At 37.5% G+C, this 56,849-nt stretch overlaps 4 protein-coding genes across 6 annotated transcripts; all 4 read left to right on the top strand.

Annotated features, from left to right (window-relative positions):
• Positions 1-400: 400 nt before the first annotated feature.
• On the top strand, positions 401-5,332 carry LOC113107681 (zinc finger protein 131-like). Of its 3 annotated transcripts, none has more exons than XM_026270351.1 (7): positions 401-665; positions 1,410-1,563; positions 1,671-1,772; positions 2,118-2,262; positions 2,346-3,037; positions 3,125-3,255; positions 4,772-5,332. In XM_026270351.1, the coding sequence occupies exons 2-7, from the start codon at positions 1,440-1,442 to the stop codon at positions 5,294-5,296; spliced, it is 1,719 nt and encodes a 572-aa protein (XP_026126136.1). In that variant the 5' UTR covers positions 401-665; positions 1,410-1,439; the 3' UTR covers positions 5,297-5,332. The 3 variants fall into 3 exon arrangements, with proteins under 3 accessions (XP_026126136.1, XP_026126137.1, XP_026126138.1); XM_026270352.1 differs by lacking the exon at positions 401-665 and adding an exon at positions 717-1,060; XM_026270353.1 differs by lacking the exon at positions 401-665 and adding an exon at positions 1,073-1,308.
• A 6,385-nt stretch (positions 5,333-11,717) lies between these two features.
• LOC113107683 (serine/threonine-protein kinase NIM1) lies at positions 11,718-16,054 on the top strand. The gene is made up of 4 exons (XM_026270356.1): positions 11,718-11,853; positions 12,547-12,904; positions 13,977-14,245; positions 15,051-16,054. Exons 2-4 carry the CDS (start codon positions 12,607-12,609, stop codon positions 15,804-15,806), a joined length of 1,323 nt encoding a protein of 440 aa, XP_026126141.1. The 5' UTR covers positions 11,718-11,853; positions 12,547-12,606; the 3' UTR covers positions 15,807-16,054.
• Positions 16,055-16,258: 204 nt separating this feature from the next.
• On the top strand, positions 16,259-21,984 carry LOC113107682 (cyclic AMP-responsive element-binding protein 3-like protein 3). The gene is made up of 10 exons (XM_026270354.1): positions 16,259-16,387; positions 17,028-17,165; positions 18,032-18,356; positions 18,481-18,578; positions 18,658-18,750; positions 18,833-18,939; positions 19,512-19,580; positions 19,670-19,754; positions 19,968-20,058; positions 20,734-21,984. Exons 2-10 carry the CDS (start codon positions 17,034-17,036, stop codon positions 21,120-21,122), a joined length of 1,389 nt encoding a protein of 462 aa, XP_026126139.1. The 5' UTR covers positions 16,259-16,387; positions 17,028-17,033; the 3' UTR covers positions 21,123-21,984.
• A 2,126-nt stretch (positions 21,985-24,110) lies between these two features.
• On the top strand, positions 24,111-25,673 carry LOC113107679 (growth arrest and DNA damage-inducible protein GADD45 gamma-like). Its single transcript, XM_026270350.1, has 4 exons — positions 24,111-24,252; positions 24,343-24,444; positions 24,639-24,849; positions 24,960-25,673. The coding sequence occupies exons 1-4, from the start codon at positions 24,200-24,202 to the stop codon at positions 25,071-25,073; spliced, it is 480 nt and encodes a 159-aa protein (XP_026126135.1). The 5' UTR covers positions 24,111-24,199; the 3' UTR covers positions 25,074-25,673.
• Positions 25,674-56,849: the final 31,176 nt, after the last annotated feature.

Genomic DNA, 56,849 nt, shown 5'->3' with positions numbered 1-56,849 from the left:
TTAAGAAAAACAAATACAAATGACAAGACAATAAGATAAAGAAAACATTTAAAATTACATTTAAATATTAACATTTAAAATGTATTCAAAATGTGAACAAAAACTATAGGCTAATAATATATCAATGAATTGTATTTACAAGGCTTCCATAAAATGCTATACTAATGGCTAATTTTTAAATACATTTTTTAAATAAATTTTTATCTAAATATTTAGATAAAAATAAATAATATATTTTGCCAACCAAAATTGTACTTCTTAGACTTATTTACCTTTTACATACTTACAAAAATGGCTATTTATTTATTTAACACTTAAAGGGGATACATAGGCCTCCGAAACAAATATTAGGCTTTTTAAAAGAATAGACCTAAATGACGTGACGCAAAGCAGTAAAGAATATACAAAACCTGAATACATGATTAAGCCAAAACGTACATTTGTCCGTACTTGAAGATAACGGGATCTTTTGGCATCGTAGTCCTGGTAACCACCACCCGTCAGCCTCGCGCGATAAAACTCTTCCGCGGGGGCTTATGGGAACTCGAGGCCAGAGCAGGAGCGACCGCCCTTTTCCGACGAGCGGAGGAAAAACAGCACATTGATCGCTTCAGGCCTCCAACGCGCATAAATAACCGCACTAAAACATCGGAGCGTCACCCAGGGTAAGTTCTCGGGAGCGTTAGACACCCGGCGTCACTCATTATTTAGCGAAAAGGGAATGTGTCTTATTAAAAGAGCATTTTAATGCGCGATTTGATGACGTAACGACAATGGTCTAGAAAACAAATGGCGAATGCGTTAGTGGCCACAGGCCCAGCGCGTGAATAACATGAAGCTGACTGGCACACAGTCCTCCTTTTGCCGTTTAGATATTTCTTTAGGACCTCCATACGATTGGACTGTTGAAGTACGCGGCTTTTGCAGCAGTTTGACCCACTGGGTGTAAAGCAGCCATTCTTGCGTAGAGAAGCTCCTCGTAGAAATGCGCGCTTATTCGGCTTGCTGCTTAGAAATGCCCGCTACTCTGTGGATCTGTTGGCATAGGGGCCATTACAAAGTATGTGCATAATTTATCTTAAAAATATGTCATGTGAAACATGACATGTGAAAGATTGTAGACGAGTTGATTGGCTTTCAAAAAGCGTTTAACATTTTAATATTTTAGCTATCTGCCCACTTTTAAACTCTGGGTTCGTTTCCCAAAAGCTTCGTTAGCTAATTATGGTGGTTAATTTCATTGAGTTCTATTGGTAACGACTGGACTTGCGACCAAGTTGTTTTTGGGAAACGCACCCCTGAAAAATTGTAACTCCTTTTTGTTACTTAGCTTATTTTATTATTATTATAATTTACATATCATGTATACAAATGTATTATGCTGTCATGTTTTTATTGTCTTGTCATAGTACTTGCATGCGCAGGGAAAGGGCTGAACCATGTCTGTTGATGGAGATGTTGACTATGGGCATGAGTTTCCAGCCCATTACAAAGTGATGCTTGACAAACTGAACGAGCAGCGCCAGTTGGATCAGTTCACAGACATCACTCTTATTGTAGATGGTGAGGTTTCAAGTGTTTGTACCTGCTGACCTAATACCTTTCGGAATTTATGCAAAATATTTTACAGTTGAATAAACCGGTGTCAATGATTGTGGTTTCTTTAACAGGACATCAGTTTCGGGCCCACAAAGCTGTTCTGGCTGCCTGCAGTCAGTTTTTCCACAAATTCTTTCAAGACTTCACTCAAGAGCCTCTAGTGGAAATTGAAGGTACTTAACAATAGATGCAACTCCGTGGAACAAAACACTGTTAGATATTACTATGTAGCATGTTTTTCCTGGACAATGACCAATCTTAATCAGCAACACTGTCTTAACTGGAAGCACTTGTTTGCAAAACAGTTAGAAGATGTTGGTTTTGGTTATTTACACACATACACTACACACTGTACATATTAAATATACATGTAGTTAATATTAGTACTCACAATATGACCCATTTCTGATATTGCATTTTATGGTCTCCCAGCCCAAATAGTAGTAAACAAAAAATTACTCCAAATAATGTATGCTCAATAATAATCTTTACTGCAATATTTTTGTTGCAATGAACAGGTGTTGGCAACACTGCCTTCCGTCACCTGATGGAGTTCACTTATACAGCTACGTTAGCTGTGAATGGTGAGGAAGAAGTCAGTGATGTCTGGAGAGCTGCAGAGTACCTTCAAATGCAGGAGGCGATCAAAGCCTTGAACAACAGGTTGCTTACTATTGTACATTTTCGTTTGCATGATGTTATACTGAAGTTGATTTTTTAGCAAAAATGTTTCTTCTCCTATGTAGAATGAATGGTACCACCTCAGTAAACTCCTCCCAGGCCTTGGCAGGAAAGAGCACGGCTAAGAAGAGGAAAATCGCAGAGACCTCCAATGTGATCACTGAGACTCTTCCTTCAGTGGAGACCGAATCTGTTGAAATCAACGTGGAGGTTGGCGAGGAACATATTGAGGTGGAGGAAAGTGGCCTGGTGGAAGTAGTGGATGCTGCTAGGAGTTCAACCGAACCCTCATCTGATGACTCTGCATTGGCCTTATTGGCTGATATCACCAGTAAGTACCAGCAGGGAGAGCAGACACTTCATGGGATGAAAAAGGAAGTAGATGATTCCGTAGTCGTGCCGGAAGAGGCTGTGATTGCCTCCAAGACCCTGGAGAATATTGAAGTGGTGGAGGTTCAGATCTCACAGCTGGACAACCTTTTCCGTTGTGACAAGTGCGACCGCTGCTTCAAACTCTACTACCATCTCAAACAGCACATGAAGACTCACACCGCTACCCCCGATAAAGGCTTTGTCTGCAGGCACTGCGGTAAAACATATGCCCGGGAAGCAGCCCTTAAACAGCACTTGAATAATTACCATTTTGATGCGGAGGAACAATCCCAAAGACAGAAAAAGAAAGTGCATGTTTGCGATTACTGTGAAAAGCAGTTTGATCATTTTGGACACTTCAAAGAGCATTTAAGGAAGCACACAGGTGAGATGATATAAGGTTAAATGTATTTTAAGAAATATATTTAAATGCAGTCTCTAATCAGCTTCCCATTTATGCATGCATGTGTAGGTGAGAAACCCTTTGAGTGCCCGGAGTGCCATGAACGTTTTGCCAGGAACAGTACGCTGAAGTGTCATATGTCAGCATGTCAAAATGGCGCTGGAGCCAAAAAAGGGAGAAAGAAGTTGTATGAATGCCAGGTTGGTTTTAGCCAGTAAAATACTATCCAGACATGCATTTTTACTATGCAAAACCTCCTAAAAAACTCCCTTTTTGATATACAATATATTGCATGCAATTTCTCCAATAATTATGTAGACCTCAGGTTTCTTTTCATTATTTGACAACATCACATATATAATTGCTTCTCATAAGTTTGGAAAGATGCTTGTTGCATATTATTTCAAAATTGTGCCTTTAAATAAACGCTGTATGTAAGTTTTTGCCACTAGAGGGCGCATATTCAAAAGAAACATAGATATAAGCTGTGTCCAAATTCAGGGTCTACATCCTTCGGAGGACTCATTTGAAGAGTGTTACGGCACAGCGCCGCGACGAAGGCTGTCCAAATTCGTACGATCCTTCAAATGCGGCCCACAAATGCGTCCTCCTTTTCCCCGAATTGGAAGGATGGGTGTGGTGGATCCTTTTGCGTCCCTACCTATCCCATAATTCTTTTCGCAGGACGAAGCGAGCGGTAGCGGAGTGGGGGAGGAGTATTATTTTCGGTGTTTTTTGAAAACTGGCTTTTCAAAAATATATATTTTCAGTGGTTTTCTAGTTAGGCATTTTGTTTTATCGTTAAGCTTTTTTTTTTTTTTTTTTTACATTTGTACGTGTATATGTAAAAAATTAAAATAAAAAAAAAGTTTACGTTCGTAAACTAGCTTCTTCCTTACTGCCTGTGTGAATATCCCCTTACACACAGCTTATTTGTTAGTGATTGAAGCTGTTTTTAACGCTTCTAAGGACGAAAGAGCAGACAGAAGTGTTTATAAAGCTCCGGGGAGAGAACGATGAGCTCTTCACCCGCGTCTTGCTTAGCGCTGTCACGGTTGCTAGGCGACAGGATATGAGCAACGGGTAAGGGAGGGAACGAAGGGTAGGCTGTCCAAATTCACAAACACCGACTTCCGGTTTTTGCGGTCGTCGGAGGACCCATCCTCCTTCAACCGGGTAGGAAGGATCCTAAGGAGGATGCAGACCCTGAATTTGGACACAGCTAAAGTCTTATGATACCGTGACTGAGTGTTGAATCATGGGAGTTTGTGGTCTTCATCTCCACAACTGATGCAATCCGACGGGACTCAGGCAGAAATCATGTTCATGGATGAGCTAATTTATTAAGGATTAATTAACATCATAGTATGAAGGAGGGTAAGGCTGAAAGCCGTACTCTGTGTAGTCATCACCTGTCTAATAAAAAACACAAAACATATTAAAGTGTATTTGATGCTCCCATGTTTCCTACAAAACAGACCAGAGATGAGCCATTTTTTTTACATTCTTTAAAACATTTGTGATAATGCAAGTACACAAGTCAGCAAAATATATAACACTGTTCTAATTATATTTTTTTATTTATATTTTTATAAAAAAGTACATATTGTGCATTTAATTAAAAGCTATTTGTTAATCAGACTTAGCAACATGTCAGTTTTGGTTGTATTTTGCTCATTCATGCAGTCCTACTCACTTATATTTCTCACTCCTCAGGTCTGTAGCAGTGTTTTCAATAGTTGGGAGCAGTTCAAGGACCACTTAGTGACCCACACGGGTGAGAAACCCAACCACTGCACTATTTGCGATCAGTGGTTCACGCAACCCAAAGACCTCAAAACTCATCTGCAAGAACTCCACGGCTTGCAGGAGAAGGTTATCGTCACAGAGGAAGTCATGATTTCAGACCCAGGCACGATCTTGGCTATGGCGGAGGTTGAGGAGGGAGAGGAGAGGGTGATCCTGGAGGATGGCCTACAGGTGGAGCATGTCACTGTGGAGCCGGTGGACGTTGTTGCTGTTGAGGAGTCTCTCATGGTGGAGGCAGAGACGCCGATACAGTCTTCTCAGACTGTGGGTGGGGTAGAAGAGACAGTGGTTTTACAAGTAGATGGCGAGGGATTGAAAGAACGAGCAATGGAAATCCAGATAGCACAGGTGACTGTTGCAGAACCAGCAGAATGTCAAGTTGAACAAGAGGCAGTGGACAGTTCGAAAGAAGTAAAAACTGCCAATGTATGAAAGGCCTTTCCTGTGCATGGACGCTTTGATAATGAATAAGAGTAATGAACAGGATAATGAACAGTAATGCTCAAAGTGGTTTCATCCAACAAAGATGGGTCATCCACTTTATTTCTTTAAGCTTTGCTCTATCTATTCACTTCTCAGAAAGCAGTGTAAGAATAGTAAGATGTAATTCATTTCATAAATAGTGCACATGGCCAAGACTGCTTTGGGTGCGGAAAGAATGTTGTTTTTTTTCTTTTTCTTTTTTTTTCTTAAGTTATCTTTGGATGTATGTTTATAGCGTGTGCAAGAAGCTTAATTTCATAAAAGAATTAAAGGCAAAATGTTTCCCTAGATAATCGAGACAACATGTATGCAGTTCTGGCTTGTTTCTTTGTTCAGTCTGCACCATTTATTCGTTTTAAATGAATTTGCTGTTCAGCTGTACAGAGCAATAAAATTATGTATAAAATATTTGTCAGAGGTTTTAACCCTGATGTGGCACTCTGCGGCTGTTTTCAGTTGCAGTGATTTTTGTGTACAGGAACTTAAATGAAATTGGGGAAATGCAGCATCTCTTTACTGTGAAGCAGGTATGGGTTAAACCAGGCTTTCTCAAACGGAGGAGCTTTGACCACCCATGAAGGCAGTGGCTTTCATCTAATGGACCAGAACCCACTATAGGACCTCTGAAAACTTCTAAGAGGGCCACAGGATGACTTAAAATAAGTTCTTAATGTATTTAATTTAAATATTATAATGAATATATTACAACAATTTAAAATGTTTAAACATCCCATTATAATTATACTCTTTTTATTCTTTTCTAAACAAAACGTATAGGTGTCTATATCTAGCAAGGAGAATATGTTTACTGGTAAGTGGAATTAGAAAGTTTGAAAAGCACTAGTTTACAGAATCACAATCACCGTTGATAAATTTAAACTTTATTGATAGTCTCAAAAGTGATTTTGCTTTTGAGTAAAACTATACTTTTTTGTTTGTTTGTTTTTTTTTACTCGAAGGACTTCTAACACATTTTTCTGTTTTAGATAATGTTCTAATAGCCTACTGGTTAAATAAAGCCGTTAGTCCCACCTTCAAGCTGTGATTGGTTAACAGAAATGTCCGTCACCTGACCTCCCTGTTGCTGTGATGGAGCCAGTGGAGTCCTCGCGCATCACATTCAGGCTTATGACAAGCACCGAGTTAAAACAAACTGAATGATCCCGCAACGAATATTCACCGCCTCAACTCTTGAGGAAGGTAAGGATGTTCACTCTTATCAATCTTCTCATCATCCTGAGAGGTTACCACTGAATACATAAAAGCATGAAGAATGAATGTATGCCTTCAAATTGTTTACAAGGCTCATTTGTTCAGATATCTTACCAGATGTATCTGGCGTTACTGGCCAGCAGCGGTTGTTATGGAAGCGTGTAAAATATATATAAATATATATTTGATGATGCAGATTCGAGCATCACCTTATTAAAAATTAGGAAGGGGTTACTGTTAGGATACTTGTATTTGATAATTATTCTGCACAGAGCTAAACTACACACTAAAATCTGACACAAACATGCGTGGTGTCACCTTTAGTGACTTGAGATGCGTTTATTTATTTAGTTGATTATTGCCAGTAATAAATCTAATCAATATAATTTTTTATATTTAGTATTGCTACTATTTGTGTAAATTTTTATTTATTATATTTTCCATTTTTATGACTGAGCATTTGTAAAACTAATGTAAAATCCTCTGATCAAATGGCATCTGTGATTAACATGATTTAAGTCTTGCATTTGGGAATGTGTGGGATCTACAGAGGGCCTCTGGTTTTTTAATAAAGCCGTATTAGTGTTTGAACGGTACAGGTGTGTGAATCCCGAATGGCTCCTGAATAGAAGTATTAATTTACTGAGAATATTGTAATTTATGATATTGAATGATCCTTTCTAGTTTCTCACGGATTGATGTCAACTTTTGTTCAGGCCCCTTTGATGACTCCTTAGTTGGATGACATGAAACATGGTTTTAGGTCTGAGATTAAAGCTGCTTTGATGGGTTGGGAATACATTAACATGGTACAATGCAACGGAAACAGCCTTTTTTGTGGTTTCATCGAATAATCTGCATGTTTTTTTCCCCTCAAAGGTCCAAACATCAATTGAACTCCTTAATTATGTTCCTTATTTAAGGACTCATTAATAATGGACACATTCAGACATGTATCAAAATCTGAATACATGTTCTGAAGCATGTGTGATGCTTGGGGTTTTGTGCATTTTTAATGCAGTTATGTAGAATTAATAGCATTAATTAGAAAGAGACAGTAATCAGTTCATCATTTCATCAGGTGTAGTAGAGCCTCCTCAAAATATGTTTATGAATGACATCCACACATATCTAAAACATACTCTGTCATGAAAGGAATAGTTCACCCAAAAAAGAAAAAACTGTCGTCATTTACTCAACCTCATGTTGTTCTAAACCAGTAAGAGTTTTTTTCTTCTGCTAAAGGTATTTTGAAGAATGCTGGTGACCAAACACTTCACAGTAGTCATAAAATATTTTCTTTTGTGTTCAACAGAAGAAAGAAATGCATACAGTTTAGGAACAGCATGCATCATTTTTCAAAATAGTTATCATATTTAATTATTGTGTGGCTGATCTGATAGTAAGAAAATGACTTGAAAATTGGTAGTTGTAGCTACGTGATGGAAATTCCAGATTGGCACCTCTGGCCCCCTATTGTCCCTGATCTTTTCACTACTGAGCTCTTTTTTTCCCCTCTCTGTCCATGTGTCTCAATCAAAACACACACAGGAGGGCTTTGTGTAGCTGTGGCTGAGAGTGTGAACACAGAAGCAGCTTCTGAAATCGCATACTGAGTAGGTCCTACATTTGATTTGGAATTTACTTCACGGATGTTCTAAAAATTATAAATATAATCTGGCTGTGCTTAATTTATCATATTGTCAATGTCATGTGACTTATGGTGTCAGATGCGTCAACACCTCTTCTGTGGCATTATGCAATGGTGAAGTGTCCTTGAAATGCACATTTTGGGATCTCGCCAGATGTAGAAGTTCATCCTGGGACTTTTTGTCTAATGTTTTGTGAATAATACCATTAATATGGACCTACAGCTCCTTTCACATACTGCTTTTTCCTTACTACTGTATATAGAAGGGAAGTAGGCATATTGGATGTTGTGAGGAAAGCCATAGTGAATGAGCAATAAAGTAAGAATCACTTAATTCTACTTTCTAAAAATGTGTAACTACCTGCATTTAGAGCCAAATGTTTTACTTGCTGAACCCTGTACATGCAACAAGGATTTTTCTTACCCAGGGGCCACTGATATCCCATGTGTTTAGTGTTTATCTTGCGTGTAGATCAGGGCCGCATCAGTAGAAATGGCCCCTGTGGAAGACGCTTAATGCTTAGTAAGTGCTTCTGTCCCATGGGGCGTGAAAGAAGTCACACAGTTGATGTACACTGAACAGATTTATAAACTCCCCATTTTTTTTTTGCTCCTATTTTTCATGAACTCAATGTGCAGTTTTACTGTATTGGGGGGTCCGGGGGCAGGGGGTCTGACATCTGCCCTGTACAGTGAAAACCAAGATTCATCCGTGAAGAGAACACCTCTCCAAGTGGTAGATGCCATCGATTGTGAGCATCTGCCCACTCAAGTCGGTGACGATGACGAGCTGGAGTTAGGTTGAGACTGATGAGGATGACGAGCATGCAGTTGAGCTTCCCTGAGACGGTTTCTGACAGTTTGTGCAGAAATTCTTTGATTATGCAAACCGATTGTTACAGCAGCTGTCCGGGAGGCTGATCTCAGGTGAAGATGCTGGATGTGGAGGTCCTGGGCTGGAACACAGATTTAGACAGATTTGTGAACAATATTTGAGAGAAATAGGCTTTTTATGTACAGATAAAGAGTCTTAGATCTTTGAGTTCAGCTCATAAAAAATGGGGGCAAAAACAAAAGTGTTGCATTTATAATTTTGTTCAGTGTAAGTACCACATTCTAAATCCTGCCCATGAGGCTCATGCTAATGGTCCTGTGTGCCAGAATGGAGCTAAATGATGAACCATTTGCTTTTTTTTTGGTAATTGATATTGAAGTTGGGGATATAAAAATTCAAATAAAAATTAATTATTGAATAAATAAGATCAGAAAGATGGTGGAAAAGGGTGAGAGAGGAATATCATTATGCAGACACATGCACATCCATGCACTTGAAAGGATCGTTTCAGGATTTCTGCTTGTTTTACACTTTAAAAGAGAATTCTGTCAGCCGGCGAATCTTTTCAGCCCCTTCAGCAATCAGCAGCACACACAAACAAATGCAAGATGGTGTTTGAAGCTTGAGGATCTGAGTATTCATGAGAAGAATCACTTTGATTTTGTGTGCTGTGCCTTGGTAAATAGAGCGTGTGAATTAGGACAGATATCAAATATAAGGAAAAGGAAGGTCAGATGTGTCTTTTCAGTCATCTCTTTATTTGTTCTTGCTACAATTCAACTATTCATATAAGAATCAGTTTAGCTCTCAGTATTCAGGCCATTTTTTTGCCTACTTTTGTATTTATAAAAAATAATATATATATAGTTTCCAAAAACATTATTTTCTATCCATTTAAAATAAATGCTTTTTTTTTTTTTTTTTTTTTTTTTTTTTTTTTACATTTTCCATTTTCTGTTCAAAAACGACTGACTAAAAACTTTTGAAGGGTAGTGTATTCTGTAATCAGGGTAGTTGAATGCTCAATGCTGACGCCAGTAGAAGTAAGCTCTTGTTTTGATTGAGTGAATGAAGGGGGATTAAATCCGCTTCTCAGAAAGATCTGCTGATTGCGTATAAGAGTGTTTGGGTTCTCATTCTATTGTCAAATGGCTGATCATTTATGACAGTTACACAAGCAAGTACTTAAAGAACTGTACAACACACAAACACATGTAAAGATACAGAGCTATAGGATTGTTTTGTCACTTTTTAATGTCAAAACTTGCCTTTCTAACACTCGGTCAGTTCCAAAGCACTTTCAACCGATCTGATTGGTTTAGTTCTAATTCTATAATGCTGATGCTCGAAAGTTCAAACAAAAGAATATTGCTTCAAAGAACCCTGTTGAAAACCAAGCTCAGCAGCTTATATCAGCATCAGCGCTCACCTGCACCTGCAAAAACACATCGTCACACCTGAAGGTGTCTGTGCAGATGCAGTGCTCAGCGGTCCTGTGTGGAGAAACTGCCTCAGTTTAACACACCTGGTGTTCTTTGATCAAGAAACCCCTGCAAAAAACATACAGTCTGAAAGCATAATGTTATGAACTACATTTTTACAGAAATGTATTTGATCAAAAATACAGAAAAAAACAGTAATATTGTGAAATAATATTACCATCTAAAACAACACTTTTCTATTTTATTATATTTTAAAATTAAATTTATTCCTGTGATGCAAAGCTTAATTTTCAGCAGTCTGCACTGTCACATGATCCTTTAGAAATCATTTGAATATGTGAATTGATATTCTGACATTGCTTTATATATGGTTTTATTTGTGGTCCACTGTGGCGTGATGAATGTGTAGTGCTTGTTTTATGTGTGCTGTTAGCTCTCAGTGGCTAGAGAACGAGGTGACGGCGCTCTGTGTTCATATATTCTGCTCTTTAGGGACATTGTTACAGGAACTACATCAGCAAACTCACCTTAATTGCATCCTGAAACACACAAAAACGCACACATTGAGTCACATTTGTAGGAAGATAAATAATTTAGTTCAAATGTAACTATAAATACATATTTTTTAAAAACTTAACTTAAATAGCTCAAATTATTTTACAAATGCTGCAAATGCATACATTTTCTACAAACATGCTGGTTTACACAAGCTAAATAAGCTAAATCCTTAAGGAAAGGTGAGTTAAGGACAATGTAATGGTCTTGATATATTCTTTGTCTCCCTCCCTCTCTCACCAGGTAAACGGGAATCCTTTAGTTTAGTCCCTGCTGTTTAAATTGGAGACTTAAGGGCCACTAAAAAAGCCATGGATTAGGATCTCTGTACACGCTAATCCCAGAGAGACGACTGTAGAGTGAGTCAGAAGCACCAAAGACACACACCGACGTGAACAAATGAGAGGGAGTGGCTGTTTTCCATGTGGGACCCCATTTCTGAATGAGCCACCAGGCGAAGATATTAAATGAGAGGAAGCACCGTACAAGAAGCCAGGGCCACTGAGAGTAATGTGGAGCCTTGTTATAGCAGCCAGGCAACAATCACAGCACTCATCGTTCTCCATGCTGATCCGCGGTCTATTTTTATCACTGAGACAACGCACCCATTAATTTGGGCATATGTGATGATGTTCAGGGAGATGCAGGACTGAGGGGAAGGATACACTGTGCACTGGGCCGCTTGGGTGAAGCAGACGAGCCTAAACATCTACTCCTTTATTCTTTGATATGTGTATAAGCCTGGGTTGAGATGTGGCAATAATGAGCTAATGTTGGAAATTGACGCAGAAGTACAGGACAACATGTGAAGGTGAGAAAAGACTATCCATTATTTGTTTTTGTTTTTTTTATGAAAAACGGTCCCCATGTTTTGCACTTATTTTATTAAAGTGTGTTTATAAAATAACTATTTATTACTAACAATATTTATAATATAAATTATAGTGTAAAATATTTGTATTAATAAATATTTGTTTGTTTATTATTTATTTGTTTAATTTATTTAAATATGAGTTTGTGTGTGTGTCTTACAAATATCAAAAATAATATTTTGTTTGTTTATTATTATCATTGTATATAATAATTGTATTTATATTTGTATACACTTAATTATGAATATGTGTGTATGTATGTATGCATGTATGTATAATATATACATTACAATTATAAGAAAAATCCTGAATAAATTATTGTAAAAACATAATATAGAAAATTTTATATAAAATAATTAACATTTTAAGAAATTAAAATATTGTTATGTTCGTGAAGTTATTTATTTATTTGCTCCTTGATAAATAATGGATTTGTTTATAGGCAGAGGTTTAAAAAAAAACATTTTATATAAAATAATTAAAATTTTAAGAAATTAAAATATTATGTTCATGAAGTTATTTATTTATTTGCTCCTTAATAAATAATGGATTTGTTTATAGGCAGAGGTTTAAAAAAAGAAGTGTATACAAAATGCAGGTTCTCTTAATTGTGTATAATTTTATATCTTCAGGTGGTGTCTTAGTTCCAGGTCTCCTGCCATGAGCTAAGCCCCCCAGTGGCCTGTGGCAGGATGACTGCTGTGTACCCGGCTGGGGGGGGTTCTGTCGGGGTCTCAGAAGTGGCCACGGGTCCCCAGCGTTATGCCCGATGGAGCCGACAAGACAGCTCCGACATCTGCACGGACGACGAGGGGACCCAGCCACGCCGCCTCACCCCACTGGAGAAGCTCAATCTGGACATGTGCCAGGATGAGAAGATGGTGAAAGAGCTCACCGTGGGTCGCCGCATCGGCTTCTACAAGATACGTGGTGAGATCGGCTGTGGAAACTTTTCCCATGTCAAGCTGGGCATCCACGCTCTGACGAAAGGTACATGTCAGTTAAAAGACTTTAAACTGAATTCTGAGTAATTGGTACATATTCTTTGACTTTCTTAAGAGCTTCTCCTCACAAGAAGGCTACAATATTAATAGATTTATTTTAGAGCAGCTCACTGACACCTGGTAATGTGTCTGGAAATGCACATTTAGAGGCTTGTTTTTTAGTTCTCTGTTTAAATATATTTTATATTTTAAATTAATATATTTTAAAATGTCATTTATGCCTGTAAGGGCAAAGCCATTATATTTATATAAAAAAAAAATAACAAAAAAAAAAAAAATAACAAGATTAACCCCAAACCTTTGAACAATGTTGTAAACATAGTTTTAGTAAGCTATGTTGAATCAGATATAAGTCTATTTAAATATATAAAATGATAAAGTAAATACTTAAATTCTAAAGTAGTTATATTTTTTTAATTTACTTTCAGTTTAGTTTTAACCCATATTTTATAAAATAAAAAAGACATTATGTTTTATTTAATACATACTTCTCACTAAATAAGGGTTAAAACTACATATAACCGCTCTATGCTTTTACATGCATATGCTTTTTGCTGAGTGTTATTGTCTTGATGAACATGTGTCCTGAGAGTCCAGTTTACATTGATAATGTGGGAAGCATACCCTCGGTCAAAGTCAAGCTGAGACAACTTGTCTGGTCCAGACACAGATGGATGGATTTGAGGTGTCACATTTCTATCGAGACCTTTAGAATTGCAGTAGCCCTCATCAAAGATTGCTGTGTGTAAGGGATAGGAGGTTTTGGTGTGCTGTTACAAAGCCATTTGTGAATTCATGCGCAGAGCATTTTGAGGATTTGTATTGCTGCAGCAGATCTTGAAGAGAGGGTGTAGAATGACCCTCCATATCACACTGCACCATATCTGATGCCATAAGTGCTTAAATGTCTTTGATTTATGATAGCTGACTATTACTGCTGTTCGACTAAACAATATATACTGAAATTAGTAGGAATGCATATGTCCCACAGACAGAAGAATATGATTGTTTTCTGAATGAGAAACTCCTGTAACTGAAATGCATTTTGTCATCCCCAGACAAAGTGGCCATCAAGATCTTGGACAAAACCAAGCTCGATCAGAAGACGCAAAGGCTGCTGTCCCGGGAGATATCAAGCATGGAAAAGCTGCACCATCCAAATATCATCCGTCTGTATGAGGTGGTGGAGACGCTGACCCGTCTGCACCTGGTCATGGAGTACGCAAGCGGAGGAGAGCTCTACACGAAGATCAGCACAGAGGGGAAGCTCTCCGACATCGACAGCAAGATCGTCTTCTCTCAGGTTCTGTCAGCTGTGAAGCATATGGTGAGATGTGCATAGTGCAAAGGAATATAATTCAGTGATGGAAATCTGTTATAATAGTGGGCTGAATGTTTACAGGGTGCAAACATATTCTCATTATGATTCCTCTGTTTCCCTGACCTTTCAAATTTGGCAGGATTGAGCCATTTCATGCCAGTTACCTTTTTCAGTTTTTCTATAAGATACATAGTTTGAAGGTCAGTGACACAATGCCCATTCAGAATATATAAGATATACACAGACACATTTTTATCTTATTTGATATATGCATCTTTTATTTTAATCCTATATATATTAATGGGATTAAAATTATATTTGTTAATTATTAAGTTTACTTTTCAAAATTTTTCATCAATAAATTATTAATAATATTTAATAAATCTGTTGAGAGTTACTTGCAGAATTAGCAGAAATGCAAAAGTATTATAGTATTAAATATTTTATATATCATTAATATTATAATTAATAATTATTATTTATTTGCTATTTTGAGTGTTGTAACTATAATGTGAATAATGATAATGGTATTAGTATACAAGTATACTGTATTTAAAAATTGCTGATACAACTGTCATGATATTATAAAGAAGCCTCTAAAATGCAATTCTTATCCAAAATATTATTAAACATATTTTAACACACACACACACACACACACACACACGCATATATATATATATATATATATATATATATATATATATATATATATAATCCAGTTAAATCAGTTTATCGACTTATCAGTTTTGTTATTCAAAATATCTTTATATGTCGTAGTTAATTGTAGTTTATCTTTCTTATTTTGCAGCACGACAATAACATCATTCATAGAGATCTGAAAGCAGAGAATGTTTTTTACACCTGTAGCACCTGTGTTAAAGTGGGGGACTTCGGCTTCAGCACCGTCAGCCGCCGCGATGAGACCCTCAACACCTTCTGTGGTTCTCCCCCTTACGCAGCTCCTGAGCTCTTCAGGGATGAGCACTACATAGGTGTTTGCGTAGACGTCTGGGCCCTGGGGGTCATGCTCTTCTTTATGGTGACCGGCACCATGCCCTTCCGTGCCGAAACAGTGGCCAAGCTGAAGCGCTGCATCCTGGATGGGACGTACACAGTGCCTACTTGGGTGCCGGATCCTTGCCAGAAACTAATCCGCGGCATCCTGCAACCCCAGCCGTCTGACCGCTACACAGTAGAGCAGATGATGGGCTGTGAGTGGCTGCTGCCGGTGGAGTTTCCCAAGGCCATGGAGCCCTTCAAACTGGACCCGCTCCATCTGGCTGAGTGTAAGCCAGGGGAGCTTGAAGAGCATGAGATAGATGTGAGGAACGCCCTGGAGGCTTTTGGCATTACTGCAGACCACATTCGTAACAACCAGGGCAAAGACTGCAGGAGCTCTATCACTGGAGTCTATCGAATCCTCTTACACCGCGCACATAAACGACAAGCAGTAGAGAGCATGCCAGTAGTTACTCACGTAGTGAATGGAACTGATGCTAAAAAGGACCGTCTGAAGACATACAGGAGCCTTAGGCATACGTCTAAACTCTGCATCATTCTGTGATGCTCAGAAAACGTATACATAATAATGGACAGCTCATGGGAGCTATAGTTCAGCTAGATATATTTGATATACCTCTTTTGTTATTTTTTTTTCTTTCAGTCGAAAATGAGATCAGTGAATGCCTCTAATAAAGTAGTCTATATGAATGAATGAAAAGTATGAACGTTTTCAAGCGAGTGAGTGCAAGACATTTGTAACGTCATGGATGTCATGTCATAAATATAAGTAATAAAGTGCTTTGGACTCGATTGTTTCAAACCTTCCCTTTGCAGTATGCCTCTAATATATATATTTATCATAATTAAGTATAGTAAGTTTTCTAGGATTTTTCGATTTAAACTTGCAATAACATTTTCACAGACTCTCCCTTATAAATGGCGTATTCGAGGCATGCCATTTTACACTACAACTCCCGGGAAGCCTTGCGTAGAAGACGTGCACGTACTCGTTCGCCCGTACGTGATGACGCAAATTTTGCCTCGTTGGAGGGTGATTTCATCGGGAACAGGACAAAGAGAGAAGGCACTTCCTATTTTGTTGTATATGTCTACGTATCTTATTACGGTTCAAGATCATCAGAGGTAAGGGGTTATCTAAAGCATTTTATATGCATATGTTAGGTCGACTTTGCTTTCCTCAGAGAAATTCAAAATTCTTCACAATACAGTCATTGTAGAGCTGTCAAACGTCAGACCTGTCACATGCTTTACCAAATACTTTATTTACCGCTACTTCCATTTATTATAATTCAGTTGTTCCGTTCTGTTAGATTTTGTTCTATATATATATTTTTTACTAGTATTAATAACGTTATTAAAAATGTAAATTCTCCAATACGTATTGTCACTATGTTGAATAGGTAGCAAATCAGACAGCATAACCAAATGCGATTAAAATGTGACCTGTATCCTCTTTGCATTAGTACGTAAACATTATTATCTCCGCTGTCATCGTGTTACAGTAGTATTTCCTGTAGGGTTTAATGAGTTTTTTTTTTTAACTATTTGTCACATACAGTATAACCATTTTATGATTGCGATTTTGACTCGTACTCTGGACTGTTAATGCCGTGAAGTTAGCTGTCGTTTGTGTTGTTTAAAACGGAAATGCAGTCACATGGTGAGTGGGCGGGGTCTGAACTTGATCGAGCTGTCAGTGCGCGTGTCGCTGCGTACCTGCCCTGTTTCATATCGTCTTTTGATTTCTTCTTTTTTATATCAGTGTCAGATGTCAGTGAGCGACGATATGGAGAATACAGACCTGCTTGGTCTAATCTTCCCAGATGAAGACCCAGGATCCAGCGATCTGTTCCTCGCAGAGGGGAGTAATTTGCTGGATGATTTGCTTTCAGAGCAAGATGTATGTAACCTTCACGTCCAAAAATCTAATTTCATGTTGTTGTTGTTTTTTTGTTGTTTTATTTATTTATTTGGTCACGTAGTTGTCACGTCTGATATGATTATGATAAGAAAATCTATAAAAAAAAAAAAATACAACTGCACCTTTTATAGTTTTACGCAATATAGTGATTAGATACAAATGCTTTTATCTTGTCAAATGCTGCATGGAGTGTATTTATGGAATATTAATGTATTCTATATTTTATATAACATGTAATATTAAAAACAAAGATGACAGATAGAATAATGATTTGATTGTTGCAGATTATATAGATTAAACCATTTAAAAAAAAGTATTTAATATAATAAAAAATTAATTAATAATAGTTAAATGTATAAATGTAAATGTACATTTATATGATATTATTGTGCATGATAGATAGATATATATTCTACTGATTATGTACTGATTTGATTGTTGCAGTTATTAACCATTTTAAACATTTATTTTATATAATAATGTAATATTGTAAGCATTTATAATATTTTTTGTGCATAATTTATGACAGACAGATAGATAGATAGAATATCTAATGATTTGATAGTTTCAAATTATGTATATTTGTTAAATTTTTATATAATATTATTATTATTATTATTATTATTATTATTATTGAAGTAGAAGTAATGTAAATGTGTATAATATAATAACAATTATATGCATTTGTTTTATCTAATAATAAAACTATTAGATAAAAATAACATTTATTGTAAAAAAAATTCTAGAAATGTATTTTGTACATTTAATAACTAAATAGAAATCATTATTGTACATCATGTAGATTAAATAGACAGACAGACTAAGAAATGCTTTCATTGTTGCAGATGCTGAGTGGAATGGATACAGAGGACTTCCTCAGCAGTCTTCTGGGTGAAGACGAGGACGGCCTGACTATCAACTGCTTGTCTCAGTCTCCTCACGGCAGTGACAGCGGCATCTCTGAGGACACCACCCCTCCACACGACAGCAGTGAGACCGACACCATCCCCAGTCCAGGCATCGAGCCTCTGCTTTACTCCGAGTGTATGACGGAGAGCTACGAGGCCCAGGTGGTGCAGTCAGACCACTGCTACACCCTCCCACAGGACACAGACGCCCTGCTGAGCGTCCGATCAGAGAACCCGGAGTCTGATGTCTTCATAGATGTCGGTAAGGTCTTGTTGTGGTGTGTAGAGAAATATGAATTATTCTTATGTTTTTTTTTTTTTGGCTTGTTTTTATTCAAATGACTTATTTAAGTGTCCCATCTTAAGATTGATTTTCTTCCTGTCAGATGATTTGGATATGGATATGGATGATGACTTCTCCCCAGAGCTGCCTTGCTCACTCACGATTGAACACTCCACACAAAGCAGCAAACCAGACAACCAGGTACATTTCAAAGGATTTTAAGAAAACAGCAGACTGTTACCATGACAACTTCGATATGATATGCATATTTTGTCTCCAGTTCCAGTTCAAAGAGATTGTTTTGACTGATGAGGAGAGGAGACTTCTGGCGAAAGAAGGTGCAACCATTCCAACTCAAATGCCTCTTACAAAGGTAAGAGAAGTGGTTTCATATTGAAGCTATGCTGCAGATTTTTGAAATGTAACCTGATGGCTAAAATGGTGTGTGTCTTTAGGCAGAGGAACGGACCCTGAAAAGGGTGAGGAGAAAGATCCGGAATAAGCAGTCTGCTCAGGAGAGTCGCAAGAAGAAGAAAGTTTATGTTGATGGCCTAGAGAACAGGTTCGTGAAGTGAGAAAAACTCCATGACAATCATAATGTCTCTCAAAATACAGGAAGCACTTAACACTTAACTGTAAAGGTATTGAACAATATACTGTAAATTCAACAACAATTGCAGTTGTTATAGGTCAATTGATAATTAATCTATTATTAATTCATTGAATAAGGTGTCAGGAATTAATGATTATATATTGTGCAAACAAATATGTTATACTGTATTGTTTTTGTGATTTACTCTAACAAAAAGAAAGAAAAGGGGTCTCATTTATATGATTAAAAATACAGTAATATTGTATAATATAATTACAATTCAAAATAACTTGAATATATTTTAAAATGTAATTTATTCCTGTGATGCAAAGCAATTGTTTGATTGAATTATTTTTTTTTTTATTATTATAAATGTCTTCACTCTTCACACGTTTTTTTTTTCAATTTAATGCTGAATAAAAGTATTAATTTCCTTAAAAGAACCTGACTGACCCTAAACTTTTGAACAGTAGTGCAAATTGGAATATATTTGTAAATTACTTGGTCTTAAGTCATTGAAATAATATTGTGTATGACCATAGGGTTGCGATCTGCACTGCTCACAATCAGGAGTTACAGAAGAAAGTTGAGTTGCTGCAGAAACAAAACATGTAAGCCTTCATCGTGTGCTTTAATAAGATAATTTTAGTGAAGATTATAATTATAATTTATTGCTACTAACAATTGTTGTTTTTCTAAGGTCCCTTACTGAACAGTTGAGAAAACTGCAGGCCATGGTGAAAATGTCCACGATGAAAACCACCACGACTAGCACTTGTATTATGGTATGTATTTTTATTATGTAGAATTTTTATCTATCAGAGGGATTGTACCTCTGTTGAGTTGGTTTTATTTTAACACATATTTATCTGTCATAAATGAAATCTGATCTATGAGTGTAATCTTTCAGCAGCTCGTAATGTGAGCTTACTGCTTTGAATAAATACAATGGCAGCCTGACGTGTTTCCTGACCTTTTCTTTTTTTGTTTTTTTTTAGGTGTTCCTGCTTTCTTTCTGTCTGATCATTTTCCCCTCAGTCAATCCTTTTGGCAGCAGCAATCAGAAAGATCTGTATACGTCATCTACAGGTGAGCACAGTGTTTGTCATTGTTTCCATAGGGTGCTGAGGAATGTTGTCCTGCTTGTTTTCTGCCAAGTTTTGTTGTATTATATAGTTCAACCTGTACAATAATGCAGTTTGAGTAATCAAAGCCAGTGAAACTTCACAATTCTTGATCCTAATTTAATATAGATTACCAGTATATACTAATAATATGTTAATATCAATATGAACAACAGTAGCATTTTAGTGTTATTGATATACTATTATGTATCTTGTTAATATTTTAAAATAGTTTTTTAATTTTTATATTTTGCTGGTATATTTAGTGAGCGTTTTAGCAATTTGGTTGTGTGTTTCTGTCTTTTTTATTAGTATGTTTTTGAATGTCTTCATTTATTTTGTTTTAGTAATTTGATTACTTAAAGTTAAACTAAACCAAAATTAGAAATGTTGGCTTGAATTAAATAACCGTTAACTGAAAATATAAAATATAAAGCTTATTTTATTTCAGCTAGTTTTCAAGTAACAATTTTTTTATGTTTTAGTTTTGGTTAACTACAGTATGCCTGGAGCAAAGTATAGTTAAAAAAAAAAAAATATTAAGTGTTTTTTTTTTTTTTTTTTTAACCCATCTGTTTTCTACCTAAGCACTGGTGCTTTATGCATAATTCTAAAACATGTTTTTTCTTCTGCCTTCCAGGAATGTCTCGAGCCTTGCGGTCTTATCCAGCTATCGTGAAAGACGACATCATATCCACGTCTACTAAAGAAGTGCCAGAGCAGGATGTCCTCCTCGTGGGCACTGTAGAGAATAACCAGGTGCTGCTGTCGGGCGCTCAGAACCACACACCTGACTACCAGCAGGTCGAGCAGTCTGACTCTGAATCTGGGGTCAACAGCAACTCCTCCGCTGACTTCCCCAGTCCTGCCCAGTCCGATCTCAAAGCGGACGCATCTCTCTCAGAGTCCCACAGGAACTCCGCGGCGTCTCCGGTGATCTACGACGGCCAGAGCAAAACCAAGGAGAGCTGGATGGAGCAGAAACCCACGTCAGTTATAATACAACAGCACCGATCTGATGAAATGTAGGAGAGCATCTAAAACAACACTCGCTTTGTTTTAGATGAAGGAATCAGTATAGCCATTTTCTCTACATTGTATCATCACAGCCTGACCCTTTCTCCTTAATTTTTTTTTTTTTTTTATTGATCTACTGTCTATACATGCTATAGTAGCACTTTTTTATATCCAGCAATTTGTTAGGACATTATTGTTCTATTCATCTGCACAAATTATGATTCTTTTTCAATGGAAACGTGAAGGAGTCGTGTTGTTTTGAACTCTGCATTGCGTCCACATTGAGTTTTGGTACATTCAGGAAATGTATTCATTTGTCTGTATTACTTAAGACATTTTAGGGCTTTTGGGCATCCAGTAAAATTGAATTTTCCCTTTTTTAGTAAGGGAGCCACATGCTTAAAGAGATTCAACTACTGAAAAATGATCAGTCCTAGTGATATAGGAGTGTGTTTAGAAAAGGGAAAAGCTATTTTTTTCTGCTTGTGCATTATTTGTGGCTTAGAACCCCTTCCGTTAAACCGCTGTAAATTTAGCTTTAAATGTTCCTTTTAGAGGGGGTATAGTATTGCACATATCCACAAAATAATAATACACTGTTTATGTCTATACATATATATACATATGAAAAAAATGTCATGATCTGCTGTGTTAGAGCAGCATTTTTATGTTATTGTTTTATTTTAATATTTTGTCTTTTAAAAGGCTTCTTTTATTGCTGTCTTTTTTATTGATCTATTTTCATCTTTGGTCATATGATGCACTGATGTATCTGTAAACTTGGAATGTTCATAAACTTTATTTCTGTCGTGATCATGTCATTATTAATTAAATAATTATCAGTTTACTATTAAAAAATCATTTTTGTCATTCATCACAAGGAAAATGTTTACCCAAAAAAATGTTATTGGAACAATACAATAAGCATAATTATACTAGATATGATGCAAATAATGGCACTCATTTGATTGACCATTGGGATTCTTAGAAACTGGTCTATAAAAGTCTTACATAGAAACTAGGTCAATCTTCTGTACATGTCGGAGCATGTTATCACAGCCAGACGTTTCCTTTTTATGCTGCTAGAAATGCAAATAAACACAATGTAACCTATAAAAACTACAATTAACCTGTTTGACTTTAATGCAAATGCACTAGCTAAAACTGAGATGTAAATTTGCACCGATCTATTTGACATTCACAACACACACGAAAAAAGTCATAACCTCAAAAAAGGATAATTGAGAATATAAAAGTACAAAATATAAATTCTTACGATGTTAAAAGTCAAAACACTTAAATATATATGGCCAAGACTCGTTGTACCTGCAGATGGCGCCACAGCATCTCGAATCAATGTCGTTAGTTCTGCACAGGTGCCTTTAGAGAACAATAAATCTATTGATACGATGCCACTTTCGATCATCAGTTGTCCTGTGTTTCACCGTGGCCTCGTGTATCAATACCCTACGGGTCTGGTTTCAGATGCATACATTTGTGGAGTGTTTCATCATAAGCAGATAATCATCCCTGCTATTTGAGCTGATGAGCAAGTGCATCTTTTGTATCTGTATGGTGTGACTCACTCAACCACATTTACAACACTCTGCGTGAAAGGTCACGCTATGTGCACAGCCGCTAGATGGCGCCTAACACACACTCTATAGTTCAATAGATCTGAGAGTAATATCAATCATGAACCCCAAATCTCAGGGTTTTAAAAAAGATTGACGCCTTAGTTATTACATCGTTTGGCATATTAAGAGAAACGTCTCTAAAGGTTTCAAGTAAACATAGTTCAAGTCATATCTACCCCACCCTGCAGAAAAAATCAGCTTAACCCAGGTTCCCCTTACGATTCATATGGAATTCAGCTATAATTCTCAAAGTGCTTACAACCCCTCTAAAACCCACCAAAAGTGCCTATGTACCCCTCTACAACCAGGCTGGTTGACCAGTTAAGACCAACTAACCAGGCTGCTCAGCAGGTTACTCCATACAGAATTACAAAGAGCTTCCAACAGCCTAGACCAGTTTGAACAAGACTTGATGTTGTAGTCCGATATGTGCAGTGATGCTGTTTCGAGATGCTCCTGAATAATTGATTAATCTCTATTTACGGGAATAACATTGCTCACCGTTTTAAAACCACACAGTAAAGGCCTGGAGTGAAGTTTTATTTATCTGCTATTGTATGCATTCACCTGACTGACTTGCAAGAAGTTGAAACAAAAGTTTTGGCTCTTGGTTTCACTGGGACACACTTTCTGCAGGCTGCAACAAAACCAGGGGCAGGTGGAACACGAGGCTATTATCCCTGCTTTAGGGCAGGCCAAACAGTCATTAATAGGCACATGACAAAGACACATAAATTAGGATGACTCCTTTACAAATGCAAAAGAGTGGCGTGTGCCTCACTTACCAGTCTTTGTGTATGAGGGGGTGGTGGGGGTCATGTTTTGCTTACATTGTGAGGACCAAATGTCCCCTTCTGGATTCATGGATGGAACATGGTAGCCGGTTTGAACTGGAGCAACAACCACAAAACAACTACCTGAAGTCACCTACATTGTGACGACCAGCCATGCCAGCCACACAGGATGCAAATGTCCCAAATAAATATACTAATTAAAGTCTTAATTAGACTTCCAAATATTTTTTTCTGTACGGGTTAATTAGATTAATGAACATATAATTAAATCAGTATATAAAAATTAAAAGATGTGAGTTAACCACATTAATTCTGCCATTAATTCCGTCTTCCTAGATGAAGGATTAAGTAATAAAATGAACTCAACAGCTTCACGCGGTTTGTACTCAAGAGCACGAGCCGTGCTTTGTGTTGTTGATGGAGTGATATTTGAACACCCACGTGGGCTGTTTACAGTCAAGGCGCTTGCATCAGGGTGATTTGCATACACCCGTGCCGCGAGCCAATCAGAACCCGGGATTAGCGGAATGCCCGCCCACTGCCGAGAAACTCTGCTCATCTCGTATAAAACGCGGCGAGCGCTTGACACGGCATCTCAAACCCACCGCTCACTGCAGAGAAAACTCACGCGAAACACAACCTAACTTGGATTTAAACAATGACTTTTGAAGAACTTAGTGGACAAGATAACGTAGCTGCTACTGGCGATAGGTGAGTTTCTTATTCAGTTGATGTTGTTTTCGTTTATCAAGTGAACTCTACATAAAGTATATTGACTAACGCGCCGGTTATGTTCTCCAGAATGCAGAGCGCAGGAACGGCTCTAGAGGAGCTTCTGGTCTCCGCTAAGAAGCAGGACTGCCTTACCGTTGGGGTGTATGAGTCTGCACAAGTCATGAATGTGTAAGTATCAGTTTATGTATTACTAAAAGTGTTGCTATTAGTATGCATTAGGTCCTTAGACACTCAGAGGGTGGCATATAAAAATGTTTTTAATTACCTAGTCTTGCTTATAATTAATAATTGGATGCATCCTTATGCATGCAGCACATGTTGAACCATTCTCTAATCAATTGTTCTCCTTTATGCAACCTCAGTGACCCAGACAGCGTGGCTTTTTGCGTCCTGGCTACAGATGAGGAGTATGAATGTGATATCGCCTTGCAGATCCACTTCACTCTCATCCAAGCCTTCTGCTTCGACAACGACATCAACATTGTTCGTGTGAATGACATTGAACGTCTTGCTGACATTGTGGGCAGCAATCAGGATGAGGAACCTAAGGACGTACACTGCATGCTTGTAACGGTGAGTTGCTCAACTCCTCTTTACTGCATCTACACCTACTATTGTCAACGCCTACATTTGTACTACATCTGCATGTCATACTAATATCGCTGCTTTTTTTTTTTTCAAAGAGCCCCAGTGCTGACTCATGGAAAGATTCTGCTCTTGAGAGATTGGGCTTGTTCTGTGAGGAGAGCCGCAATGTCTATGAATGGGTGCCTACTATTACTCTGCCAGAGCGCTGATAGGAGATGGCTTTGGCATGTGAATGAAACCAGAAACAAGTCGAAGATGTCCATCCTAAAGGGTACACCGGTGCAAAGCAAGAAAGCTTTGAGATATTGTCTGGATTACCCTCACAACTGGGAAGATAAAAGTGGACTGACCCTGCTTACGGTTGGCCGTCCTGGAAAAGCTGATTTTCAGAATCTTTTTCTTGGACGAGCATGGAAAAGTCAAGTCTCCAGTGCCACTCAAGTCTGTTGAGGTGGAGACGAAAAGGACCGGTGGACTGTGAGAGCACGTTTATGAAATTGACGGCGAAGAGGAGCATTGGAATTGATGTTCTGGAGGAATGAGATGTGGATTTAAAAGAGGAACTATGTTTAAGTGACATTTTGATGATGTTTTGAGGTCTAATGGGCACTTGGGATGTTGTTTGAAAAAGATTACTTGGACACTAGCGTAACTAGTCTTTTGTGATTATCCTGGGGGAAAAAGATGGATTTTTTTTTTTGTCAAAGTTGTGCTTTTTGTCAAATATTCACAATGCAATGTAAAAATTGTGGTGAAGAAGCCACCATTTCTGCAATAAATGTAAAGAATAAATACCTATTAAAATGCAATTATGGTACATTCTTTTCAAAGTTGTTGGCTTTCAGCAATGTGTTTTATTTTCTCCCAGTTACATCAGAGGATAGAGTTCAAGGAAGATCAGTAACACAGTCTACAAGGGGGAAAGAGAGGTTGCGAATGCACTAGAGAAACTGGCATCTCTCCAAGCTCTTCCTGACCTTTCACCAACCATGCACCAACTGCTTTCTTTAAACCGCTTACTCAACTGAAGGGCCCCCTTTGCAATGGGGGACTGACTTCTCTCATGTGTAGGTTTTGCACCATCCATTTGGAGCAGAGGCAGGGTAGAGCCAGACCTGTTAGATGACTAATTGAGCTGAACTCACCAAACACAACAGTAGAAATTAAGCTGTCTTGACAGAAAAGGTTACAATACAAGGGACGATTTTAAGTATAATATGCACTTTATGTTGCATAAAATAAATGTAATAAATAAATGTAATAATAAAAAAATACATATTTTGCACACGGTGAAGAACATTAGCAGCAAGTTAGTAGGAATCCCATTTTTGATTCAACGTATTCATGGTGTGCATATGGTTTGTGGTTTACTAGAGAATGGGTGCTAAACTGCCAGTAAGACAGATACTCATTTGTGGTTTGTTAGATCTTTAGCTACGCTGTACAATCAGCCTTGCGCTCAGTCTTCCAACGTTACATCACTGGAAATTTCTGAACAAAAAACTGAATGTGTTTAACAGCAAATACTTGCACCAGGTGTTGTGTACCGATGGCAAATGCCTGAAGCATGTGTATCCAAACTTTTAGGTAATGCCTGAAAAGTCTTTGTGCACTTGAAAGTCAACCGACAAGAAAGCTAATCTCATGCACACACAAAGCAACACACACCTGCTTTTGAAAACAAAGAACAGCAGAATGCGGTTTAACAAAGAGAATCTACACTCCCTTGGATAGTAATTGATCTTTGCAGTTTATTTTCATTAACTAATGACAGCTAATGCATTAATTGCAATGGAGGTTCCATTGAGATCCCCTTTAGGTCATTCTAGTAACAAACACCCACAAACTTTTTCTTTGAAAGGAGTTTCACGTGCCTTGTTTCTACTCTAATACAACTTCAAATATCTCAAATATGTGAAAAGGGGCAATATTCAATTTCACTGGGCGCATCTTTAACTACATGAACCAGAGAGCAACTAAAAACCATTCAGACAGACAGTTAAACATGGGCTGTTGTCTTTTTCATCACAGCTGTCCAGGTTTTCTCAGAAACAGACAGCCATTTCAAGAAAAAAAATCTTATTTTTCTGAACTGCTTTTATGTGGGGAGAGGACAGTATCTAATCTAGACATCATTTCCTTTAAAATATCAGACAGATTTCACACCTTTTTTTAATACATGTTGTAATATGTCTGCCTTCCACTGTCTGGTCATTTGTTGCATTCACTGCATGACTTAAGCAACTCACACATCTGTCACCTGCTCAGTGGAGAGTGTACTCCATGTGACTAGCGACGGGCCTTCACATGCTCGCAATACGAAATGCATTTCTCATCATATTTCCGCCCAAAGCGTAGCGTTTTTCTCAGAGACCAAGAGACCTTCTGTGAAAACCACACAGTAAAGTTCCACAGTACTTTTCAGGAAATGTGAGTGAAAGGTCACCAAACTTCCCTTTGCATAAAGTGTGTTTCAGAGCTTCAGCATTAGACTACTCACCACCTCGTAAGCAGCAATGACTTGTTGCTCCCCACCGATTAAACGTTTTGTGTCTTTTCATTTATGTTCACAGGTGCACAAGGCTTCAAAACACCAAGAAAAAAACACTTCACCCTGAAAACCACTTTGCAGCTGGCTTGATGTCTGCTGTGCACACACGTGCCCCTCCATTGTAAGCCCTGCAGCTAGTGACTCAACCCAGACAGTAGTACTGGCATCTGTTAGCACTAACGAGTGCTCTGATCACCAGCCACAGACATAGTGCTCTTTGTGTCTAGTGACTCAGGAACAACGATATGTGAAAGTATGAAAGTGGATTTTGGGTTTGAGAGTAGACAGCAGAGTAGAAAGTAGATATGAGAGTCGACATCGGCTTTTTCTGAAAGTGCTGTTTTAAACTTATCAGATTCTAGAGATTCTAGTTACATTTTCACTCATCTGGTAATGATGGTAGACTAAAGGTACGGATACATTAGGGAAATGTCTATAAAATTTTCACAAGGACAAAAAGACTTGTAGATGTATGAAACAGCTCACACACAAGTCACTATCAAATCAGGCAGCTTTCTGTTGCTCAGTGCACTAAAATCTATTGAAACTAGATTTTGTCAGTGAAAATTTGTAGAGTAATGGTAAATGTGACTACACTGTAACTCAGTGAACAAGCTCTTTAGAATTATGGGCTGTTCACACAAAGGGTGATAAATATTATGATAATGTTTTAATTATTGTTCTAATACTTTAAGAATAGGGCAGTTCACACAAAAACTATGATAAATGATGAAAACATTGGCAGCCAGACTTTAAAAAGCTCAAGCATTTAAAGCTGCAGATGACAAAACACACCGTGTGCTTAAACAGAAGAATATTGTGCATTGGTGTGGACGCTAATATAATAATGATTATTTTCCAGTTATTGTTCCTGGCGTGAATGAGGCTTTTGGTAGTCCAGGGATAACTATTTTTATCCAGTAACTCAAATTGATGGTTAAGTATAGAGAGCATGGCTGCACAAATCAGTCTTTTCATTTTAATAATGTTAATATGAGAAGAAGAAAAAAAACACCACTGACTGTCACTGTTTCACTGCGGGGGTACTATATCTTCAAAAAAAATAAAATTTTGCGTATAGTTGAGCATTAAAGATTTTGTTCATTCTTATATTATGAAACAGAAACAACTTCTTGTCCTTGTTGAATAAGCAGTATTTTATTCATTCTAGAGAAGTTTGTGATCTCCCTGATTACGATTGGCTGCTCTTTACGTAACCTGTCCTGATCTCAGAGTGCATTAACTAACAGGCCCAGAATAGCATTGTAGGGCCTGGGTATAGACACTACATTCAGGCCTGAACTGTGTGGTATGAGCGCAGGGCATGCCAGGATATTCACGGGTCACATGCTGCTCAGATTGTTCTGCATTCCTTTTTCATTGATCTACTATTAAGGCAGTACTGCAGGGTGGAAGACACCATCAAAGTTCCTGGCATTTTTTGGTTATCTTTTGTAGCGATGTGTCTGTGCTATGCTGTCGTTGTGGGAGAGGCACAGTCACAAATTTGGCAGCACTGCTAATGTTCAAATATGATGCCTAAATATGTTGGTATAAGCATGCCAGAAATTTGAGAATGCAGATCTGACATCCACGAAATATCAGAATCAAATGCAGAACTGTACAAACACAAATAGTCTGTACAGACATGAAATGCAGTAGGTATGTAGTGATATCAGCACTATGTGCCTCTCCACATGCCTCAGATATCTGAAAGTCTGTGGCAGATGCCACTGCAGGTACAGCAGATTGCAAAATGTGAGCTACATATGGAGTTTAAAGAAAAAACTCTCACATAGCTTTCAGACAGAAACGCAAGAAATGTCTTCAGGATAATTCAGAGGCCGAGAAAGAGACGTATGAGGTGAAATTCTTGAGGTGTTATTAGAGTGACTAAAGCTCTCAGGCACAATGATCTTCTGTTAGTTAAGCTATTATAAGCTATAAAGGTGTAGATATTAGCATAATTTCAGTGAAATTTCACAGGTACAAAATATTCAACATTGTTGCAATGCATTTCAGCCTCACACAAAACTCTGTGCAGATTCCTATCGAAATGACTGTATTTCTCCAAATTTCTCCTAAATAATTGTGTGACCTCAAAGCATTCACACTACACTTTGAGAATGCAAAAATTTGAGGAATGGAAAATAATGCACGGTTTTGAGACATGCTGTTAAAAAGCACTTGACAATGGACCATGGAAAGCCATGGAGCGTCAAAATGTTAAGAAATGCTCTATTTTACGCATATAAGAAGGGGATCGGCAGAAAATATCTATGACTTTCAGCAATATTTGTCTGTCTTGACCATTTAGAATATGCAGATTGTCCTGGGGACTTAGTGTGTAAATCTTACTATTTACACATTGGATGCCTTGCAGTTTTTATATGTGTTTTAAATCTTACAGTTTGGATGCTTTGATTGCAAATAGACTTACAAAAATGTATTAAACTGACACTATATCTTTCCTATGGGCATTGCAGCGGAGGTGTTATAGCATTTTCCCACTGCAGTATAAACACACCATTAAGTGAAAATGCTTTTGATGTGATCAAAGAGGACAAGAGGACAAGAGAAAGTGTCAGGATAAATTTAGGTGAAGAGTTTTTAGCAGCTGTGTTACCCAAAGCATTCTGACTTACTCAGCTCATAGCAGTAAAATAGGAAGCCTCTGGAGAAGCTCTAAGCATCCTTTTAAAGAGGTGAGAGTCCATATAAGACAGGCACCAAACATTAATGTAAAAACAACAAATAAAAAGTTCCTTGGTAACATAATAGGATTTTTGGGTCTGATTTTTACAGTGATAGCATCTCCATCCAGCATGCTGTATTCTTTGCAACAATTGATTGTTCCACTGCAATAAGCACACAGGAAAATGTCCAGCCTGTCAAATAAGAGGAATATTTAAGTTAACAATATTACAGTATCACTAACTGATTTCTAGTTTGCTTGATTCAGCGAAACAGATTAAAGGGCCTCTCCAATTCACTAGGGATAGTTCCCTAATCCAAAAGGATAAGATAGAACTGTCTTAGGGCAAGAAGCCATAGAGTTTAACAGGATTACACAAGGGTATCAAAGAAGTGTAGAAGCCTCACTGACTCCAGATCTTTATGATGGTCTAAGCTCTATAAATGCACCTGCTTTTCATCAAAGACATTTGCTACATGACAAAGAGACAACAGAAAGACAAATACAGAGAAACCTTTTAACGGCTGGGCCATTGCAGTGTGATCAACCAAATGACATGATTCATAGATCAAAACGAAAAAAGACTAACAGGTGACTTACATTCTTTTGATTTTATTTTGCACCTTTTGCACACAGGGAAGCTTACAGAGTAAACAATTAAAATAAAATGGGTCGCTAAGAAAAAAGGGAAAATGACATTTTGAAGCTGCACAGTGTGGGATGGAAAAAGTTTTGTTTTCCAGAGAGTTGGATCTGAAAGGTCAGGGTCACCAACTGATGCCCTTGACATGTCCAAACAAGCAGTAGTAAACAGTGATACACTCAAAGTATGTTCTCTCTCTCTCTCTCTCTCTCTCTCTCTCTCTCTCTCCCCCCTTTCCAGAAATGGCAGTCTGGTATTGACATAGATCCAATGCAGAGAGGTACCCCTCCCTTTACTTAGTTGTGGTGACATCCTTTGACTAGACAAACAGAAATATTATTGCCTATACTGTACAAAAGGTAACATAAAACTACTTACAACGCTTTATGCGCACAAGTTATTAGCTCTGTTAATATTTTAATTAAACTTTTAGAATTTTAGCTTTTTTGATTATCAATTTCCAGTTGGTCTGAATTTTTTACAAATATCAATACAGAAAAAAAAGCATGAATATGAATATTTATAAATAAAATAAAATATTTAAATAAAATAAAATTCGCAAAATATGCATATGCAGCTTATATAAATATGTAACTGCTCCCAGCTGACCCCCCCCAACAACAACAACAACAAAAAACAGTAAATAAAAATAAATCAATAATGATAAGTAATTAAAAATGCATTTAAATAATAAAAAATGATATTTACAAATGACATTAACTAAAATGCAATTCATTAAAAATGACAAAAAAATGACAAAGAAATAGCAATTAATTCAAAAATCCCATACAACACACAATACTATGTTCTACATGAAAGTTCAAAGCTCTAACAGTTTTCAAGTTTCTTTGGTCTCTGAATAAAGTAAACAATGAGCATAAATTATTAAGTATATTCACATGCACAGGATGAAATCTGGTGGAATATTCACACAATTTACACAACTTTAATATGCACTACCAGTCAGATCATTTTTTTCTGTATGGTTGAACCCTAATGTATCTGATGCAACACTCTGCTTTCAGTAGCACATATTATATTTCACCCGATCTCATCATTCCTGCTTCCTCAAAAAATGCTGTAACCCTGGCAACAGGGATTCGCCCTATTTCTTTTCTCTTGCCTTCCCAAGACTGTCTTACCATCAAATCGCAAAACACAGCCCACTGTTGTTGAGTGGAGCCATGCTACTGCAGGAAAACAAAGCTAAGCTCTCCTTGTTTTGATGATGTTGCTTAATCTGTGTGGATGAAAGAGAGTTAAGGGAGGGGCTGCCAGCTGAGTGCTCATGGAGTTTTGACCAATCAGAAACCTGGAGCCATTGCCTTGCTGGTGTACGGGTTGTTGCTGGTGGTAACAGAGCTCTGATTGGTTGTTGAAAGATTGCTCAACTGTGTCAAGAGAAGGAGTTTTGAACAGTTATTATTGTTTTGGATCAAAGAGGTGTTTTGATTAAGCTTGTTTTTATTTGGCTCAAAAGGGGTGAGCAGAGTTCACCACCCCTGTGATGTCATTTGTGTTTATCATCTACCTTTTGCATTCTTGTGATCAGGTCCCATGTCAGACGAATCGCTTTGATATCCAGAATAAACAGGGTCATGCGCCACAGTATCGATTTTGGATATCTCTTTCATTATCAGTCTTCAAAGGTGTCTCTAAAACGGTCACTTTAAAAACATTTAACTTAGGTTAATGCGTAACTTTGTGTATCTTTAGGGCACAAAAACGTAAATGACAACAGTCATGTTAGGGTTCAATATAGATTGGCTCTGGCTGCCAAAGTTCAAGGGCATTTGATGCATAAATGTAATCTTGTTTTCTCTGAGACACAGCACAATGAAGATGAAGATGTCTTTGTCCTGTCCTGAGATACACTGTTGCTTTGGAGACAGTCTAAGCTGTTAGCCAATCAGAGCTTAACTGTAGGACTGGTGCAACTTTTATTGTACCTCTCAGAGTATAGATCCTGCAGTACAGTAGTAAACATATTTAATACAGGGTTAAGTAGAGGGAACTGTACAGTTTTATAATTTACTAGTCAATAACTTAGGACTTTATCTCTGATATATTACAAAAAATATATTATTTTATTAGAATCATGTTTGAAATACTTTTTATATTTGAAAATATATAGATAGAAATTGTACACATTTTAGTATATTTATCTTATATACTATATATATATATATATATATATATATATATATATATATATATATATATATATATATATATATATATATATATATATAAAAGAACAATTTAAAGTTGTTTATTTTATTTTTATTTTTATTTTTTTGAATCAGCAATATTATTTTCACCTGTGAAGCATGTTTGCAAAATGGCATTATGAAAGCCTTGCTAGGAAAAGTGCCATGTGATTCACAGTCTCGAATCCACAAGTGGGAAGTAATTTTATAACTTTCCTTACACTTACACTTAGATAATGTACTTGACACTGAGTAAACTACAGGCTGTCAGAATAACAATAATGCCAACAACAACAACACCAAAGAAGCTGCACAAACTAGAATACTCCCCCAATACGTCAAAATTGCACAACAGCATTATAAACAACCCTACTGCTGCTCTGCAGTGCATGATGTTGTGCAGATGCAGGTGCTGCCATGTGTGTGAACGGAGATGTGTGGCAACACATTCTGCTCGTGTAAACAACGACCAGCACCCGGCTTTCAGACACACAGGATGAAGCTGGTAGAACTGCACCTGAGACCTGTAACACCATGCAACTAAAAGAGACGAAGTAGAGTAAATGACAAAATGCAAGAGATATGTATGAGGGGAAGTGGAAAGGTGAACGAGCTGCAATGTAGCAAAGTGATAGCCATCCTGGTTGCTGGGTAGAAGTGAAACTGTTTCATCAGCACACAGCTTGTAGTGGGGAATATGCTCTTGAAGCACAGATGGGTGGGTTAGGCTTCCCCTGCTTCCTCCTCCAGAGCTAATGGAAGAAGCACAAAGGCTTTGCCTGTGCCTGAGGGTCTGCAGTGGGCTGTAATGTCCTCCAAATTAAAGAGCTTCTAGTGCCTCTGTGACGGAGGGGTGGGCTGAGAGGAATCCTCGGACTGTATTAATGGTTGTGGACATGACTGTAAACCACAGTCTCTCTTATTTTGTGCAGAAGCTCTTTCAGCAAGAAATGAACAAAAACAAAAGTGTGTTTTGTTAATGTTATCTCTTTATTATTCCTACTATTTGAAACCTCTGGATTTTTAACTGACTTCCCACAACATTGTATAATGGCATTCTTCTCAACTGTAGTATACAGAGTTATAATATTCAGTTATATGCTCTCATTTTTTAATTTTTTATTCTTTTATTTTAAATATTTGATATGTGAACCTTTATCTTCCATCCCAGGCTTTAAGGACCCTCCTCCCTTTGACCTCATTCACCTTCATCCCTCCCTCCCTTTCTCCCTTCATGACATTTGGGGGTCCCCAGGAGAAGCAGATGGGAATACGGTTCCACTAACGTTAGTCTGGAGCCCGAGGGATAGAATCCCTATTCAGATCCACACAGACAGTATCCACTTAGAAAGACTCTTCAAAAGGCACATCAAAAGTAAAGCATATATCTGCCTACTTACATTTCATCAGTTTTAAACCTAAACACACACACGCACACTTGAAGCTTCCTGAATTTGATGCATTTTGCTGTTAGATGCATCAATGACATCAAGGACATGAACAACGACTGATTTTATACCGCAATACACATTATTTATATTGCAAAATATTGTTGTTTTGGACTTTTTGTCAAGTGAAAATATGTAATTTTTTTTTAAACTTAAAAAAAAATGAAAAAGAAGTACTGCATATTATGTTTAAAACAGTAAGACTTTTCATACATTGTATATTGAAGATATGTCTTACTGTCTACTTAATATCTTATGTAATTTTGCTTCTCAAATACATTTATCTTTTTTCATTGACTACTTATAGTTAAACTAGAAAATAAGGCATAAATACTCACGTAGAATCAGATTTTTTGTTACTGTGCAGAATAAACGAGGATATACTGTACTTCTATTGTTTTAATAGAAAATTATTTATTAATTATTTTATTTATAACTTTATTTTTGCAAATAAGCATGTTTCTCAATAGGAAGATTATGACAAATTTCTAATTAATTTTAAGACACATTTGTAGGGATGCACCGATCATGATTTTTCATGGCCAATTCCGATACCGATTTTTTACAAACAAACTGTTTTTTATTTTATTTTTTTTATCCTTGGATAAATTGTCTATCAACAAACAAGAAAGAAGGAAAGTGTGCATAAACAAGATGTTTATTTGGTATTTAATAGGCCAAACTGGCTTTTGGCTATTGAAAACAATAACTGCAACCATCTGAAATTAACAGCTACATTACAGACATCAGCATTTTGTTTTTGAATTGGGTTGAAACTACAGAGAACTGGCCTTAAATTTAAAGATTAACTCTAACCATGTGAAATTAAAGGCAACTGCATAGTTCTACAATCCAACCAACACAATCAACACACATTCAATAAGATGTTTCTTGATCAGCATTCAGTATTTTAGTTTTTAAATTTGGTTTTAAATAAAAAAGGTCTTTACCAGTGTCTTTATTTACAGACTAAATAAAAGTATGCTATATAAATAGATTTTTCCAAAATGTTAAAATCAAATAATGTTGGTGTGAATAAAACAAAGATGCAAAGTGTTTTCATTCATCCAATAAAAAAAAATTAGGGTAATGATTCACATCTATATTTTTTTCACTTGAGCCAATGAAAATAAATAACTATTCTCTCAAGTAAAAAAATATAGATGTGAATCATAACCCTCAATTTTTTTAATTGGATGAATGAAACACTTTTTCTCAGTGTGCTACAGCAGGTGATTTTTAAATCAAATTAAGTCGGTGTAATTTTAAGGTAAAATAAAAATAATCAACTGTCGTTTACTTCTGGCTTTTCAAACGTGTATGCAAGTTCCACTTTACAAAAAAACGAAGCTTGACGACATCAGCAACCTGTCAGACAGATGTTAATCTTCTAGTGGCTGTGCGTGCAAACTGCCATCGTTAATCTTGCAGAGACGGCGAGCTTGAGCGGGGAGTTCTTTGGCGTGAGTGAGCAGGAGTAAGTATTCTGATTAATTATTTTGTATAGTATTTTAAAATGTAACGCCAGTACACCATATTAAGTTAATTGCCTGCGAGCTTCTCCTCCTGTCTGTACGGTAATGCGACAGAGAGTCGAGTGGTTATGATGCAATCGATGGCCTATTTTTTACAAAAACTGTTTCTACGGGGCCATAATGTAACATAGAAGGTAATGGAGCCCTTTATACATTGTCGTGTATCTTTAGAAATAAATAATGGACAAATGGAGTCTTTAAACGCCTCAGATGTAAAGTTAATCGCTGTCAAAGTGACGCCAAAATGAATGGGAGTCAATGGTAATGCTAACGCTAGTGAAGTTCTGCTACAAGATGGCAGCCCCCACCCGACTTCAACTTCCTGTCGAGTTCCTTGCCGCCTGTACTGATCGGCTGCCCGTGTCCTGTGCACAGATTTCGAAATACTTCCACACAAATGACATAGCAAACGGTTACAATGTAGTCTGTGCACGCGGCCGCATTTCCAGAAAAATCGGCCTAAAGAAGACCAAAAACCGGCCGATTGCCGATCGCGTATTTTAAGCAAAAACCGTCCGGTTCCGATTTATGGCCGGTCAATCGGTGCATCCCTACACATTTGTACCTAAAATTTAGTACTGCTTATTTTAATAATGCTGATAAAATCCATCCACACATAAAAAGATTTGAAGTTGCACATTTTAGAGGAATAACTGTTTCAGTCTTTTTTTCTTCAAAATTTGCTTTGTTTATTTGCCTTGTAATTACTTGTTAAATTTACTTGTAATTTCTGAGTAAAAATTCTATACCAAATTTTTAAAGGGGTCATTATTATCCACATACTGTACATTATTTTTTCTCCTTTATGACCCGCCTTCTGAAATGTGTTGATTTTAACAAGGCTCATCGGTCTGAAAAGCGAGGTGTGCTCTGATTGGCCCGCTATCCAGTGCATTGTGATTGGCCAAATACCTCAAGCATGTTACAGCATGTTACAGAAATGTTACGCCCCTTAACATGTTGTGATGCCCTGCCCTGAGCGACGAGACATAAACATAAAAGCCATTATAAACGTTATATAAACATGATTTCTAGTCGTGTCCTATTTTGGAAGGCCAAACAAAGTAGTTCCCTGTCAAGGGAACTTCGAACTGCGTCCTCTGAAGGGACACTATGGGGAACACCTCGTCGTGACCCGTGTCTGAAGCATACTTTGACAAACGCCAATGTGTTGGCCGGCGACAGCCTCTGACGTCGCTACCGGCGCGACTATAAATACGCGCCCGTAGGACCCGTCACTTATCTTCTTCGTCTTCATTGACTGTTTTGTTTGAAGCGTGCATCTGAGAAACGACCAGAATGGTAAGAGCGATCTATTATGGTTATCATGGCATCCACTAGCAAGGCGTTTAAACAGTGTGTGCATCCATGTCAGCGTTATTTGACACCTGATGACACACACAGTCTTTGCGTCTCTTGTTTGGGCAAAGAGCACGCGCGCGATGTCCTTGAGGGGGCAATCTGCGCGCACTGCGAGCGTTTTTCTGTGGAAAAGCTCCGCTCTCGTTTGTCATCTGGATCTCGCGGCTCAGGACCCGCCGTTGCCGAGGCACGGAGGAGAATGAGCTCGTGGGGATCGCAGGTGGATCTCGCTGAGGAGTTTAGAGAGGGACTTTCCTCTCACACTCTCCGGCGGCAAACGAGAGCGAACTTCGAGAGGAAGATGCGTTGTCATTAACCCTTTCTGACACTGAAGTTGGTGCTCTGCTGGGTTCTAACCAGAAAGAGCAGGAGATATTTGAGAGTGGTGAAGAAGCTGAGGCTGAGCCGCTCATTTCTCCTGCTCTGCGTAAGGGGAGCTGTTAGAGGTTATGGATCGCGCCGCGGCAAAAAAAAAAAAAAAAAAAAAATATATATATTTTTTTTTTTAAATAAAATAAAAATAAAAATAAATAAACTTGCCATGGAAGTGTGCCAGAAAGGTAACGTCGCGAGGTAGACTCGATGAGTGTTATTTTTCTGACCATAGCCCGCAGCCCAGGTGAGCCTTCCATTCTTGCCTGACTTACATGCAGAAGTTGAAAAGGAATGGAAGAGGCCGTTTTCTCTTGCATCCATCGGTTTCAGCATACGAGTTATGCTGATATCGATGGCATGCACGAGGACGGCTATGAGAGGATGCCCCCTGTAGAAGAGATGCTGGCTTGCTATCTCTCAGTGGGGGAACATCCTCTCTAAAATCTCCCTCTTTGCCATCTAAGCCCTTCCAGGATACATCCCGCTTAAATGGTAAATCATACGCAGTAGCAGAGCCCGAACAACAAAGGGGTCCTGGCCCATCTCGATCTGAGGATCGAAGACGGGCGCAGAAGGCTAGTGTCGCGGCTCGTGCTCCTCCCCCGCCTGAGGGCAGGGGCAAGAGGAATCGCGGGTCACGAAGAGGTAAGCAGGGTCTGAAGGATGTGATTCAGACGGGGCAGCGTTCTCGTCTGGATCAGTGCGATACCTAGGAGTTTGTCACTTCCTTTTGGATGTTTTTAAATTCGGTTTCATTTCTCCCCTGCCTAATTCCCCTGTAGCCACCAGCGCTCCACCTGATCGTGGTTAGGTGGAAAGTTTCTCACATAACAGTCTCCTATCCTGGACCTATTATGTTTTTGGTTGGTCCTATTTTCATAGTGACCTCCTTACTGACGGTCCGGACCAAAAGGGGACGCCCCGTAAAGCGGGACTCCAGTACAGGAGGGTGGACTCTGTGAGTTTCCTTTTACAGTGCTCAGTTCCAGCCTTGTGCTCTGGCCACGATCACACGCTTTCGGCAGGCGGCCGTGCCGCGTGGGTTCGCCCCCCCAGGGCGCGACACCCACCGCGGAGCGAGTTCCACGTGCGGGAAGCAAGCGCTCTGCGGTTGCTCGTCCCACACCCCTCCCGAGGAGCCTGGCTGATCGTCAGAACTGGCATAGCACTGCAGGGAATATCATGGATATCCGGCCAGGTCACCCTGAGGGGCCGCCAGGCCGCTTGGCGCATCCGGGGAGGTGGTAGTTACGGAGTCCTTCTGTATGTACTGCCTCAGGTGATGCTCCCCTCGCTTGAGGGTTGGAGCTCGCCTCTCCCGTGCGATCCAGCGCCTCTAACTCAACTTTTTTCTGTACACACGCTAAGCCTGTGTACTTTCTCAAAACCACATGGTGGTCAGTGTGCACGTGAACACTTTGCGTACTGTCTCAAATCCACGTAAGTGGTAAGTGTGCACGCAAGGCTCTGCGCACTTTCTAAAATCCTGTACGGTAAGGGTTACGCGCTCCGCTTCGTTCCCTTTCTTAAGATGATTAGCCCCGGGGTTCCTTGGGCTTCAACCAACCAGTGTGTATTTGTTATACACCTCAAGCACCGCCCCTTAACATGGGGGGCTGTGTGGGCAATTCTCGCGGTAGTTTAGCAGCGCTCCCCTTTTCTAAAATGGTCACCTATGAGCATGCTGCTCGGAGCTCGGAGTCCTCCTCTCATGGGAGACTGAATTCTCGTTTTTTTCATCAGAGCGCTCCAGTACTACATACTGTTTTGAGACGCACTGTGAGAGCAGACATCCTGCTGAGGCAGGGGCTGAGGCTCGGGGAATGGCGCCTTCGCACCAAGGTGTTGAAGTAGAGTTAGAGAGATGGCCAGACCTGGGTGGATCGGTTTTGCGGCTCAAGAGAGCGTCGCACTATCCCCTCTGGCTTCCTCTGACTCATCCAGCTCCATTGGGGCTGGACGCCATGGTACAGGCGTGGCCGAGGCTTCATCTGTATGTTCCGTCCTCCAATTGCTCTGCTCCCGGGCCATTCCATCTACGAGCTGCTCTTATCAGAGTGCCACGAGAGCCCCTCCTTTGTGACAGGCAAGACTTGGTAATAAACAGTGCTAAGTTCTTAGCCGTATCCCTTTAAAGGAATCTTTCGTGATTCCAAGCCTTCAGCTCTACCCCGGGCCGAGGCCCTTCAGGTAAGTTGGGTATGTAGCTTAGGCCTTTGGCCATAAGGGATAATGTCATGGACAGCCGTCGAACCGTCCCAGGGGCGACTCCCGGTGAAATGGTAGAGTTGGTACTTAGTGTTTGCCATGATTCTGGCCTGCACTCCCCTCAGCATGGCGGCGTGGGTATACTGTTCCCCATAGTGTCCCTTCAGAGGACGCAGTTCGAAGTTCCCTTGACAGGGAACGTCTCAGGTTACGAATGTAACCATGGTTCCCTGAGAGGGAACGAGACACTGCGTCCTCTAGCTCCCTGCCATGCTTCGGACGCAAGCTTCACGAAGAAGATAAGTGACGGGTCCTACGGGCGCGTATTTATAGTCGCGCCGGTAGCGACGTCAGAGGCTGTCGCCGGCCAACACATTGGCGTTTGTCAAAGTATGCTTCAGACACGGGTCACGACGAGGTGTTCCCCATAGTGTCCCTTCAGAGGACGCAGTGTCTCGTTCCCTCTCAGGGAACCATGGTTACATTCGTAACCTGAGACGTTTTGCTTTCTCAACGAAACAGCGTCATGCACCACCTTATATATACTATAATAATATCCAGCTAGAGGGCAGAAATTCAACAAATAAATAGGTAAAAACAATTTTCACAAAGAAACTATGTTGTCACGTCACAGATAATGTACACCAGCCACATTGCCCATTTTTAGCAAAGTGATCATGTGCAGAAGGGACAATCTAGTACCAAACAACAGCATAATTACATGGATGAAGTACATGGATATGCCAATTTCCCAACCACATGCCCCACAGCACTCTTTAACCCAGCAGCAGCATAACAGTATGTGTAGCTGGGTCTATCAGTGGCCAGCTTGATGGATGCTTTTCCAGATGTCAAGTATCGCTGCAATGTGTATTGCAAACTGTTGCTGAAAAAGTGGACATTTAAGTGAATTTGGGTCCAGTGAGGGGACTCTTGACCCTCCAGCTCTATTGTGCCTAATGAGTGTCATATTGAAGGAACTGACAGCTGTGCTCTCTCTCTCTCTCTCTCTCTCTGATTCTCTCCTCCTCTCCTTTTCCTCGACAGCTGCCCTTGCCTCAGGCCTCAGTGGCTTTTGCTCAGAAAGATTAGAGAGATGCTAGCACGTGTCCAGTGGCTCCAGAGACAATGCATAGGCCCAAACCCCCCACCACCACGTCTCTGGCTCTTTCCCTCCCTGGCTTGTTACCCAGCAGAGCAACAAAGACGCCCAGCCGGGCTCCTGTACTCATCCAGAGAAATGCTCCAGCCAGAGATACATAGCGGGAAGGACAAAAGGAGCTGAAGTGGTAGCAGTCAGGGCTGATGCATCCAGATCAAGCCTAGTGCTGAAAACTGTGACACAGTGGCAGCTGCTGCTCCTGCACAGGAAATCTGACTCTGCTTTCTTTCACTGACACATGGCTGGCTGGAGGAACAGGAGTGATACAGTGGTTTGGGAGGGGGAGAGAAGTGTGCGTGGGTCTGCACCAGGAAGAAAGGGCACGCTTTGGCCCAAATTGCTGCTTTGCAAACGAATAGAAAGAGCTGGAGCACAGAATGAGACACTTTCACCACTCAAAGAGGGGAAAAAAAATCATGTGACATTCATCTCCATTGACTCTACACAAAAGAGGCTCAGTTAAGGGGTCTGCATTTGACATATTGATGTGACTTATACCGTTGTGCTGGTTTACAATAATAAGACAAATTAAAATCATTCCTGTAAAACTGGTAGATAAGGGATATATACAGTCTGCTGTTCATTATTGCAAAATAAATCCACCATACATTAATTTAACACATTTATACACACACAAACATTCATATAGACAAAAAAAATATATATATATATATAAATATTTTTTAATATTTTTTAAAATAAATTATTATATTGCTGCATATATATATATATATATATATATATATATATATATATATATATATTGCATGGCATAAACACAAAATTAATATTCATGTATTTTAAAAACTATAATTAAATCAATTAAAATATTGTGAGAATATGTGACATGTGGACATTGCAAAAGAAACTTTACATGAAATTAAAACAGCTACTTTGCTTAACTGGTTTTCAGGAGCAATGATTAAATACTCTATACTGTTAAGTGGTCATTTAAGTGGTCATTAAGTGGAAACAAAAAATTTACCAATCACAATCAAGTATTGCTGGAGGGCCATAGAATAAATAGCATTAATAAAGAGTCAGAGTCAACACCTTTTAAATGAATAAAAATGAATATAAACTTTGTGGCATTATGACTCTCTGCATCGTATTTTGGGGTTAATATACTGGCTAACTCTACAGTAAAGAGACAATCTATTTAATGGCTTAAATTGATTTGATTGTTAAAATGAAATCTGCAATAACTGCCACATACAGTGCTTGACTGTGTCTGCTCAAACGCTTTCTGCTTTGTGTAGTAATTAAAGGAGTTTACATTGTCCGACTGTGCAGTGATTAAATTACAATCACACCCTCTGTGGGGGCGTGCGCTGGGGCAGATGGTTTTGCATGACCCAGAATGACTGGCCATTGTGTGAGCTTCTGGGTCAGCCGTCATCTCAACAAAAGATTCATTTGGATGAAAACGAACACTCATCATGAACGAACACGTCCTGCAAAATGTTGCCTATTATGTGCTCTTTTGTTACAAAGTGTGTCCGTTTTCACTGTGCGCCTTAATTTATCATCCTCATGAGTAAAGTGTGCATGGCCAAGTGTGATTAGACAATTATTAAGCAGGGAATTTGAAACCAAAATTAATGCATTAGTGCACTGTGACTGTGGTAGGCTTTTGCTGTTTTATTTAGAGTTATTGGTAACTGTATCTTAGGCCAATAACTTGTAGATAAAATGTAACTTAGCTGTTCAGGCTTTTCCGAGAGCATAATGTTGGTGTAAGTCCAGTCATGATGAGATCACTGCCTAACCCACAGTGACACAATCTGTCAGTCTGCCACATTTACAATTAATGACTCACTGCCACAGTTAGATGCTCCAATAATTCAAATGTCGGTTGATTCTGGACTCCTGAAAAGATTTCTTACAATACTCAGTCAGGAAAAGAAGAGGAAATGGGCCTTAGAGGTTCATTTTAATCTCAGCTTTATTACACAGTTCTCTGGCATACTTGATTCTGATTGGTCAATAGTGCCATTCATTCAAACAGTCAAAATGAATACAAATATATTATATGACCACTAATAAATCGTTTTTAATGACACTAGTTCATAATTATTATTATTAAAAATGTAAATAATAATTAACTAATATATTTCAAAGACAAAATTCTACCGATGGTTGTGTGCTTGTTTTTCTGGCGCAAACTTATATATTTATATTTATATTTGATTGATTGATTGATTGATTGATAGTTCACATTCATTAATGTATTTATTTGGGATTTTTTTGTATTATTAGTGGGATAATGCACAGTCGGTTGGTTATTATTACAAAAAAATTTCTGGATGACTGTATATTATCCATTACATACTATATAATTTATATATTTGTATATTAAGCTTTGTAGAAGTACAAAATGCAATGAAATAAATCATGCACCCAATGTTGACATAACCTCATTTCTGGTAATAAGGGGAACTCTCACAAGTTCCTCAAGAAGGATATCAAAGCAGGAATTAGAGATGTTAAGTTTATAGGAAATATTCTAGCGTTTGATGTTACAGTTAATCCAGAGTTTGAAGTTCCCTCAAGAAACATAAGTGGTAATTTCCTTCCTCTGCGTTCAGAGAAAACCTGTTTACTTTTATGCCCAGCACCTGCACGGGACTGTACAGAGCTCAAGCAGCCTGCGGTTACTGGCTGTGAGAGGGACTTCACTGCCAAGATTCAACAGAAACAGTCATGCTTTCGCTTCACCTGTGGCAACACCTCTGAGCTGTGTCGTAAAACGCTGAGATCTTCAGAAACAATCTGCAGGCTGCAGCAGTGACAAACAGGGGTTGTTTGGTGAATACTATCACTGGGAATTTTCTGCTATCAAATCAGAGATAAGTAGGTCTCGTTTTTGCTCATCAGTGAGTGACTGAGTGTAGATGATTACATCATCTTTTGTGTCTTCCTTTACACTAGAGCTGGAATGTGGCTAAAGGTCTTCAGCCAACCCTAGATCATCAAGCTGGGGTGGGATACAGATAGATATACTGAGGGCTCACTCACTTACTGCTGTTTCTTATCGTTCAGGATTGTTTATTTAATTAATTAGCAATTTAGTATGAAAAGAAAATTACATTTACAAATATGAATTTACCAGATGCTTCTAGCAAAAGTGTTTGACAAATTAAATTTATGCAAAAAGACAATTAGTCGTTCTTAAAATATAAAAATAATTCTAATCTAATTCTAATAACGTTACTATTTTTATTGAAATTAGTTTCATTTTATTATTATTATTATTATTATTATTATTATTATTTCAATACATTTACTCTATTAAAATAACAACATCCAATGCATGATTCTTTATTGCAAGAAATTTATAATTATAAAATAATCTTCATAATAATTCATAATTCATAAAATGTTATTAAAATAATAATATTAATAATGTATTAAATAAATTGCAGTTACATTACTCAAATAAGGTTTGATTATTATTTTATTGCAAGTAATGCATAATTATAATATACTATTTATAATCATAAATCAAAAATAGTACTAAAATTATAATAACAATATATTATAATTTTTATTGAAAACAGCATTTGTAGTAAAAATAATAATATTACTTTGATTGTATTGCAATAAATTGCATCTACATTATTAGAGTAATAATAATAATAATAGTAATAAAACAACATACAGTATATGATTAATATTTTATGGAAATACAATAATTGAAATAATAATATTATTATAATAATATAAAATAATAACTAAAATAATAATATTTATAACAAAGTAGGATGATGAGGATGATGATAATAATAATAATGATCATGATGATTATTAGTATTATTGCATTAACATTATGTTGGGAACAAGGTAACTCACCCGAAAGACTTTGACCGGATTATACCAGCATGACTTTCCATGCTGGATCATGCAGGTGGACCAGCATTGCAGTGCTTTTTCCAGCAAAAAGGTTAACTGGAAAAGTACATCTGCTAAAGCTGGTTGAACAAGAAGGTTGTGTTGGTCAAATTGGTTAAGACGCCTGGTTATGACAGCAGCACCCAAGCACAACATGGTGTTATTGTACTGACGTGTGATATGCTGGTCTGTTCGACAAAACATGAACTTGCACTCAGCACTGTTAATTCTACATCAGGACAGTTTGTCCTCTAACAGCTGTCAGACGGAAATAACTACAACTGGACTGTGACCTGTCACAAAAACACAAAGGTGTTTCATTGCCTTCCAAGTAGAGCAACCTGCTGTTTACCTGCGACACATGCTGCAGATTATTATCAGCGCTCCATGACAGATGCATTAACAGGAAACAAAGGGCACACTTCTGACATCCCAAACAAAGACAATTTGTTGAACTGAGTGACTGTTTATTGTCTACTCTGTTTACACCCATAACAGCACACAGTACTCTGTGATTGAGATCAGAGCGAGTATCTACCTGTCTCTAGTATCTGATGAAGTCTGGATGGCTACCGCTTTCATTTACTGCAGTGAAAGCACAATGGTCCTGTGTGTGTGTGTGTGTGTAAATATACACTGAAAAAAAAACATGCAGTGACTGCGTTAAAAATGTTCTGTTCCACCCAATTTGTGTATGAGACGGCAATCAGGAACACATTTTAAAAGAAATGTATAAATAATAAACAACAGAAACAATCATTCAAAAGTATTTTCAAGAGTACTTTAAACAGTGATTTCCATGAATCTAAACTTTTTTCAATTCTATGTTTATATTTGTTTAATAAATACAACAAATAAATATTCACACCCCTTCATTTTTTCCCCTTTTGTTAAACTGTTTTAAATTACCTTTTTTATACATATATCTATACACCAAACACAATAATGGCAAAGCAAAAAAAACTGATTTTTAACATCTGTTCAAATTTATTACAAATAAAAAACTTAAAGGACACATCAGAGTAGAAGAAAAGCTCAGTGCACCAAAATATTGAGATAGACTTTAATGAAAACCTAGTCCAGAGCATTCAGAACCTCAGACTGGGCAGAAGGTTCAGCGACCAACAGGACAGTGACCCTAAGCACACAGCAGGAGTGACTCATTGACAACTCTGTGAATGTCCTTGAGTGGCCCAGCCAGAGTCTGAGCTTGAACCCAATCAAATATTGGGACAAACCTGAAAATATGTCTGCCTCCATTCAAGCTGGCAGAGCTTGAGAGTTAAGGGTATGAATATTTATGCAATGTACGTATTTCAGTCTTTTATTTGTAATAAATGTATGAATTTGTGACAAATCTGTTTTTGATTTCTCAATATAGTTTATGGAGTATAGATTGATGCAACGTAACAAAACGTGAAAAAAAAATTAAGGGGTATGAATATTTTCGCAAAGCACTGTAAATGTGTGTGTGTATTACTAACCATTTTTTACTTATTAATTGCAGTTTATTGTACTTAAAATTGGTAATAATTCACAATACAAAATAAATATTTATATATTTTAAAAACATAAAAGTAACTTTGATTACTTTGATTTCCGTTTTCCAATGAAATATATTTTTTTACCATTTTCCTTTAACATCATAAATCTTTAAGAAATGTAAATATTGCATCTGATAACAATGGTGCAAAAACCCTAAAAGTTAAAAAAAAAAAAAAAAAAAAAATGGGTAGTGATGACATAATTTCAGTTTAGAGTGAAATGCCCTTTAAGAGGGTCAAATATAGTAATCCAAGCATTAAAGGAGTCATTGACCTGTAAGCTCATGTAACCTGTACTGTTTACTATCTTTCATCATTGTCCCTATGCAATGACTTGCAAATCAATTTTTCAAACAATATCAATTTTTCTCGTACAGTTATTAGTCCATGCAGAGAGACTGTCAGCACGAACCATCGGATTGTGTCATTCCTGAATATTTAGCTCTAAAAGTGCAGGTCGACCTTCTTTCCACATCTCCCTGCTCACAAGTGCATGTGAAAGACAGTGAGACTCGGTGTGGCATAATCTCTCAGTGGACTGATAGCACACGCACCTCGCTGTCCACTGTTTGGATTGCACAGAGTGGCACGAGGTGAATTCAGAGAGAGGTGTGAAGCACAGCAAGGCAGGGACAGAGAAAATTTGCCCCTGTGTGTGAACAGTGAGCTGAAGATGAGGGTTAATGAGTGATCGCTGCTTGACGGGAAGTGATGCCTGTTTCTGCACAGCACTCGGGTATCACAGCAGTGCTAGGAAACTCCGGCGCTCTTAAAGGGAGCTGACTCACCATGCTGTCATTGCATTACACAAAGAGAGAAAGAGAGCGAGGTAAAGCGAAAGAAAGAAAATAAAAAGAAAGAAAGAAAGATGGTGGGCAGAAACATTAAAAGAGCAGAAACTAGCATGAATGAGTCTGCCTTTCGAGTTTGTCCAGTGTTGAATGTCTATATAGCCATTTATTTTGAGACATAACTGTTGTAATACATTGCTCTTTGAAGTCTTTGGAGAATAAAAGACAAGTTAAGATCCGAAATCTCTTTGATCATACTTTTGAAGAACTTTTTCTTTATGAGGAGATGATTGAGGTGAATCAGTGATCTAATGTAATTATTGTCAATGCTAAAGCTTTGTTTAAAAGCTCTTGTGGCTGAAAGAGAGACGTTTCAATCTCTAGAGTGCACGAGCGGCAGTTTCAAATGAAACAAGTCTCTTTTTGATATCAGTAGAATCAGTAGAATATGACTCAGTCAGCACAGTCTCAGATATGAAGGTGCACACTAACAGAAGGCTATTAGGTTATACTATATATTGTTTGTGCATTGTAAAAAATAGTATTTTTTTGGAAAAACTACAGGGGGGAAAATATTACCGTTACCGGGTTTACTGTTACTTTACTTTATACAGTACAATATATAAAGTCATTTTCTGCAATATAAATTATTGATTATTTTTTTCAGTACAAATAGGAAAAGCAAGAATTACCTTAAAATTTACTGTTACAATTTACACTAACTGTAATTTAGTTTTTTTTAAGATATAGTGCTATTTTGCTATATTTAAAGAAATTATGTAACATTTCATATTTTTGAACAATATGAAAAAAGCCTGTAAAATATGGCACAATGTACTGTGTTAAAATGAAGGAATTCCCTGTTTTATCTGTATTTATAATTTTGCACTGCGTTGTGTTGTGTTTTAGGGTTAACAAAAATCTTTAAAAAATAACTAAAACTATATATATATATATATATATATATATATATATATATATGATTAATGTTCTTGCAGAAAATAACAAAAACAGTGTGTTTCAATAACTGTATATGTGTTATATAAACATTTAAAAAATGTAAAACTTAAACCAAAAATTTTATTGCATAAACCCTCAAAATGTACAGTCTCTACCATTAAAAATCTGTCCCCTCTCTGCAGAAACGCTGTAGCTAGTTATCTGACCCTTGACCCATTGTAAGTGTCAGGGTCACTGTCCATCCTCAGCCATCTTGACATGATTAGACATATGTTAAGCATCCCAGAGGACGGTTAGTGGGGCTGATGACCGTTTCTTACAGTCTGCCCTTGCCTGTATTTTTTGCTTTAAGAGCCCTGGCAGCTGCCTTGTGTGCATGAAATTTGAAATGGACAGGTAGCGCCACATGTTTGGGTCTGGAGTCGGCTCTCCTGTTACCAGCTGCACGCGACAGCTGCTGTAAAAGTGCTCCAGTTTCATGTGGGTTTATCGCAGTTTATGATGAACGTGCTGGACTCCACAATTGGCCCCCATTCTGGATATTTAATAAAAGACAGTTAAAATGCCAAGCACCAAGTCTGCAGGACAGAGCAGTGACTGTTAAGCAAAAGCGTTTTCCGGTTTATGTAAAACAGGAATGCTTTTTTATCAGTTCAAATCAAAGTTAAGAAATGTTACAGTAAACAAAACACAAAGACTCTTTTACTGTTTAAAAAGAGCTTTTTCTTTTCTCAGACTTGACTTTGGTTGGGTTTGTTGTAAGTAAAGTTATCTTATCAAATGCTTAAAAATCTTATCAGATACTATAAGGATGTTTTGAGGAATTTATATACAGTGGTTTATTCATGCCAACTAAACAATACAACCAGTTGAGTCAAAGGACTGGAGATAATGGTGTAAAGGAATAGTGTTGCTACATAATGTAAACTCAAGCAATGGACTCATAAAACGAAATGTAGCCGATATTGTACAGTGCTTATCTCTACAATAATTCCACATAACATACAATATGTTTTGAGTAATGACAAAATAAATAGATTTCAAAGATTTGGGGTCTGTAAGACATTTTTTTTTTTTTTTTTTTTTAAAGTTCTATTTATTTGATAATATATATATATATGTACTTGTTCTAGTGATAACAGCTGAATTTTCAGCACAATGTTCAGCATTTTCTTCAGAAATCTGGTGCTCAAGAAACATTTCTTGTTATCATCAATGTTGACGCAGCATAATATTTTAATTGAGACCATGGTACAATTACGCAACATCATGAATGTCAGTTACTTTTGATAAATTTAATGTATCCTTACTAAAGAAAGGTATTAATTTATTTAAAAAAAAATCTTACTGACCCCAAAACTTTGAACAGAAATATACTGTAGGAATGAAAGATTACAAGTAAAGTGAGACATTTTCTGATTATATGATTTTTTTAATATCCCAAATTATTCTCAATATCAGTACTACATACAAACAACAACGGAAGTTATATTAAAGACTAAAACAAAGTGACCCACTTCAAATTTTCTAGTTGTATTTACCTACTGTATAAGAACGCTAAACATCAATTTGGGGCTTTGAAAGCTGCTGTTTTACTGTTTGCTTTCCACCCCCTCAGCGTCTCTCATGTCCTGACCTCTGTGCTCTCCCACCTGACGGCCGTCTGAAGTCATGTTGTATAAGCAGAGTTACAAAAGTGGTGCAGGCAGCAGTGCCTGAACGTGTCCTCTGCTGCTCCACTGAGCTGGAAATACGATCTAGCACATGTTGTTTACACTTGAGAACGTTAAAAGGCGAATGATGGTAAAGGAAGGTGTAATTAATACCTCCTAATAATGAATCCTCCATAACCATCTCAGTTTTTTTTTATGCATAAGTATATGATTCCATATATGCTAAAGCACAACAATGATTTACGTAAGCTCCTGTTATCAGTTTTAGATTTATTACCACTGCTATTTTTTTTTTTACATCATATGGGCTTGCAGGAGTATCAGTGGCTTCCACACAATTCTTGCTCTTCCTATATTTGACAGCTGAGTGTGTTAGTCATGAATAACAAGACATATTTATCTCAATTATCAACTGGAGTAAATAATCCCACACAAATATCCCACTCTATATCTCTAACAGCCTGCATTACCTCACGTCATCAATTACGATTTTGCATGTTTCCTGTGTGTAGAACAAAGTCCTCCACTTATGATGTTTTTGGTAGTTTGATGCAGCATGTTTGAATGCACCAAGCTATTTATATCTGCTCAAGAAAGCTACTTGGCCTTGCTCAAGTTATGTTTGAATTAGAGATGGGAGAAGCAAACTATTTCAAGATTTCAATAAATATATTACCTTAGTTATGAGTCCCCATTATTGTTTGGAACCTGTTGCTAGGAAAAAGAAAGATGAAGGTAAGTAGGGAACAATGTGGTCTTTATTTTTAGGAAGGTAAATGAGGTTTTCATAATTCCATTTAAATATCCAATTTACTTCTCAAATTATGATTTAATGTTCTAACCGCAAGCACTTTGAATGGGGAAAAAAAGCACAGAGGCTTCATCTTTATGATGGTGGTAAATATTGCATCTACTTTTAGATTCTCACTCACAGTTACAAGGAGTTCAAGAAGATTCAGCTCAACAACAGAAAACGTGTTTTGATTTTTAAATCCTAGAAATGTGCAGAGGACAATGCATTCACTTTGTTTTGGTTTGGTTTGGTAGAGATTTGAGGCAAATGTTTTACAGTGCACACAGATTTTGTGTCATTCTTCTTGTGCACATAGAGATTTCTTATGCAAAGGTGAAAATTTTCACATGAGCATGCAAAAGTATCAGAGTTTCTTCTGCAAATGCCACTTTAGGGACTGATTTTGAAACCACATAAATTTACTTGAGAAGCTGCATTACATATAATTCCAAGTTCTGATATGAAACTCTAGATGGTGCAGGCTGATGGTTCGTTAATGCAAATTGATGGTATTCACAGCAGTAAACTATACTTGGAAATAGCTGATTGGTCCAGGTTGAAAATGTAGCTAATGAGCTTACTGCTTTTCAGTTAAATAGGTTAGCATTCACAAGAGTAGTTAGTAGCACGCTTACAGAGTTCCTCTGAAACCCTCCACCTCCACCAGCTCCACCTTCTAGGGATTATTACATATGCTATTTGTGCAGCAGCAGTATGTCTTAAATATTCACAACACTATATCTGCATATGTATTGGCAGTGCCTGTACTTGCTCTGCAGCAGCAGCGATAATATACAACTACAGCAATAACCAACAACAGCAGCAGTGTAGCAGATCTATTCCACCAAGACCAAATAAATTAACACTGTCATATCCATTACCATGCTAAAATCCTCTGAGAGTTGTCATGATATAAATATTATTAACAATTGTTTGGATTAATCTTGAATCGATTTCATTTTTATTACCGTATAGTCCTTTTTTCATCTTTTAGGCATATATGTCTATGCAATTCTTTTAGTAATATGAATGTTACGATATTTTACCGGAAAACAACTGATTAGGAAAATTACTTTCTGCAGTGTGTACAGTGTATGTTTTGAGAGTAGCGAGAGTGAGAAGCCTAATCAAACACTCATTTGTCAGAGAAAAGAATCTGCTACTGGGTCATGAAACAAATATTCCTCTGTTTCAGCCTCATGCCTCATTCATTGAGAAGCCCAAATAGCATCTTCACTGTTTCTGCTGCAGGCTCTCTTGACGTAAAAAATAAAAAAAAGTCAGTATTTATGAAGCAGAGTGGGCAATGAGTGGACCTTTTCATCTCCACTGGGTATTCTTCTGTAGACGCATTCAGGAGGTGCAATTTTGTTATGTGTGGAGATGAGAGGCATTTTGGATAACCTTATTCTCATGTACGCAAAAGAGCCAACAGTGACGGAGATGTGCCCACACATGGACACACACTCATGCAGAGAGGGGAACCCTTTAGCTGTGTGAGTACCTAGCTTGGATAATTCATGTTACTGACTTTTGTTTGCAGTAGCATGATAAATTGCTTTTTGCATTCAGTTTGACTGATGACACTAATACCACTACTAATCACCTCGAAGGGATACACTCACATTTGTTTTTCTACCATTGTGGAGACTTTCTATTAACTCTTATTTTTTTTATTGTTCATTTTTATTGTCTATCGTCTTATTGTTTTAATACTGAACCACAATCCAGAATAAAACAGTTTTTTGTTTTTTTTATGTTTATGAAGCCCATTTATATTTGTTCTCCAACACACATGAAAACCCAGAAAACTAGTTCTTAATAGTTCTTAACTATTGAACTATAGTTGGTTGGTCTGGATGCAGGTTTTCCTGGTCAAAGTTTAAATGTCTAAAATTGTGGGGGGGGAAATTATCATACTGTAAAAAGTTGTATTTTACTGTATTATTGAATTTATTTTCCTGCCATTTCAACATTCACTTAATAACTTCATAATAGTTAAACAACTGGCCCACTAAATTGCACTTCTAATATATTACAAAATTGTCATGTTTTGTCAATGCAAAAGCAAAATTATGTTTTTTTTTTTTGTTTGTTTTTTTGATTTTCATTCAGTGTTTCGCACACTTTATGTCTTTTGTAAAATCTTGGTCTAAAGCCATGTCCGAAATATGTTCCAGATTGTTTGAAATGCACTGATGTGCTAATATACAATAACAGATATTGTGCGTTTATATACATTAATCTCACAAACAGATCCTTTGATGATCCTCTACACTCATAAACAAAGCAGAGAGACCCAGGATGTTATTCCCGAGGCCTCCATCATCTTCCTCAAGGATTCCATGAGGATTATTTGCATGATGCATGCCCATTATGTTGTTGCCAAGGAGAATCTGTCATAATCCAGAGCTATCCTCCTATAGTGACAGCCATCCATAAAGCTGGCGATCACAAGCTGCCACAAATTAAATAACATAAGTAGGACTTGCCTGTTTTGCTTCTCTCTCTCTCTTTCTGACTGGCTTGCCCCCTGCCTCAGCCAGGTAGATGACAGTAGGACCCAGATGTGGAGATTAATACACAGACCACTGCATAAACAGCTGCTAATCTGTCATCTGGATTATAGAGGTTAAGGAAGACAAAACAAAGAGAAAAGACAAAAGCCCCCCCCCCCCCCCCCACACACACACACACAATTAACATGCCTTGAAACAAATCAAATCACTTTGCCATAACATCCATACACAGAGTATACTTAGTAAACAATATACAAAATCTTCTCACAATAAACAATGCATACATACACAAACTAACATTATAATAATGATATTCCTTAATAATTATATTTATATGGAAAAAAATGCCTTTTTGTTATGGAGAATACATTTTCTATATAAAAAGATACAGTGTAAAAATCTGTGTTAGCAAGTAGCCAACCATTTGAAAGGATGTTGCGTTTGGCTTTGTCCTGTGTTTGGAGCCCCAGCCCCACCGGTTACTGTAATTGTTATAACTGGACTGTTAATTTAGCCTCTGATTGTGTGTTTCCGACATCGCATCTGTTGGCGAATGAAAACATTAATTATTTATTCATAACATAATATGTAAATGGTTGATGTGTATTCATTGTGAAAGATCTAGACCCTCAGGGAAACTTTGAGATTGGTCTCCTGTGATGTTTGATTGCTCTCATTAGACACAGATCATGTTTGTTGTAACAGCAGATAATCAATATTAAAGAAGCACACAGAGGGATTTTATGAAACCTAAAATGATCTAGCAACATCTTACAAAGTGTGAGACATTAAACCATCCGTATCTTTTCCACTGACCCCACTAGAATAAAATTCTTAATATTATTTGTATTATTTAAACCAAAATACTGTATAAAATGGTTTAAAATTGGGGGGTTGAATAGGTTTTTATTTTATTTTGTTTTGTTTTTGAAACAAGAGAGCAAGGCAGCACTTATTTGCTCAAAAATACTAAAATTGATGTCACACAATAAAAGCCTCAGTCTTTAGGATTGAAAGTTCATGATCAAGAACAAAAGAGCTCTGTTGATGCTGTGGCACAGGCTGCTTAGAATATGTTTTCCAGCCTGTGGACAAAACAAGAGAGCATAAATCCCTTGATGTAAACAAATTACATTGCTTGCATATAAACTTGTCCATTTATGTGCCTTGAAGGATTACTATAACAAATTATGCAATGAATAGAGTGAATACTAATATGTATAAAAAAGCTAATATATATATATATATATATATATATATATATATATATATATATATATATATATATATATATATATATATATCAAATAGCACTGAAGCTGAACAGCTGGGAAACAAGCAGTGATTCATTGTGGATTCTTGCTTTTGATCCAATTTTGAACATTAGTTTCAATATGTCAACAAATGTTTTATTCGACCCACGCGGCCAACATTAATATTTGTGGAATCAGAGAGATGGGTAAAGCCCACAGGGTATTCCCCTGGCCTGTTCAGTACCAGCGTCAGCACTGCTCAGTTCAGAGGCATGAAAGCAATGCTTTCCGATCCTGAGCTGGGGGATGCCGACCCACTTGCATTCCAGCATGGAGCTGCCAGAATGCTGGACATCAGTGATGGAAGATCTAAAGCATGCTACTTATTAATGCTCTCTGCTGTGTCAGTGCAAGATTAGATCACATTGAACTAGTTCGGGAAAACCAAACTTGACTTTCAGGAGCTAATTTTATTATTAACGTGTATTGGGGATGATAGGATGGAATAGAAAGTGTTAACACAGGGGTTTTATGCTTCTCTCTTCACCTACTCCTTGTATTAAACAAGGGCGTTGGCCCAAGAAAGCCTGGGTCTTTATGAGGGATTTGCATATCAGGTGGACCCCAACACAACACAAGTTAACAAATGAAACAGAGGTTTTAAAATGGCAGTTAATCCTTTTCAATGAAAACAACTGTGAAAAGATTAACAGCTTACAACAAATCAAAAACAGATAAAGCTATGTTTCTTGACAATATAGAATGCTTCCTCCAAAACAACCAAACAACAACAGCAACAATCAGTGCCTCTACTGAAAGTTTTTCCCACATAATATCATCGTCATGTAAATTAACAGGCAAAATGCAAATTGTTTTAGCAGAAAATGGTGTTGTGTGACTAAGAGACCTCTTTTGAAAACATGAAAACACTATTTCCAAACTCTGGCAGTGTATGTATATCCTGTATATAAGTCCATGCAGCACTCAATAATTCCCTGCATTTAGGCGTCCTGAGCTGAATACTGTTTTACTACACTAATGTACAGTTTTTTTGTAATGAACTATGAAAGCACTGCTCTCTTTACTCATTTACTAGGAAGAGTGATTACAGAACACACATGCACACATACACTGGGGTAAATAGAGGGAGCAGCTGTGCTTTCACCTGTTCTATAGATAAGGTGATCTCTAATGCATTAAACAGAAGGCTACTCTGGTGGTCTCCAGTGTGACACACTGGCCTACATTCAGACTGAATCCAAATGTCACGTTCTGACAAAATTGAATTTATTGATGGCAAAAATGTCAAGGTCTAATCAAAGTGGTAATATTAAATACACAACTAAGCAGATAGATGCCTACAGTAAAAAAATAAAAAATAAATAAAAAAAAACTTACAATGACAGCACTCAACTAAATAGTCTAATGTGACATAATATATAATTAAATTTAGCGTGCTAATTCAGTGTTGTTAAAAGAAATGTATGCTTCAAGCTAGGCCTATCATTTATTAATTTGGTTAAAAAAGTCTTTCCCTGAGTCGAACATGCAGGTGTTCATCATAGATACTTTTCATTGCTAGCAAACAATAGGATGCAATCCAACTTTCATTGTCATCTCAGGCTTTGATCCTGAGTTTGTGGACCATGCACATGAATGTGTGAAATATCTGGCGAACAGCTAATCATGAGCCTTGGTTAAAGGTTTTGCTAAAGGTTAAGAGTTTGAAGAATATGATGAATTTAAATGCTTTTACATTTACACGCAGTAATATCATCACTCCTGAAAACTCCCCCTCCCTGTGCTCACTAATGTGTGACATCACTGGCAAACAGCCAATCACAAGCCTTGCAACACAAAGACTCAGCGAGATGTGAATTTTATATATATATATATATATATATATATATATATATATATATATATAGTTTTTTATTGATACTACAGCTCGTTTATATTACATGATCTGTATACGTTGATATTAATTTAAAAGAAATGATTTATAATAACTGTTAAACTAAAGTTGCTGGTGTGTAATGGATTAATAATAATATGAATCATATAATAATTATATAAATCATATAAAATAACTAATAATTATCATTTAGGCCAGACATTTTTAAGAATTCTTTTCTTTTTATTTTATTTTTTTGTATTAGTTACCTTTCATTTGGAGCAAGAGAAATGGGGGGAGTGACTTTTTGTGTCTGACATGTGTCACTTTGCTCACATCTGATCCGGTACAAATTCACTTGAGATTTCCTGGAGCAGGTTAGCCGTGGAGTGTAAGTTACCATGGTAATTAGCACTGCTAAAAGCCAAGCCACTTGTGGTACTAAAAAAAGTACCAGGTACTGTGCCCATTGGAAAAA

This window comes from Carassius auratus, chromosome 8 (assembly GCF_003368295.1).
Source record: "Carassius auratus strain Wakin chromosome 8, ASM336829v1, whole genome shotgun sequence".
NCBI lineage: Eukaryota > Metazoa > Chordata > Actinopteri > Cypriniformes > Cyprinidae > Carassius > Carassius auratus.
This window is presented reverse-complemented; position numbering and strand designations above follow the sequence as displayed.

What these genes read in the sequence shown, in the direction of transcription:
- LOC113107683 (XM_026270356.1), top strand. Translation starts at nt 12,607, where the DNA reads ATGACTGCTGTGTACCCGGCTGGGGGGGGTTCTGTCGGGGTCTCAGAA. An exon ending in CATCCACGCTCTGACGAAAG is followed by an intron (nt 12,905 to 13,976) that starts GTACATGTCAGT and finishes TGTCATCCCCAG; the next exon opens with ACAAAGTGGCCATCAAGATC. An exon ending in TGTCAGCTGTGAAGCATATG is followed by an intron (nt 14,246 to 15,050) that starts GTGAGATGTGCA and finishes CTTATTTTGCAG; the next exon opens with CACGACAATAACATCATTCA.
- LOC113107681 (XM_026270351.1), top strand. Translation starts at nt 1,440, where the DNA reads ATGTCTGTTGATGGAGATGTTGACTATGGGCATGAGTTTCCAGCCCAT. An exon ending in CATCACTCTTATTGTAGATG is followed by an intron (nt 1,564 to 1,670) that starts GTGAGGTTTCAA and finishes TTTCTTTAACAG; the next exon opens with GACATCAGTTTCGGGCCCAC. An exon ending in AGAAGTTGTATGAATGCCAG is followed by an intron (nt 3,256 to 4,771) that starts GTTGGTTTTAGC and finishes CTCACTCCTCAG; the next exon opens with GTCTGTAGCAGTGTTTTCAA.
- LOC113107679 (XM_026270350.1), top strand. Translation starts at nt 24,200, where the DNA reads ATGACTTTTGAAGAACTTAGTGGACAAGATAACGTAGCTGCTACTGGC. An exon ending in TCTGCACAAGTCATGAATGT is followed by an intron (nt 24,445 to 24,638) that starts GTAAGTATCAGT and finishes ATGCAACCTCAG; the next exon opens with TGACCCAGACAGCGTGGCTT. An exon ending in TACACTGCATGCTTGTAACG is followed by an intron (nt 24,850 to 24,959) that starts GTGAGTTGCTCA and finishes TTTTTTTCAAAG; the next exon opens with AGCCCCAGTGCTGACTCATG.
- LOC113107682 (XM_026270354.1), top strand. Translation starts at nt 17,034, where the DNA reads ATGTCAGTGAGCGACGATATGGAGAATACAGACCTGCTTGGTCTAATC. An exon ending in ATTTGCTTTCAGAGCAAGAT is followed by an intron (nt 17,166 to 18,031) that starts GTATGTAACCTT and finishes TCATTGTTGCAG; the next exon opens with ATGCTGAGTGGAATGGATAC. An exon ending in CGACTAGCACTTGTATTATG is followed by an intron (nt 19,755 to 19,967) that starts GTATGTATTTTT and finishes GTTTTTTTTTAG; the next exon opens with GTGTTCCTGCTTTCTTTCTG.